This window comes from Leucoraja erinacea, chromosome 13, assembly GCF_028641065.1.
Source record: "Leucoraja erinacea ecotype New England chromosome 13, Leri_hhj_1, whole genome shotgun sequence".
Lineage (NCBI taxonomy): Eukaryota > Metazoa > Chordata > Chondrichthyes > Rajiformes > Rajidae > Leucoraja > Leucoraja erinaceus.
The window spans coordinates 43,616,842-43,670,363 of NC_073389.1; the positions used below are offsets into that span (position 1 = coordinate 43,616,842).

At 41.3% G+C, this 53,522-nt stretch overlaps 2 protein-coding genes across 2 annotated transcripts; both read left to right on the top strand.

Moving 5' to 3' along the window:
* The first annotated feature begins 1,526 nt into the window (after positions 1-1,526).
* Positions 1,527-12,705, top strand: LOC129702966 (interleukin-10 receptor subunit beta-like). The gene is made up of 7 exons (XM_055645082.1): positions 1,527-1,679; positions 7,072-7,195; positions 8,094-8,278; positions 8,376-8,539; positions 10,454-10,598; positions 11,584-11,741; positions 12,130-12,705. Exons 1-7 carry the CDS (start codon positions 1,622-1,624, stop codon positions 12,364-12,366), a joined length of 1,071 nt encoding a protein of 356 aa, XP_055501057.1. The 5' UTR covers positions 1,527-1,621; the 3' UTR covers positions 12,367-12,705.
* Positions 12,706-15,473: 2,768 nt separating this feature from the next.
* LOC129702970 (interferon alpha/beta receptor 1a-like) lies at positions 15,474-40,956 on the top strand. Its single transcript, XM_055645089.1, has 7 exons — positions 15,474-15,682; positions 25,388-25,511; positions 30,000-30,175; positions 32,895-33,058; positions 36,669-36,804; positions 37,618-37,775; positions 39,510-40,956. The coding sequence occupies exons 1-7, from the start codon at positions 15,631-15,633 to the stop codon at positions 39,774-39,776; spliced, it is 1,077 nt and encodes a 358-aa protein (XP_055501064.1). The 5' UTR covers positions 15,474-15,630; the 3' UTR covers positions 39,777-40,956.
* Positions 40,957-53,522: the final 12,566 nt, after the last annotated feature.

Below are 53,522 nucleotides of genomic sequence, written 5' to 3' on the forward strand. Positions count from 1 at the left end.
TTGGTGCAGGAGTAGACCATTCGGCCCTTCGAGCCTGCACCGCCATTCAATATGATCATGGCTGATCATCCAACTCAGTATCCTGTACCTGCCTTCTCTCCATACCCCCTGATCCCTTTAGCCACAAGGGCCACATCTAACTCCCTCTTAAATATAGCCAATGAACTGCCCTCAATTACCTTCTGTAATGGTCAGATAAATAAGAAAAGAATACCTGAGCTTTTTTCTCCCACTTAAAATCTCCTTGCTTTTAACGCTTACCCTTTTACACCAGGTTGGGATGACGAGGGACTGCAGAATTGTTCTTCCTCAGAATAAACTGGAGAACCTACTCCAGTGAAAGAACGGAGTCCGAGTGATTGATTTACCTGTCATTCTACTTAATCATGGCCTTATAGCAAGTTTGGGATGCACTTAAGTAATTTCCATTGGAAGCTGGAGGGGTGGAACATGTATGTAAGATGGAGATGAAGCAACATTTTCTCTTGGTTGTGAATCTTTCCTGAAACAGTGGTGGAAGCAAAGTCTTTGACTGGATCACGAGTAGTTAATTATCATATGTACTGAAACAGAACACAGAAATACTTAGTTGCAGCCGCACAACAGGTTTGTAAGCACAGTACTAAATGGACAGAGTACTCAAGATCTGGAATGAGCTGCCAGAGGAAGCTGTAGAAGTGGATACAATTGCAACTTTCAAAAGACGTTTGGACAGATGTGTGGACAGGAAGGGTTTAGAGGTATATGGGTCAACTACAGGCAAATGTTTAGATTATTTTTCATGTGTACTGAGGTACAGTGAAAAAGTTTGTTGTTGCACGCTATCCAGTCAGCGGAAAGACTATACATGATTACAATCAAGCCACCCACTGTGTAGATACAGGATGAAGGGAATAACGTTTAGTGCAAGATAAAGTCCAGACAAGTTTCATTAAAGATAGTCCAGAGGTCTCTAATAAGGTAGATGATAGCTCAGGACTGCTCTCTGGTTGGTGATAGACATGGTCAAGGTGTGCGAAGGCCTTGTTTCCGTGCTCTGTGACTGTGACTATTATTAAGGCACTGAAAGGCTGATTCTTGATAAGCAGGGGGGGACAAGGTTAGGAGAGTTAGGCAGGAATATGGAGTTGAGGTTACAGTTTGAATGACCAGTGGCTTCCTCCTCCTTATTTGCGGGCTAATATGTAATGTAGAGAGACATAGCCTTACAGTATTATATACATTATTATTTATTATTTTACAGCTATGTGTGAGGTACGTTTTGAACTGAACTACTCTCTACTCTAAGTAATGTTCAGGGTTATTTTACATTCAGCCTAGAGAGTCAGCAGTCTAAGTTTGACATCTGATTAGAACTGTCATTCACGGCCATAACGCTCAGTTCCGATGGAGTATATTATTATTGTTATATACTTCTTGATTAGCCAATTCCAGGAATTAGCTAACAAAGACATTTGCCAAAGAGCAAACGCCCGGTGCTGTTTCCTGGCGAGTGCCATTGGAGACTTTCAGGTAATCTCCGCCCAATTGTAACCTTTATCACACGTTTAGAGGCTGATGTGGAAGAATGAGGAAACTCCGAGGTCAGTAGTAGATCGAGGCGGGCCGATGAGAGGGAGACATGGCCGTGGGAAGAGTCCTGCTGCATTCCCTGATGATGACAGCTTTAACATCCCCAGGTTAGTGGTCCCATTTGCGTCGTTCCAGTGAAATATCAATCAAAATTGGCGTGTAATCAAACTCCAGATTGGAACTACATCGGGCGGAAAAACCATGGTGAATCCGCAAAATTGCGAGATTCGCTTCATTTAATATTCCCATTTGTGAACTGTTGACAGCCTTCAATATTTTACTATTTCTTGCTTGAACCGGTTGTATTATTTCATGGACAGAAGTGAAGTTTATATTTAAATAAAGCATCCTAGACACTGGATGTGATCAGTTCACTAATGGACATATTCACTTCCTCTTACCGAGTGGACTTTCTATTCGGATTCCCGACTGGGTGATTGTGGGTTTTTTTTAATTCGCCCATTTATTTTAAAAGATCATAATTATGTGACACATGATCCGTCCAGAAATATTCTATTGATTCTGGGGTGTGTGGAAACGAAGGAAGACTAGGAGCATTCTTTAAAGTTACCGCTGATACCAATTGTGCAGCCAACCAGGTAACTGATCAGCTAATGTGTAAGAAAGAACTGCAGATGCTGGTTTAAATCAAAGGTAGACACAAAATGCTGGAGTAACTCAGCGGGTGAGGCGGCATCTCTAGAGAGAAGGCAGCATGTTGTGTCCACAACTGATCAGCTAAATCTCGGGAACTTCCTGCCTTCGGATTTGCGTTTCTGAAATAGGAGAAGACTTTAGCGAAAGCAGAAATACTAACACCTGCTCATTTCTACTGCAGTAACAAATCGTTCTATTCCACGCTAATATCTTGCTGTAATTTTAACAATCCCGTCGCATGGAGTATTATCAGATTTTACACCCTTGGTTTGTTTGACCAGTGACGATGAACTTTACTCCAATCCTGCAATATTCATAATTCACCACCTTGAGGAACAATCATAAGGACATTTAACAACAACAACAGCTCTTTTAATTAAAAACAAATTTACTAAGTGACACATGCGATCTTATTCTCCTTTAAAACTTAAATTATTCCAACTGTACATTCAGCTGTGTTTTGTAAACTTGTAATTTCTTTCAAAGTTATCATGCCTCGACCAATGAAGACAAGCATAGCATATGCCTTCTTTCCCACTCTCACTATTTTGTGTGCCACTTTTGGGGAGCTATGGACTTCAAGATCCCTCGATACTTTTGTATCAAAACTGGGGAAAAAAACCCATGAAGTGCTGGAAACACTCAGCAGATCAGGCAGCACGTGAAAGAGAGTGGCCCAACATCTCTTTCTATGGCAAATTATCAAATTATTGCTTGGCAATATTCAGATGAAGCACTGCAAGACATTCCAAGATGTTGCTGGCAGGGCCGACCTTAAGAGGTGCGGGGCCCAATTGGGAACAATTTTGGTGAGCCCCAGGTTCCCAGCCAAGGTCTATAGAATCATAGAAATATAAATAAAGTCTATTGTGGACTTTATATCTCTATGGTAGAATGGAAAGTAATCAAAATGTGCGCTTAAAAAGTGCATGGAGTTAATGGACCAAACAGATCTAAGCTACATTTTAATATAAAATTGCATACATGTAAGCCTACAAGTAACAAACAAAATGAGTAGATCACCTCTGAAAAGTACATAGAGATTAGCGCGGGGCCCCCTCTGGCGTGGGACCCAATTGGGAGCAATTGATCCAATCGGCTTAAGGCCGGCCCTGGTTGCTGGTGTTAAATGCAAACTGACCCTGTGTTTTTAACCTTGGTGCAAGCTTTACCTGTGTTCAAAGAACAATAAATGGAGGACGCGGAAAACTGGGGGAAAAAACCCATGAAGTGCTGGAAACACTCAGTAGATCAGGCAGCACGTGTGGCGAGAAAGACAGTTAACATTTCAGGATGATGACCTTTCACAAGTTCATGTTATAGGAGCAAAATTTGGCCATTCTAATTCATCATTCAATCATGGCTGATCTATCTTTCGCTCTCAACCCTATTCTCCTGCGTTCTCCCCATTACCCCTGACACCCGTACTAATTGTAATCATCATTTCATCAGAATCTTTCTTCTTGATTGTTTTCTATTCAAACAATTAATGATGTTAACCTTGAATGGGATATAAATACTAACCACTATTAAGACATGGATTTATCATAATAAATTGGAGGAGCACCACCTCATATTTCGCTTGGGTAGTTTACACCTCAGCGGAATGAACATTGACTTCTCCAATTTCAGGTAGTCCTTGCTTTCTTCCTCCTTCCCCTCCCCTCCCCGGTTCTCCCACAGCCCACTGTGTCCGCCTCTTCCTTTCTTCTTCCCCCCATTACCCCCACATCAGTCTGAAGAAGGGTCTCAACCTGAAACGTCACCTACTCCTTCGCTCCATAAATGCTGCTTCACCCACTGAGTTTCTCTAGCATTTTTGTCTACCTATAATTTTCCTTAATTCTTTTGGTGTTCTAACAAATAAATTAATAAAACTCTAACCTGACAAACTATATATTAAACGTAGACACAAAATGCTGGAGTAACTCAGCGGGTCATGCAGCATCTCTGGAGAAAGTGGAGAAGATGGAAAATATATATATATTAAGCTGCTTTCTAGCTACCTTTTACAATCAGAAAAGCAATAAGAGGCACTGGAAGCAAAATTTTGTTTCATTACAGATGGGATAAGATTCTGAAACAGCTGTTCCCTTTATCTCTCTTCTGGGAATAACATTTTTTTACATAAATAAAGCTACTGGAGGCAAAGCAATTGCCAGAAGGCAGAGAAAGCCCAAAGCAGTCTGATTTTGTTCAATAATATTTCGTTAAGATGTTTATCCATCAAAAGACCCTTGAAAATCCATATTTTCACAACACCATTTCTATCACTTTTACAGTGGTGTTCCAGGAAACTAATCAGCTAATCAGTTTAGTTTAGATCCCTGACCATCCTATCTTTGCCAACCTGGATCCTCAACCAGGATCACCAAAAACAGAAGAAGGTTCCTGACCCGAAACATCACCTATCCTTTTCCTCCAGTGATGTTGCCTGACCCACTGAGTTATTCCAGTACTTTGTGTCTCCCTTTGGGATAAAACAGCACCTGCAGTTCTTTACAACCAAAAGCAAGTCAATTGAAGACTGAAGACGGGGCCCGATCCGAAATGTCGCCTACCCATGTTCTCCAGAGATGTTGCCTAACCTGCTGAGTTATACCAACACTTTGTGTCCTTTTCTGTAAACCAGCATCTGCAATTCCTTATTTTTTATCAATTAATTTATAATTCAATTTCTAGATGTGAGACATGTGAAAATTGACTCTTGTGTCTTCCCATACCATATGAAGATTATACCTACAATTTATGTAATTAATCAGGTGTTAAAATCTTGCCAATGTGCTGTGTAAGTGGCATATAACTTTTCTTAGTTTCTGTATTGAGGATTATAGTTGTTAACTTGATAGAATTCATTTATGGGATGTGTGCATCACTGGAAAGGACACTATTGTTTGCTCGGCCCTGGTGCTCTGGAGAAAGTTGTGATCAAGTCAAGTCTAGTCAAGTTTATTTGTCACATACACATACGAGATGTGCAGTGAAATGAAAAGTGGCAATGCTCGCGGACTTTGTGCAAAAAGACAAACAAACAAACAACCAAACAAACTTCAAACAGAATGGAACAGAATCACATATTCTTTTACATATTAAATAGTGTGGGTGGAAGGAAAAAGGGAAAAAAAACAGCAATTTAGAGTGGTACAGTAAAAGTCAGTCCCTGGTGAGATAGGAGTTTACAACACCTCCTTGAATCATGATGATTCTTTTGGCTAGTTGTGTGGGGAGTTCCAAATGTTTGTGGAACAAGGAAATGGGAACTGTTCAATATTTATGTCAGATTTGCATGATGCTTGGAAATAAACTTTCCTTTCCTCTAGGAATGTTCTTATGAAATACAACCTGACGTGATAAATATCAGCATTTGCATTCACTGCTTCTCAATTCAAAAATATCCAATGATTATTATTCAATTATCAGTTAAACGTTTTAGAGATTGGTTGAGAAAAATAGTTTCCCTCCCCCCAACGTTAACATCTTTTCATTTGAAAAATTAAATTCAAAGCTCAGACTAAATGAAGCATCACTTTATTTCCATCACAAATATGCTGTTGCTAAAACCGGTTCTACCTGCTTCCTTGCACCACTTTCCTAAGTTCAATCATGAAGACATAATTTGCTTCAGGATAATTTTGAGACCATTACAAATTGACTTGAATAGTGCCATACAATAACCTAATAACCCATACAATTAATATATATTAAGGAGGTGGTTCAAGGGTGACTACCTTAAATATCCACCTTGAGTATCTGCTGCTGAGCAACTGGGGCATTTTCTGAGTATTTTGGCACTAGGTGGAATTAGCTTCCTTTCATTGTTATGCTAGATATTGGAAGACCACAAAAGAGTGAATAAAATTGGATATATACCAATATGCCAACACTCGCCATATGACAATAAACTCTACTGAACATAACTTGACTTGATTACATTGCACGTCTATCACAAGTCCACCTAACTTTCCGTGCATTAATGTATGGATGACATTTTTTAAGGGGCTCTGCGAGGTATCTTAAACTAAAAGTAATTTGGGTGAGAGGTTTAGAGGGCATGTAAGGGAAGACCTTTATCATCCAAATGGTGGTTGGAATCTGGAACACACTGCCCAAATGGCTGATGGAAGTAGGTGCTCTCACAACATTCAAGAAGTATCTAGGTGAGCACCTGAATCAACAAAGAATAGAATGGCCATGGACCAAGTGTGGATTGTGCAGGTCAGTTCATAAACGTTACTGTTGCAGGAAAGTAGCTGCTCCTGAACCTGTTGGCATGGGACTTTAGGCATCTGTATCTCCTGCCTTATGGTACATGGCCGCAGAACCGGGGAGCAAGGGGAGCTGCAGCCCCTCCACTTTTTTGGCGAGATGCTTCATAACCCGAAATTATCCGGTCCGCAGGCGTATTTTTCTCTTCTTCTGAGGACCTCCGACATCCAGAATCTCAGAACAAGCGCACAATGAGCGCGGCAAAACCACAGATCATAGAGTGGAGCTCCACTCTATGATCTTTGGGCAAAACCACGACCAGCCATAGCGGAAACCAACTGCCCCCCAAAACCATCGGAGTTACCGTTCCAGTCAGAATACTTTCTATAGTGCAGCTATAGCAACATGCAAACTCAAGCAACATGCAGATTCTCTTTAAACTTCTAAGAAAGTCCAGGTGCTAGTGTACCTTCTTCGTGATTATACCTGTGTGCCAGGCCCAGGGCAAGTCATCTGAGATGTTAACACCCAGGAATCTAAATTAATAATATGCTAACTAATGACATGAAATCCAAGGCAATATTTCCCAGAGAAACATACAGATTAACATTAACTTTATTCTTATTTTTAATACAGTTTTTGGAAAGCTACCTTCACCACAAAATGTGAAAATGCATTCCATCAATTTCAAGAATATACTCCAATGGAGTCCAGTTATTTATCACAAAGGCAGAGTACATTATTCGGTTGAATATCAAAGGTAAGTGATATAACAATTCCATCATTTGATTACACTATTATTTTTATTACTCTCGTGAATATAAATATCATTGTTGTGAATGACTTAGTGTGGTTAAAAAGTGACAATCAAGGAAGTAGAATTTTTAAAAAAGTGTCCAGAATGCCTATTCATTTTATTCTAGTTGTAATCTGGAACTTGCCAAGATGAACTATTTCTTGATAATGATCTTTGAAACAATATACAAAAGCTAGCTGATTTATGTCCAATACATAATTTTGCTAAATTACCAAAGCATTAGGCAGCTTACAACGCAAGGATATGAACATTGACTTCTCTAATTTTAGATAACCTCCAAGAACCCCTCCCCTTTACCCTTCTCCCTGACACCTCCTTTCCTCCTCCCCCCTCCACTCCATTGTGCCCCAATTGTATTTGTGCCTATTTCTCTCCTTTGCCTCCCCCTCCACCTACAATTTGCCATTCTTCAATCCCGTTGTCCCACTTTTTTTACACATCCCTGGCCATTGTCCTACCATCTGCCTATCAAAGCCCCCCTTCACCCGTGCCTACCCGTTACCTGCCACACTTCATCCTGGCCCTCCTCTCTTCTAGCTTCCCCCCCCCCCCCCCCCCCCCCCCCCCCCCCCCCCCCCCCCCCCCCCCCCCCCCCCCCCCCCCCACCCCTGCTGCAATCAGGCTGAAGAAGGGTCGCAACCGAAATGCCACCAATCCATATTCTCCAGAGATACCGCCTGACCCACATGTATTTGTGAAACAGCATCTGAAATTCCCTCTGAAATTCGGGCAGCATAATTGTTCTCACCTTGACATGAATAATGAGAAATTACTGCATGTGTCACGGTATCTACCAATGTACGTGGTGATGAAATAATTGGCTTCATTACTTTCTTTCCAGCTATTATGACAATCAGTATAAACAAGAGCCTCTTGAGAAAGGCTGCACCAACATCAGCAGCACCAAATGTGACTTGTCCAATGAACTGACTATCATGGTTGGTTACTTTCTCCGCGTAAGAGCTGAATATAAAGACGAGGCATCCGAGTGGAGCAATGCCACGGAGTTTGAGCCTTTTTATGACAGTAGGATGAATTAGTTTTATCTTTACTTACTTTATATTCAAATTTATATTCGTCCACAATTTTTTTCACACTACCCCACTGTTCCTTTGCAACACAGCTGAAATTGGACCTCCTTTGGCAGTGATCGTGAAGCCAAGGTTGGATATGTTCGACATCAACATCTCTGAGCCTGTAAATGAGAATGACAATAAATCTATGCGGGAATATTTTCCTGAATTGGGTTATCAAGTGTCCTACTGGGAAGATGTAGAGGAAAAAAAGGTACATTTCACAGACTGAGAAATATAGTTTAACATTTTATGGCCAATTGTAAATGCAGGTCAGTTAGCACCTGCTCTTCAACATCTTCCCTTCCCACTATCCAGTGACTGTCCTCCCGGGTGAGGCAGAAATTCACTTCTACTTCTTCTACCAGATTGTGTGCACTCAGTACTATCTACATGAGAGAAACCAAATACAGACTGGGTGACTGCTTAATAGGATATGCTTTATATTGCCAGGACTAGAGGGTGTGAGCTACAGGGGGAGGTTGAGTAGGCTGGGACTCTATTCCTTGGAGCGCAGGAGAATGAGGGATGATCTTATGGAGGTGTATAAAATCATGAGAGGAATAGATCGGGTAGATGCACAGAGGCTCTTGCCCAGAGTTAGTGAATTGAGGACAAGAGTACAAGAGGAAAATATTTAATAGGAATCTGAAGGGTAACATTTTCATACAAAGGGTGGTGGGTGTATGGACCAAGCTGCCAGAGGAGGTAGTTGAGGCTGGGACTATCCCAATGTTCAACAAACAGACAAGTACATGGGTGGGACAGGTTTGGAGAGATATGGACCAAACACTGTCAGGTGGGACTAGTGTAGTGGGACATTTTGACCGGTGTGGGCAAGTTGGGCTGAAGGGCATGTTTCCACGATGTATCATCTATGACTAATAACTCACTTCAGTCAGCAAGATCTACCCTGAATTTCCAGTTGCACATCACTTTTAACTTCCATCCTACTCCCACTGATTTCTCAGACTTTGTCCTCCCATGGTTTCAATTGAAACAGAAAGCAAACTTAGAGAACATCCAACAATAATCAGAAGAGGAAAATTACGTTTTTTTTTTAAATGTTGAGACTATACCTGGAGTACTGTTTGCAGTTTTGGTCTCCAAATTTGAGGAAGGACATTTTTGCTATTGAGGGAGTGCAGCGTAGGGTTAATTCCCGGGATGGCGGGACTGTCATGCGTTGAAAGAATGGAGCAACTGGGCTTGTATACACTGGAATTTAGAAGGATGAGGGGGGATCTTATTGAAACATATAAGATTATTAAGGGATTTGACACGCTAGAGACAGGAAACATGTTCCCGATATTGGGGGAGTCCAGAACCAGGGGCCACAGTTTAAGAATAAGGTGTAGGCTATTTAGAATGGGGATGAGGAAAAACGTTTTCACCCAGAGAGTTGTGAATCTGTGGAATTCTCTGCCTCAGAGGGCAGTGGAGGTCGATTCTCTGGATGCTCTCAAGAGAGAGTTAAATAGCTCTTAAAGATAACAGAGTCATGGGATATGGGGAGAAGGCTGGAACGGGATACTGATTGTGGATGATCAGCCATGATCACAGTGAATGGCGGTGCTGGCTCGAAGGTCCGAATGGCCTACTCCTGCACCTATTGTCTATTGTAATTTATCTGCAGCTCTTTTCAATAAATCACAAACATTTTACAATCATTTCACCTATTGAGGAAGGTAAAAAAAATCATAGCTGGATTTTAGAATTCCCCTTCCCTATTAATGAATTGAATTCCTAAAATCTGGATATCAAAATCAAAGATTCAAACATATAATTATGAATGGGTTAATTCACTTTTTGCAAAGTAGTTTCAGATGTACAGCAGCAGAAACCAAATTATAACTAAGAAAAATATATTCTGTTCTATTCACTAAACCATGGGTTACATGTTAAACTGCTCAACCCACTGGAACAGGTATTTCCCTGAGTTCATCAGCCATGCTAGGGAAGTATACTGAGAACAATAATTTCTATTGTGAGAGCATTTTAAAAGTCTCAGTGAAGTATTGATCCAACTTCCCACTGAAACCTCCTTTTAGCACGCTTGATCTGATCCATCGTGTTATTACTATTTGACACCTGTAACCATTTATCAAACCTTTTGAATTCCACACAGGTTGAAAGTACTTTTATCCAGCAGAAGATGACAACCCTCGCTAATCTGAAACCTTGGACCACCTACTGCTTGAAAGTTAAACCTTTGTTGGATAACATGATAACTCATCCTAGTTCAGTTATCTGTGAAACTACAAAGGACAATGGTATTATTATTTTTAATCAGCATGTTCTTCCTTAAGATGCACTGTGAGATTAAAAGTAGTTTGCAGTCTCATTATGTTTTTCTTTCCATTGACAGAGATTGTTTTCTGCTCTGGCACTGTTAAATCCGATATTCACAGTTTAGAAATAAGGAACTGCAGATGGGAATAAGGTAATCGAGGACCAGAGGACATAGGTTCAAGGAGAAGGGGAAAAGATTTAATAGGAGGGGTAACATTTTCACACAAAGGGTGGTGGGTGTATGGAACAAGCTGCCAGAGGAGGTAGATGAGGCTGGGACTATCCCAACGTTTAAGAAACAGTTAGACAGGTACATGGATAGGACAGGTTTGGAGGGATATGGTCCAAGCGCAGGCAGGTGGGACTAGTATAGCTGGGACATATTGGCCGGTGGGGGCATGTTGGGCCGAAGGAGTTACTCCAGCATTTTACGTCTTTCCTCAGATATTCGTAACTGTTCCCAATAGCTTCTTAAACCAATAGTGTTAGAATCAAAATAGATAGCAATTTTTCCGTTGTTGCTTCTTCGACTTTGCTGTGTAAAAATTAGATAAGAATGTAAGAAATGAGAGCAGGATTGGGCCTGAACTTTCCCTACAGTTCAGAATTGTGGCTGACCTAAAAGAATATCATTTTACAATAATGCGCTTGGTTAAAGATCAGCGAACACACTTAACTATACAGATAGGCCTTACAGAGAAGTGGGTACAGAGAAATGAAGTTACAATGTGAAGTCATTCCACTCCACTTCCCTCACCATGTACTGAAACCTGGACCAGAAATGCACTACATTGCAGGTGATACAAAGCAGCACCTGATGCTAAGTCACAAAATCCATTTTTGCCAGTCAATTTTTTTTAAATGCCTTTGGCCTCAATAACTTTGCGTTTTGATTCTGTCAAAAGTTTTGCATCAACATGTCAGTTTTTTGACTAACTAAATTTATTATTTTCTTTGTGCTTGCAGGTAGAATTGCAGAGTGGAAGATTTTTTTGCTTTTCCTTGCATCATTTTTCATTGTCTTCCTTGTGATCACTGGCATTTTCTATGTGTCCCTTCATGGATACCGAACCATCAGATACATTTTTTTCCCTTCCTTCAACCTGCCCGAACACATAAAGGAGGTATTTCATTTGTTGTCTATTGTTCCAGTTCTGGCATCATCCTCATAAATCAAGTACATTCATGCTCAAGTACATTCATATCTGCCTGATGTGATAACAAATAATTGGTGATTTTTAAATAAGTATTTCATCGCCCAATTATATTTTTATACATCTTCTCTTTAAATATGGACATCTCAAATTAATATTCCTAATATTATAATATTGGTAATGAATATTACCTTCTAGATTCTGAATTTCCACCTTTAATAATTTGGACTCATTTTCATCCCAGCAAAAAAATAGTAAATCATCCCTAAGAACAGATGAGTATGTTTTATGGGGGTTTTCGTATTCACTACTTAATGGGAAATCTCATCAATGCTTTTTTTGTTTTGTTTTTACACAGTACCTGAAAGAGCCTTGGTTGAATTCTCCATTTCTGCCAGCACAGACAAAAAACCTGCCTGAAGAATATTTTGACAAATTAAGTATTATTTCAAATGCACAAGAATATTCTGACAAGACAGAGGTTGACATAAGTACAAGACTGAATATGCTTAAGGTTTACTCCACAGAGGAAGAAGGTGAAAACAAAAAGATACAGGCACAAAATAGTAACACCAATTTTTATGCAAGAATGTAAACACTACCAAACATTGCTATGTGAGTCAAAGCTGGAGAAGTATTTGAAAGAGACGGCACTGACTTATTATCCTCTATTGCCTGGTATATTAAGAATGCATACTATGAATCTCTGTTTCAAACAAAACTAGAATGTGGTATCATTTTTATAAAGCAATATTTTGATATAAATTATTTTGAAAATGTTTTTGGTAAATATTGTGTTCCAACTGCTAAATTTTCCTTCTTTACGAAGCAAAGTTTACAGTTTTGAGTATTTCACTCAGATTTGGCATAATTTAAAACAAAATTAGATCATTAATAAAGTCAAGAGAAAAGAAATACACATGATCGGAATAAATGTCTCGCAATTTTATATCTTCGCGATATTTCTGCCATTTTTCTATTGTATGTCTACATTTATAATGTAACCACCTCGGTGGTCTTAACTTGCCACAAAATATACATTTTCAAACAAATGGGGGCACTACAAGCCATAAAGTGCAATTGCAATGCTATAACGTTATACACAAAGTCTCATTTTATCATGAAGACACATTTACAGTGTAGAATTAGATTAAGAATAGAATCTATAGATTTTATATGTGGACAATAAGTGCATGGATCTAACAAAGCAGAAGCTTTTCAACCAAACTTGCATTCGGGCGGGCAGTGAGAACCCTGGATCCATGCATCTAGAGAATACTAGATTAAGCGGGACCCGTCGGGTCCCAATGTTCACACGGGAGGGCTGGTCCCCCAACACAATATTCCGCCTCTCCACCAATTCCAATACTGGTGGCCAGTTGGGGGGGGGTGGAGGGGTTCTGGAGTGCTAGTATAGATGTTGTGGGCCGAAGGGACTGGTTTCCAGAGGGCAAGTATGGACATTGTGGGCCGAATAGATTCTTGGACTGACAGCTCAGTCACTCAGGCATGCTGGGCTGGCAGCTCAGTCACTCAGACCTGGTAGGTTGGCAGCTCAGTCACTCAGGCCTGATGGGCCGGCAGCTCAGTCACTCAGGCCTGGTGGGCTGACAGCTCAGTCACTCAGGGCTGGTGGGCTGACGGGCTGGCAGCTCAGTTACTCAGGGCTGGTGGGCTGGCAGATCAGTCACTCAGGGCTTGGTGGGCTGGCAGCTCAAAAACTGCCAGAAATTCTGCCCAAAACAGGTGAGAGACTCTGTGAGAGAGAAGGGGAGAGGGTGGAGAATCAATTGTAGACATTTTTCATCTTTTTCTACTGATCACTGCAATGAAGGAGTAAAGTCTATCCTGGCCTGGATCTCACAGGGAGCCAATGAAGGGAGGGAGAAAAATACTGGGGTGAGGTTTAATACTTACAGGGGGAATACTTACTGATGGGCCAAAGGGACTCCTCCTGGGCTAGTACATGCCTGATGGGCTGAAGGGACATCTGAGTGAAATCTCAGTGTAAGCCACTTTTTATAGACTTTTCCTGGCATGAGCCTTTTGGGCCAAAATGCTCCTCCTGGACTAATACGGGCATTTTGGGCAAAGGGGACTGGTTTCTGGGCTAATAAGGGCCTTGTGGGCCGAAATGAGTGGTTTCAGGTAGGCCCAAAGGTGGGCTGGCAGTTCACTCACTCACGGCTGGTGGGCTGGCAGTTCACTCACTCATTGCTGGTAGGCTGGCAGTTCCCTCACTCATGGCTGGTGTGCTGGCAGTTGATTGACTCATGGCTGGTGGGCTGGCAGTTCACTCACAGCTATTCCTTAAAATTCCATTTCAAGCAGAGTGCAGGCGATCAAATTAATTTCATACCATTTCAAGCAGAGTGCAGGCCACAAAATTCATTTCATACCATTTCAAGCAGAGAGCAGGCCACCAAATTCAAATTCAATTGATAGCATTTCAAGCAGAGTGCAAGCCACCAAATTCAAATTCATACTATTTCAAGCTGAGTGCTGGCCACCAAATTCAAATTCAATGTCATACCATTTCAAGCAGTGCAGGCCACCAAATTCAAATTCAATTTCATACCATTTCATGCAGAGCATGGGCCACCAAATTCAAATTCAATTTCATACCATTTCAAGCAGAGTGCAGACCACCAAATTCAAATGCCTCACTCATGTCAGCCACTTCCCGCAAATCCTTAAATTTCGACTGCCACCGGGAGCAGGACATGGCTTTACTTGTTGCGCTGCATGACAATCATTCACTGCCCGTTCTGTGGCTTTCAATGTAAATTTGCATGGGGACGTGGTTTGGAGGTGTGTGACGATTCGGTCAAGTGAAAATAACAGAGAATAAGAATGCTGCTGTCTTGTCAACAGATGCGCACACAAGCAGTTGACATTAATTTTGAAATTCTCGATGATCATAGAATTTCTCACGACAGAGCGTGAGAAATCTGTGATCAGTATGAGAGCGTGAGAATTGGGCGAAATGCGCGAGTCTCACGTTCAATGCGTGAGAGTTGGCAGCTCTGATATAGAAACAGAAACATAGAAAATAGGTGCAAGCGTAGGTCATTCGGCTCTTTGAGCCTGCACCGCCATTCAATATGATCATGGCTGATCATCCAACTCAGTGTCCTGTACCTGCCTTCTCTCCATACCCCCTGATCCCTTTAGCCACAAGGGCCACATCTAACTCCCTCTTAAATATAGCCAATGAACTGGCCTCAACTACCTTCTGTGGCAGAGAATTTCAGAGATTCACCACTCTCTGTGTGAGAAATATTTTTCTCATCTCGGTCCTAAAAGATTTCCCCCTTATCCTTAAACTGGGACCCCTTGTTCTGGACTTCCCCAACATCGGGAACAGATGTTGTATGCGACGGCTGATGGGGTGGAAGATGATAAAAAGGGGGACTCTGTCCTTGTTACGAATAGCGGAAGTGAAAGTGAAGCTGCAGGTGACCCAGGTGAGAGCCTCACCTATAATGGAAGAGGGAAACCCTGACGCAGGAGGCGGTGCTGAGGCTGCGTCCTGTCGCTGGAGGCGGTGTTGCGGCTGTAGTGGCAGCGTCCTGTCGCTGGAGGCGATGTTGCGGCTGTAGTGGCTGCGTCCTGTCGCTGGAGGCGGTGTTGCGGCTGTAGTGGCAGCGTCTTGGCGCTGGGGGCGGTGCTGAGCCAGCGGCCGGGGCTGCAGTGGCAGCGACCTGTCGCTGGAGGCGGTGCCGAGGCCGGTCTGTGGGTAGTCGGAGCAGCGAACACACTTGCCTCTCTGGACTGTGTTTCCCGTAAATCACACGGATGCTGAGCAAAAGCGGGCCGCCGGGGCCGAGGGAGCGAAGAGCAGGAAGAGGAGGGCAGCATGGCGTTGGTGATCCTGTGGGTTTCTCTGACAGCTGCGTTGGTTTTTGAAGGTAAGGCCCGAGCTTGGACCTGGACCTGGACCTGGAGCATTTAACCCTTGAGAGGGCGTGTCCCCCCGATTCTACCTTTGGACTTAAACAGCACCGCACTTGTGAATATTGACAGAAAATGCGTGCTCGTTAAAACGCTATTTGCTTCTTTTATTGTGAATAATCATTTTTATAATAATTACACTGGATAATGGAATGGCAGGAGGATGTGGACGGCTACAGCATTTTGAGTCTGTACCGGTTCACTGTTTGAGCAATACAGCAGCCCCGTGGTTGAATCATATTACAGACTCAAACCTCTTTCTGTGTATAAAAACACAAATCTACATGTCCTTTTTGGTCACCACTGTCATTCTGTATTCTCTTCAATTTGAATAATTCTGTCTGTACCCTTAATTTTAGCAAACTCGTATCAGAACAGTCCCTGTTTCTCACGTAGATGAAAATGCTGGAGAAATTCAGCGGGTGAGGCAGCATCTATGGAGCGAAGGAAATAGGTGATGTTTCGGATCGAGACCCACCTTCAGGTCTGAAGAAGGGTCTCGATCCGAAACGTCACCTATTCCTTCGCTCCATAGATGCTGCCTCGCTGGAGTATAGGTCAGAATCTCTGGAGAACATGGTGAGGTGACGTTTCAGATTGGATCCGAAACATCACCTATCCATATTATAATCATGTAACCATATAACAATTACAACACGGAAAAAAGGCCATCTCGGCCCTTCAAGTCCGTGCCGAATACTTATTTTCCCCTAGTCCCATCTACCTGCACTCAGACCATAACCCTCCATTCCTTTCCCATCCATATACCTATCCAATTTATTTTTAAATGATAAAATCGAACCTGCCTCCACCATTTCCACTGGAAGCTCATTCCACACAGCTTACCACTCTCTGAGTAAAGATATTCTCCAGAGATGCTGCCTGGCCCGTTGAGTTATTCCAGCACTTTGCGTTTTGTTTTGTCAACCAGAATCTGGAGTTCTTTGTATCCAATTAATACTATGCCCTCTTGTTCAAAGATCCTATCTTGTTTATGTTGCCACTTCATATGCTTCACAACAAAAAATAAAATGTCATAGTTTTCAACATTAAAATTCACGTGTCATCTATATCTTATTGAATACTATCCTTCAACAGTATACTTCCTAACTTCTCAGTAACCTGAAAATTTGGAATTGTTTAAATATTAATGTACAAGAAAAGCAGTGGTCCATTTCTAGGGAGCTCCTCAGCGCACTTTCCTCCACTACAAAGAAAAAATACCTTACCTGAGAATATTCTCAATATTCCGCTTCCTATTACTGACCAATTCTGTATCCATGTTGCAACAGATGTTTTTATCCCATTGCCTTCAGTACATGTGGCATTATCCAATGTCTTCTGAAAGTCCTTATGAAACATTAATCACGTTTACCTTATCAATTCACCAGGTTCATCACAAAAAATACTTAATTATACACATTTTTTACCTTTAATTTAACTGTGTGGCTTTCTCTAGTCAATCCACATTAAGCAACTACTGGAAGTGGCGGCGCTGGTGAACGGCTGCGGCTCGCCTGCAGTCCGTTTGTCTTTACTTTTTTTGTGTTTTTTTCCGTTTTGTCTAGTTAAGTTTTTGGTTTTTAGGTTGTGTTTATGTGTGGGGAGGGGGGTGAAACGGGGCTTGCTGTGTCTCCCTTCGGGGAATGCGACTTTTTTGTCGTATCCCCCTTCTCTGCCTCCGTCTGCGGTGAGGTCTAATGGCGGAACTGGCGACCTCGAGACTCCGGAGGCAGAGCCAGTCAGGACTCGCCCTGGGCTCGCTCCCGTGAGGGCGGTCCAGCTCGGGGCTGGAACGGCGCTCCTGCGAGGGGCTGTGACGCTCCCGTGAGGGCGGCCTGGCGCGGGGCTGAGACTCTCCCGTGAGGGACTGTGGTGCTCCCGTCGGAGCGGCCCATCCCGAGGGTGGAACGGCGCTCCCGTTGGGGCGGCCCAGCCCGAGGGAGGAACGGCACTCACGTGCGGGCGATCCGGCTAGGGGCTGGAACGGTGCTCCGGTGGCTGGGACGGCGTTCTGGCGGCGGTGACCTGAGCCCGGGGTTCAGCCGCGGGCCAGCGGCTGCGTCCGCTGGACTGGAGGGCGGCAGCTTCGACCACCCCGGGCCGCGGTGTTTGAGTCGGCCCGTTTGTGGGGTTCGGTGAGCCGCGGGACTGGATGTACCATCGCCCGGTGGGGTATCGCCTCAGCGCAGAGGGAGAAGAGGAGGGAAGAGACTGCAGCCCTAAGATTTTTGCCTCCACCACAGTGAGGAGGTGCTTGGAGGATACACTGTGGTGGATGTTAATTTGTGTTTAGTGTTGTTTATTATTGTATTATTGTATGTATGACTGCAGCCACGAAATGTCGTTCAGACCGTAAGGTCTGAATGACAATAAAGGAATTCAATTCAATTCAATTCAATTCAATTCAATTCAATTCTGCCCTCAATTACTGTTTCTTGACCTTTCCCCACCACTGAGGAAAATGTGACTAGTTACAGTGCATTCAGAAAGTATTCGGACGCCTTCACTTTTTCCATATTTTGTTACGTAACAGCCTTATTTTAAAATCGATTAAATTATTTTTTTTTATCATCAATCTTCACACAATTCCCCAGAATGAAGAAATGAAAACAGGTGTTTAGAATTTTTTGCAAAGTAATTAAAAATAAATAACTGAAATGTCACATTTGCATAAGTATGCAGACCCTTTGCTATGACATTCAAAATTGAATTTTGGTTCATCATGTTTCCATTGATTTCCATTGAGATGTTTCTAAGCTTGATTGGAGTCCACCAGTGGTAAATTAAATTGATTGGACATGATTTGGATAGGCACACACGTGTCTATATTAGGGTCCACAGTTGACAGTGTATGTCAGAGCAAAAACCAAGCCATGAAGACAAAGGAATTGTCCGTTGACCTCCGAGACAGGATTGTGTCATGACACAGATCTGGGGAAGGATATAAAACAATTTCTGTAGCATTGCAGGTCCCGAAGAGCACAGTGGCCTCCGTCATTCTTAAATGGAAGAACTTTGGAACCACCCATTGGTCTCTTCATAGAGCTGGCCACCCAGCCAAACTGAGCAATCGGGGGAGAAGGGCCTTAGTCAGGGAGGTGACCAAGAATCTGATGACCACTCTGACAGAGCTCCAGAATTCCTCTGTGGAGATGGGAGAACCTTCCAGAAGGACAACTATATCTGCAGCACTCCATCAATCAGGCCTTTATGGTAGCGGCCAGACGGCAGCCACTCCGCAGTAAAAGGCACATGACAGCCCGCTTGGAGTTTGCCAAAAGGCACCTAAAGGACTCTCGGACCATGAGAAACAAGATTCCCTGGTCTGATGAAACCAAGATTTAACTATTTAGCCTAAATGCCAAGCGTCACGTCTGGAGGAAACATGAAAATAGCTGTGCATCGACGCTCCCCATCCAACCTGACTGAGCTTGAGAGGATCTGCAGAGAAGAATGGAAATTATCCAAATACAGGTGTATCAAGCTTGTAGCGTCATACCCAAGCAGACTTGAGGCTGTAATCGCTGCCAAAAATGCCTCAACAAAGTACTGAGTAAAGGGTCCGAATACTTATGTTCCGGTTCCGGTGGGCGGCGCGACTCACGTCGCAGCGGCCTCTGCAGTCCGTTTGTCTTTTTGTTATTTTTTGTCCCGTTTTAATGTAGTTTTTATTATTTTTTTGATGGGGTATGTGTGTGTGTGTGTGTGTGTGTGTGGGGGGGGGGGGGGACTTTTAAAATCTTTCCCCTGCACGGAGAACCCGACCTTTTCCCTGTCGGGTCTCCGTTGTCGTTGGGGCTGCAACGTGGAGCGGCCTCCAGCAGGAACGACCTGGGGCTCCAGTCACGGAGCTGCGGAGCTACTCACCATCATGGAGCTGGCCGAGTCCGGAGCGGGAGGGGCGGTGGTGGCGCGTTGCTGTGACCCGACCCCCTGAGGTTCGGAGGCTTACCGCAGGTCTGGCAGACAGTAATATCGGGAGCCCGCGGGTCCCTGGTGGGAGACCGCTTTTCGAGGCTTCTGCAACGGTGACTTTGCCCGCCCGAGTAGCGGGGTCGAGGATGACCTGGAGCGGGGCCTTACATCATCGCCCGCCGTGGCTTCAACGGCTGCGGGACTTTGCTAGCGCCCACTGGGGACTCCAACAACAAGACCCAGAGCGTGGCCTTGCATCACCCGGCGCGGCTTTAATGGCCGCGGGACAATTGCCATCACCCGCCGGGGTCTTTAACTCTGACATCGTGAGGGGAATGGGGAGTGCAGGGGAGAGGTAAATGTTTTTGCCTTCCATCACAGCGAGGAGGAGATGCGCTGTGATGGATGTCTGTGTAAATTGTGTTGTGTCTTGGGTCTTTTTTTCATGTGTGTATGACTGCAGAAACAAAATTTAATTTGAGCCTCTATGAGGTTCAAGTGACAAATAAATTGTATTGTATTGTATTGTGATATTTCAGTCATTTATTTTTAATTTGCAAAAATTTCTAAACACCTGTTTTTGCTTTTTTTTATTATGGGGTATTGTGTGTAGATTGATGATTAAAAAAAAAGAATTCAATTCATTTTAGAATAAGGCTGCAACGTAACAAAATGTGGAAAAAGCCAAGGGGTCTGACTACTTTCTGAATACACTGTGATAGTTAGTGGGTTTATTTTCTTTCCTACAGATACAGTTGTAAAGCTTTTATATATTTCCTCTGTATTTTCAAAACATTCTGTTTATGTCAGTTAATTTCTGAGTGTTTCTGTTTAGTGCATTCTTGCAAAACAGGTAGGTGTTAAACTGTTTGGAACGTTGTAACAGTTTGTTTATTTCCCCCCTCATCTCCAATTCTTCATCTGCTTCGAAAGTGCAGCATCATGCTCTGTGCTTTCTGGACTCTTATCTGATTGTTTATCTACAAAATGCAAGTCTCATTGGGAAGGTCTAGACAAGGCCTACTTTTCACTATCTAAAAGTTGCATTACCCGCAGGCCACCTCAAAATTGTGGTTTCTGCATACTTCAGTTTAAATTTCAAGAGTCAAGAGTGTTTTATTGTCATATGTCAGATAGGACAATGAAATTCTTATTTGCTGCAGCACAACAGAATATGTGAACATAGAAACATAGAAAATAGGTGCAGGAATAGGCCATTCGGCCCTTCGAGCCTGCACCGCCATTCAATATGATCATGGCTGATCATCCAACTCAGTATCCTGTACCTGCCTTCTCTCCATACCCCCTGATCCCTTTAGCCACAAGGGGCACATCTAACTCCCTCTTAAATATAGCCAATGAACTGGCCTCAACTACCTTCTGCGGCAGAGAATTCCAGAGATTCACCACTCTCTGTGTGATAAATGTTTTCCTCATCTCGGTCCTAAAAGATTTCCCCCTTATCCTTAAACTGTGACCCCTTGTTCTGGACTTCCCCAACATCAGAAACAATCTTCCTGCATCTAGCCTGTCCAACCCCTTAAGAATTTTGTAAGTTTCTATAAGTCGGAAGTGCAAGGCCTCTCACTAGAGCATCCAGGACCTCAGGAGAGAGTCAAGAGTTAAGAGTGTTTAATTGTCATATGTACCAAGAGAACTCTGAAATTCTTACTTGTAATAACTTAACAGGCCTGTACTTGATACGGTACAAGACTTTATTGTCACGTGTACCTTGGTACAGTGAAATGCTTAGTTTTGCATACAACCCTGTAAATACATATATCAGACATCACCTAGGCTGTACGCCAGTGTTACGATGTTTTGGCGCTGACAAAGTTACAGAAGTTCACCAGACAGTCTGTTTGCCGCCGCACGTGGCAGTAGATTTTACTTCCGTGTTGTAATTTTTCATTATAAAGTTAAATGAAATAATACATTAACAGAAACATATTCATTTGGCATTCACGTTAAATGCCCTAGTTCCATTTGCTTTGGACCAATTTGTAGGGAGTATAAATGATAATATTTTCAGGCAGTTACAAAACTAGGAATGAGGGCTGACCTGGGAAGGCAATCAGACGCCATTAAATAAATTGCTCAATATATTTTAATTGAGAAGATTGACTTGAAAGTTGAGAGACAAGTGTACAGCATGGCAAGGAAAGTTCTGGATGAACATATGTTCATTAAAGTATGTTGAAGTTGAAGGAGTTGAAGGTTGCAGTTGCCATCGAAGGGATCTATAGGAGGTGCTAGAATCAGAACCACACCACTCTGGCCAAACTCTCATTTCACTCCTGACACAGGGAAGAAGGTACAGGAGCATGAAAACTGTAATGTCCAGCTTCAGGAACAGCTTCTTTCCAACTGATGAACACTATGAATTCCAATTAAACTCCAAATTATGAACTGCCTTGATTCACTAGGGACTTGGGGCTATGTTTTTGTTTTTGCACTTTTCGTGTTTTTTTTAAATTTATTGAACAATTTTGTGTTGTTTATTATGGCTTCCAATGTATTTAGATAGTTGTTGTGGTGCTGCAAATAAGAATTTAATTGTTCTGTTTCGGGACATACGATAATTTTAAAAAACTTGTCTCTTGACACAATTGAGCATCAGTCAATAAAGTGAATATAGTTTTTAACTATGCGGCCAGAGAGGAGTACAAGTTGTAGATGTCACAGTCTGCTGCATACTGTGATGCAAAGGAATCATGCAATGCCTAACATAAGAAACTTTATTTGGAAAGAAGCAACAATGTTCAGCTATGAAAGGAGATCATTGAAGGTTGCCATTGAGATGACAGGGAATTGCATAGATAAAGCAAATTTAGGGCATTTGGTCAAACTAATGGAGTCTAGCTTGAGACTGGTGTCACAAATTACAGTAAGTAAACTTTCCAGTTGGGGTGGTGTGGAGAAAACCTTTTGAATAATTTTAAGATTCTTCTGGATTATATATGATTATGTTAAATGCCATTTTATATTCCTTGCTGACCAGGCTGTTTATTGAGTGATTCTAACAGCTGGTTCATTAAAAGATGAAGCTTAAAGGCAAAACTAGGAACTGGTTGATTTGGAAAAATAGGATTTTTGTGGGTGTTATCCCTCATCAAACTTCCATTGGGAGATTTAATGTTCTTCCAATCATAACTGATGCAATTGATTTTATTGGTTTTACTGACCAATGCTGGTAGTGTTTCTTTAAATATGATGGTATTTAAATACCAAATCTGGGATATTCTATCAATCATGGGGTGTCAAATTTCTGTGTCAATTCTGCTGTTAGCCATGCTCCACTTAATAAAAGTAAGTGGGGCCACAAGGTGGTGCAGCAGTGGAGTGCTGCCTTACAGCGCCAGAGACCCAGGTTCGATCGCGACTATGGGTGTTGTCTGTACAGAGGTTGTACGTTCTCCCAGTGACCACGTGGGTTTTCCCCGGGTGCTCCGGTTTCCTCCCACACTCCAAAGACGTACAGGTTAATAGGCTTTCGTAAAGATTGTAAATTATCCCTAGTGTGTTGGATAGTGCTAGTGTATGGGGATCGCTGGTCGGCGTAGACGTGGTGGGCCGAAAGGCCCATTTCCATGATGAATCCCTAAACTAAGCTAATTATCCAATATGCCTTAAAAACCATGGCAAGCTGTACCATAGCAGGACCAAACTTGCCTGCAATACTTTTTATTTCAGAAAGGATCCCTTTAAAATGTAATCCAATCTCTTTTCCTGTGCTGTCTTTACTCACTGTAAATACTATAAATACTCACCACCAACAACCTGACTGACACCAATGTTGCACTATCCAATCCATGTCTAGTGTTGAGATCCTCTCATTGACCCTCCTTACCAAGGTCCTCACACTAATTTAGTCCATACTCTGAGGCAACTTTGCTTCAAGGATCACTGTAGAAGAAAAACATACTGTTGCTTCTTTGCCTCCATTTTTATACAGATTATAGATTAGCAGTTGTTCAGTTAGAGCTGAACACACTTCTCGGCATCTGCATACAATGGTGTCTGTCTTGCGCTTCCTGTGCGTGGTGGCGGAAAGATTGGTGAAAACAGGGCCGCGACGTGAACGCTCTTTCCTTGACCCCGTTGATCTCAGCTGAAAAGGCTTTAGTTTCCAAAGGTGTCCCTTCTCAATGTCCATTGCTTACCTCCTTACTTAAATCTGCAAGCTCCAGCTAAAAGCTTCAAACTCACAAGAACATTGCTTGTGACGAAAATCATTAGTTTAAATGACTAAGTTAAGGATAAACTTAACATTAAGTAATATGCACTTTCTTCTCACTTACCACAGACTACACTATGGATGGCTGTGAAAAAAAGACAATTTTCACCACATGAAGCAATAAGAAACATCAGTTTACACTTGCACAGTTGTTCCTCATCTATTTTTTTTTTAATTGAAAGCCCTAATTTATATATAAAAGAGATTAAGAAGTTAATGATAAAGTTAAGAGACTTTAACTTTACTAGTTGGTAATCTCACTTCTAAATATTTCTTAGAATAGCTCAAATTGCTGCAGAGTACTGTCCAGAACTACCCAGAGCTTGTTTAAACTATGAATAAAATGTTCCATGTGAGAAACCTTTTAAAGAACCATTTGGTAAAAAAAACAACTATATTTTCCTTGCTAATGACATAAACATCTCCACCCTTGATTGCTTTCCTTCTCAATCTACCAGAATGTTTGCAGGGCAAAGTCTTGCATGCAGCATGTCATTTCCTACACCCACTAAGTTTCTGATGTGTATTAGCCTGAGGAGATCACTATTATGTGTACTAAATTCCTATGCTATTGTAAAAAGGCCCATGGAGACTGCAATTGTACAGCCCTGCAATTGACTGGTAAACATTCTGTGCCACGGCAGATAACGCAGGTCCCATTACAAATGCCTTCTAGATTATTAACCATTTCCCGAATTAATGGTGTAAACGGCAGGTGATTTGTGTGATTAAATTAAATTTTATTCTTGGACGCAACAGATTTCCAAGAACATAAACTATATTTGATTTTCTTTATCACCCAGAGACCAGGGGCTTATTGTCAAACAGATCCATCTCAAAGTGGCAGGAAGTTCAGAACTCTTAAGGAATGTGGCTGCCATGGCTCCAATATTGAACTTCCAGATGACATTTAGCTGTGGGATGCCAACTTGTTGCAGCCTTACATTTCCTTACTTATACTCCCTCTGCCTGATGTGTACAATAAAGCACCTCATCACCACTCAGTACTGAGCTGCCTATAAGTTGAGCTTAATTGCTGAACAAGTGGGGAAGTCAATTATTGCATAATATTACATTGCATATTAAATATAGATTTAATTGTCCTTTTATTTCAAAATCTTGTTGATAAAATATTTGCCATAAACAACATGAAAAGCAGACAAAAAGACACAAAGCGCTAGAGTAATTCAGCGGGTCAGGCAGCCTCTCTGGAAATGCTTTACCTGCTGAGTTACTCTCGCACTTTGTATCCTTTTGTGTATTAACCGACCTGCAGTTCCTTGTTTGAATAAAAAGGTTGCCTGCTGGAGAATTGCAGCAATAATATGGAAATATTTACCAGGTCAAGCAGCATCTGTGGAGCAAGAAACAATTATAATTTCAGGTTGATAACCTTTTCATCAGATCTGAATGCTCTTTGTTTAAAGAGGTAAAACATGTTGAGGTTGCTTGGTAATTTATTGCTTCTGAGATTAACAAAACATTCATTTTATTTATTTTTGAACAGTGTTCGGAGAAATAAAGATCCCAACACATATTCGAATTCAGGCATTTAATCTCAAGTATGTGCTAAAGTGGGACAATGTGAAGAACAGTAATTACAGTGTGAACTATACTGTCAATTATAGAAGGTAAGTCCCTTATTGTTGAGTTGTTAACTTCTTTCAGAAAGAGAACTTGTAGTATACAAAAAGAGCTTAATTGACGAGGTAAGAGAAGGAGGAAGAGGTAAGGAGGCGCGTAAGGACAAGGAAAAGATGATAGAAGATATTGAAAAGAGAATTAAATCAATCAAGATAATCTTAAAATCTATTTTAAATCCTCTTTTTTTGCCGAGACCTGATGAACTTGACAAAGTAAGTTTTACTTTGACATGGTTGAGGTAAACCAGAAGAGATAAGAGCACCAAAGATAGACACAACATGCTGAAGTAACTCAGCGGGACAGGCAGCATCTATGGAGCAAAGGAATGGGTGGCGTTTCAGGTTGAGACATCTGAAGAAGGGTCTCGACACAAAATATCACCCATTCCTTCTCTCCACAGATGCTGCCTGTCCCGGTGAGTTACGTCAGCATTTTGTGTCTATCTTTGGTGTATCCCCCGCATCTGCAGTCACTTCCTTTGCAAGAGATAAGAGCAGTCAAGTGTTGAGATAAGATGTGTTTTAAGTTTCGGCAGCCAGGAGAGAGACAGTGACATTGTTAAATGTTTGCCTCTCGGGATTATGTAAGGTGTTTTTAAACTGTGATTTACAATCTAATCTTTAAAGGGTCTGTTTCTTATATTAAAATGAAATCTTAAGAACACCCATACATTCAGATTGCCAATGCTACAGGCAATTAAAATAATTGATAATTTCCCTTTATTGAGGGGTATGTTTAGATAAGCCCAAAAAAAAACTATATCTGAGAAAAAGGTTCACCACCAAATTAGCAGGAGCTCACAACTGAAATTATGAGCTAAATGGCAAGGCAGTAGATCAGAGCCTCTGATGGAACAGGTAAAGGGCCTGTCCCACGTGGCTGTCTTTTGCGAGTCATTTACGCGACCTGCTAGCGTGTGGGTAACGTGTGGGTAGCGCGGGGACGGGTGCATGGAGTGGTGTGGAGGAGTGTGGAGTGGCGTGGAGGAGTGTGGACTTCGTCCTGCACTAAATCTTCGCTCGCCACCGGCCTGTCGCGTAACTGACGACCAAAGTGGGACAGGCCCAAGACCCTGGCACGACGCAACATCTCACCTCCAACAGCAGCAGAAGCAGGCAAACTATCAAGAACTCAGCCTGGGGCTCACGGCCGTTGCGGATCCGGATCCGCCCCCATTCCTACTCCCAGAGCAGAGCCAAGACGATTGGAGATGGACACAAAATGCAGGAGTAACTCAGCAGGACCGGCAGCATCTCTGGAGAGAAGGAATGGGTGACGTTTCGGGTCAAGACCCTTCTTTCAGACTGAAGAAGGGTCTCGCGACCGTCATTGCCGGCCTGTCGCGTAAGTGACGGCCCAAGTGGGACAGGCCCTTAAGACTCCAAGACAAACACTGATTTAGGCTGAAGACAGTGAGAACCAGCAGTATCTCACAATGTCTGGTCATTGGACATTGCGGATGCAAAGCACTGCAGTGAAACAGTAGAACATTTATTGGCATCAAGCTCCACTGCTAGATTATCCTCACCAAACTCTCCCTTAGTTTTCCAGCTTTTTATGTCTATCTTTGGTGTAAACCAGCATATGCAGTTCCTTCCTACAAATTGTCCTTATTGGTCTTGATTGGTTGAGGATACCCAGTGAAGCCACTTGCTTCAATTTCCCTTCCACACTGATATCCACCCAAGAGAACATGTTCAGGAGTCAAGAGTGGAGGAAGGAACTACAGATGCTGGTTTCAATCGAAGATAAACATAAAAAGCTGGGGTAACTCAGCGGGTCAGACACCATCTTTGGAGAAAAGGAATAGGTATGATTTCGGGTCAAGACACATCTCGACCCAAAGCCTCACCTATTCCTTTTCTCCAAAGATGGTGTTTGACCCGCTGAATTACTCCAGCTTTTTGTGTCTATCAAGAGTCAAGAGTGTTTTATTATCATATGTCCAGAAACGGAACAATGAAATTCTTTCTTGCAGCAGCATAACAGATATGTAAACATAGTGCTCAGTAATCATTGTACTCAGCACCTTTCCCCTAAAAGCAATGATCATATGGGAACTGGAGAATTTCATGCTATTTTAATTGAGCTCACTGCCCTTTACTCTATACTTGTAAGCCTGCTGCCCATGTCAGTAATAGTCAGAAAAGTTGCTGGTTTCAGTACAGTTTAAATTGAGTGCTAAGTGCAGTTCACTACCGCTCTAGACACTTGCCCCAAATTAGAAAAGAATAAGAAAACACTCAGTCGATAATAAAGATGTGAACTTTTTATTAACTGAGTCACTCGTGGGCTCTCATTTTAATTCCTCTGATATATTTCTGTCTGTAAACCCCCCTATCAGTTTGTGTTTAAAAAGGAACTGCAGATGCTGGAAAATCGAAGGTAGACAAATATGCTGGAGAAACTCAGCGGGTAAGGCAGCATCTATGGAGCGAAGGAAATAGGCAACGTTTCGGGCCGAAATGTTGCCTATTTCCTTCGCTCCATAGATGCTGCCTCACCCGCTGAGTTTCTCCAGTATTTTTTATCAGTTTATATTATTTATTTATATAAAGGTTTTTGCTCTTTTTTTAAATGTGTTTTTAATAAATTTAAAACTGGTCCTACCTGCAAGATTTCAAATGACACAACAGGAAAGAAAAAAACCACATAGGTGTATTGTGCATCAGAATTAACTGGTGGGGGGTTGGAAACTTCATTACCTCAGCAAAATCTGTCTTTAATGGTATGAATGCTGTTTACCACACACTGCTGCCAATGCAATTGACATGCAGTTTATATATTTTTTTACACATCAGCAAAAATTGATAAGTAAGCCGTTTGGAATGCTTCCAATTGTTTGCATTTAATCCTGGTTGGATTTAGGAATTAAATGAATCATCTTTAAGTGGCACAGCTGGTAGAGCCATTGCCTCACAGCAAGAGAGACTCAAGTTTGATCAGAATCTCGGCTACTGTCTCTGTGGAGTTTGTATGTTCTCCCTGTAACCACGTGGGTTTCCTGTGGGTGCTCCAGTTTCCTCCCGCATCCCAAAGACAGTTGGGTTTGTAGGTTAATTGGTGTCTGTAAATTGCCCCTCGTGTTCAGGTGGTGGATTGATGGGTGATTGATGGCGGGCGTAGGCTGAAGAGTCTGATCATTGCTGTTTCTCTAAAACACAAAACTCCTCTGATTGAAAATGCACATTCATTTGCATTCATTTGAACATTCAAATGAACATTCAATTTCTGGCTCAGAGCTGAACAACCTTTTTTCTAACCTCAGTCAACATATTCACAAGCCAGTCTAGTTCTTATTGTTTGGGACAGGCTTATCATAATCGTAATCATAGTCATACTTTAATAGCCAAGTATGTTTTGCAATATACAGTCATCATACCAATAAAAAGCAACAGAACACACAAAATACATTTTAACATGAACATCCACCACAGTGACTCCTCCACATTCCTCACTGTGATGGAAGGCGAATAAAAGTTCAATCTCTTCCTTCTTTGTCCTCCTGGGGTCGGGGGGCCTCTAAACTTCCGTTGACGGGACGATCCTACTCCCGTAGCCTGCGGCGGGCCTCCTCATCGGGGCGATCAAACTACTGCATCGGGGGGGAATCTCAGCTCCACCGCGCCGGCCGAACTGACCCCCGGTCGGAGCTAGTCGAACGTCGTGCAACTTTTGGAGCTTCCTGACGTCGGTCTTAACCTGAGACTGCGAGCTCCTTGATGTTAAAGTCCGCAGGGCACGGTTGGGGCGTCGATCCCTGGCATGGAATCGGCTCCGATGGTAAGTCTACACCCCGTGGTGGGGCTCAAAGTCAGTCCCAAGCAAGATCTCCAGCTCCACAATGTTAGGCCGCAGAGTGACCGGAAATACGATCCGGAAAACAATCGCATCTCCGGCAAGGTAAGAGATAGAAAAAAAGTTTCCACCGACACCCCCGCCCACCTCCCACATAAAACAGACCAGAGAACATTAACACAAACTTTTTAAACACACTAAAAGTCACAAAAAAAGACGAAAAGGACAGACAGACTGTAGGCGAGGCTGCCATCAAAGCGCCACCTGGTGGAGAATGCTGGTTATGTTCCTGATTAGCATTTGTGTTCAAGTTTAGCATAGCAGTCATGACGTCAACTGAAACTTTGTAATATTGGCACAAGTATTTGCATGTTCTTCACTGTAACGATATGTGATGTTTAAAATGTAAAAACAAGGAACTGCAAATGCTGGTTTACAAAACAAGACAGTGCTGGAGTAACTCAGCGGGTCTGGCAGCATTTCTGGCGAACATGGATAAATGACATTTTGGGTCGGGCCCTTCAGTCTGTTCTTCATGTTCTCCAGAGATGCTGCCTGACCTGCTGATTTACTCCAGCACTTTGTGGCTTGTCTGATGTTTGTTCAGCTAGTGTGTCTAGAAAGCCACCCTTTGTCTACTCTATGCAGTGATTCACCCTTCATTTCTTTCCTCTTAGTACGGTTGGAGCCTGGAAGAAAGTGAAGGGATGTAAACGTATCGCCCGTACAGAGTGTGATTTCACTTCAGCAGACATTATTTTTAATGGAGAATACATCCTGCGGCTACGTGCCCATCAGGGGAATCAGACATCGGCCTGGTTGTGCACAGATTTGTTTATTCCCTCCAGGAACAGTGAGAAAATTTAAACTATTTAAATGCACACAATGTTTTGTCTATTATTCATCTTTTTGATCTGAATTCAAACACTAAGAGCTACGAATCGATAAGCTAGCTTTAGTTAGCATCTGGATATTATTTAGTTTATAAATTCAGAGCTGAGGCGTCCAAATGTTTATAACACATTATATTTTGAATATTATAACTTGTCCTATCCACTTATAACTTGTTCTGTCTAGATAGAACATCGTGTCATGCTCTTTCTCTTTTACAATATTACTGTTTTCCCGTTCACCATTCTATCAGTACTGTGACTTAGGAAATCTGGGAACTATAGACCAGTAAGCCAACCATCTGTGTCACAGTACTGATAGAACGGAGACGAGGACTCTCCCGACGCCGGAGCAACATCACCCGGCGACAACGGCCTGGAACATTGGGCCTCCGTAGAGGCAACTGTGGAGGCCTCAATGGGCCCGACTATGGGTGAACTGGGGTTGGGGACTGGACTTTGTGCCTTCCCTCATGGTGGGAGCCATTGTGGGGGGATGTTCTTTGTGTTTAAGACTCTTATTGGTGTTATGTCTGTATTCTTTTTTTTTGTGTGCTGCAAAATGGCAAAAAGCATTTCACTTCACTACACCTGGGTGTATGTGAATATGACTAATAAAATACCTTTGATACCTTTGATACCGTTCTTAAACTGTGGCCCCTGGTTCTGGACTCCCCCAACATCGGGAACGTGTTTCCTGCCTCTAGCGTGTGCAAACCCTTAACAATCCTATATGTTTCAATGAGATTCCCTCTCATCCTTCTAAACTCCAGAGTGTACAAGCCCAGCTGCTCCATTCTCTCAGCATATGACAGTCCCGCCATCCCGAGAATTAACCTTGTAAACCTACGCTGCACTCCCTCAACAGCAAGAATGTCATTCCTCAAATTAGGGGATCAAAACTGTACATAATACTCCAGGTGTGGTCTCACTAGGGCTCTGTATAACTGCAGAAGGACCTCTTTGCTCCTATATTCGATTCCTCGTGTTATAAAGGCCAACATGCCATTTGCTTTCTTCACTGTCTGCTGCACCTGCATGCTTACTTTCATACTTTTTTATGTACTTATGTACAGCAAATTTCTTATGTATTTATGTACTTCTTATGTACTTATGTATAGCAAATTTCTTATGTATTATGTACAGCAAATACTATGCTTACTTTCATAGACTGATGTACAAGGATCCCCAGATCCCGTTGTACTTTGCCTTTTCCCAACTTGATGCCATTTAGATAGTAATCTGCCTTCCTGTTTTCGCCACCAAAGTGGATAACCTCACATTTATCTGCATTAAACTTCATCTGCCATGCATCTGCCCACTCCCACAACCTGTCCAAGTCAGCCTGCACTCTCATAACATCCTCCTCACAGTTCACACTGCCACCCAGCTTTGTGTCATCTGCAAATTTGCTAATGTTACTTTGAATCCCTTCATTGATGTATTTTGTAAATAGCTGCGGTCCCAGCACCGAGCCTTGCGGTACCCCACTAGTCACTGCCTGCCATTCTGAAAGGGACCCGTTAATCCCAACTCTTTGTTTCCTGTCTGCCAATCACCTCTCTACCCCCAATACCATGTGCCCTAATTTTGCCCACTAATCTCCTATGTGGGACCTTATCAAATGCTTTCTGAAAGTCCAGTTACGCTACATCCACTGGCACTCCCTTGTCCATTTTCCTAGTTACATCTTGAAAAAATTCCAGAAGATTAGTCAAGCATGATTTCCCCTTCGTAAATCCATGCTGACTTGCATCGATCCTGTTACTGGTATCCAAATGTGCGGCTATTTCATCTTTTATAATTGACTCCAGCATCTTCCCCACCACCGATGTCAGGCTAACTGGTCTCTAATTCCCTGTTTTCTCTCTCCCGTCTTTCTTAAAAAGTGGAATAACATTAGCTGTGGATTGGAGGGTAGCTAAAAAGGTTGATAAGGGCAGAGCCGTTGATATTATCAATACGGATAGTGAAGATAGTTTTCAAGGATTACACCAGGACTAGATTGATGTGATATTGAGCTGGATGTTAAGAATATCTAAGACCGATGTTCCAATTAAGCTGCTATGTGTAATACATTATTGAAGTAAAATGTCTTTCCAAATATCTGATGGTGTATAATAATTTCTGAAAGGATACAAGATTTTGATCCTAGCAGTGTCAAGTCTTGTAATGATGAAGAAAGTAATTTTTCACTGACTCAAAAAAACCCAGCCAGTCAGAATTAATTTAACCTCTTTTGTTTGGCCTAGGTTGAATTATGAGTTAATTTAATTGCCCTAGATATCCAGTGTTTTTACCAAAATGGCCTTTATGATATACGTTGTAAGGTGTAACCATGTAACTTAATTGCAAACTTATGAGAATATTTTAAAATAAACAGAAAATGCTAATAATGTGTACCAGGGTGTAACTTTGAAAGGAGACTAGAGAGTTAGTACTTCAGGTTAATATCCTTACACCGGAAAACAATTTGGATTATTGCTACAGTTGATATTGAACTCACAATTCATTAACCAGGATCAGGTATTAAATAGGAGACATAATTATAGTGTAATCTGATTTGAATTTAAGAGAGTTTTACATTTTCTGGGATGAATATTTTTTATTATTGTATCCACTTGTTTTTACATTATGTATTATGTATTAGATCACTGAATTGTACTTCTTTTCCAATTACAGGTGAAATTGGACCACCAACTGTACAGGCAGAATCAAAAGGGCACTTGCTTACTGTCAGCATTTCCGAACTATATATGGAAAATAATGCATCTATAGAAAAAATGTATAAAGATATTTCGTACAGGATAACCTACTGGAAAGAAAATTCTCATGAAATTAAAAACGTATGTAATGTGAAGCAAAGTTTTACCATATGTTACTCTCGAAAGAAAAAAATCAACACGTCTGCATTACAACATAAGAAAATGCCTTTATGTGTTAATTAAATGTTTGTTAAATGTTTTTGTCGAGCTGGGTAATGAGAAGCAGCAACTGTATTAGCTCATGCAGTATCCATCATTTGCAGTATATTTAACAAGACATTAATAACCCTTGACACCTCTTGCTGCCTGCACAGTAACTTGCACAAAGTTCCATCAATCACCCTGTTCATGTTGATGTAAATGTGGAATTATTTGCCACAGAATGCTGTGGAGGCCAAATCAATTAATATTTTTAAGGCAGAGATAGATATATAATCTTGATTAGTACGGGTGTCGGGGTTATGAGAAGAAGGCAGGAAAATTTGGTTGAGAGGGAAAGATAGATCAGCCATGATTGAATGGCATAGTAGACTTGATGGGCTGAATGGCCTAATTCTGCTCCTATCACTTATGAACTTAAACTGAATCAGTCTCGCAGGCAGTTTCAGAATTCTTATCTTTATTTTCAAATCCTTCGAAGAAATTTGGTTCAGGTTTATTATTGTCACGTGTACTGAGGTACATTGAAAAGCTTTGTTTTGCATGCAATCCAGATAATACTATACATAAATAGTAGGAATGTTTCAAAATTTTGAGATTTTAAAAATCAAGCCTGTAATTTATCCCATCAGATAAAGCATAAAAAGAACTTTAATTTGATACCTAATTCACTTTCATATCTCCAGTATCAAAAAGGTTATGGTAATTTTCATACTCGGAAATTAGTATCTTATTCCCTATTGCTTTTCCATTGACTTAACATATAAGCCCATAACTTTCTTAAAAATTAAGAGAATTTAATTAAATTTTCAGTTATAATGGATTGAAGCATTCAGAACCAAATATGAAACATCTTACTTGGATGACCTGAAATTAAAGCATAGATTTAGTTAGTTACCTAATTGTAGCTAATTACAAAATTGACCGTTGTGACGGAAATAGTAATAAACACCCAGACTGCCTCGAAAATTAAAAAATGTGATATTCTCAAGATCAGAACTTTAATATTATTCTATTATATGCTGTAAGTCCGTAACAGACAGGTAAAGAAATTACAATTTCTAGCAAAAGACCAAGTCTTTATGGAGAAGATCAGTTGCTAGCTGGTACATTGGCATATCATAATCAGTAGCATCATCATACTCCTCAGATTGTAACCAGTAAGCAACTCTGTACACCTTGTTTTTCCTCAACTTTTCAATTTTGGCATTGTAAACTACAAGTTTTTGCTTTTCTTTTTTTTTTTTTAATTATTTTTATTAGAAGTACGGTAAATTACAATACTACACAACACATATATCTTAATACATTTTTTGTACCGCTTCATTTTTTTTGAGCTTTAAGAAAAAGATAGAAGTAAGGAAAGTAAAGAAAGTGCGCAAGTCGTGAAGTGCAAGAGTGTTGGGAAAAGAAAGCCCCTTAGAAAATAATTTAGAGAAGGAAGTAAAGTGAGAAAGTAGACCCTAGAAAAGAAAGAAAAAGAAAGTAGGAACAATCGCTCTATTATAACATTAAACTCCGCAGAAAGGGGACTACCAACCAAGTCTGTTTTTGTTGTTTTACCTCCCGTTACCAGGTCCTGATACCATTTATTTATTTATTTATTTTTAAAATTACTATTGCACCTCATGCTTGTAATAGGTCCAGAAACGTAGACCACGTCTTTTGGAATTGGTCTGCTTTACCTGCTAAGAGGAATCTCATCTCTTCCAGATGTAATGTTTCAAACATATTTGAAAGTTTTTGCTTTTCAAACCAGTGTTGAGAATTATTTTGTAAGAGGTTTTGTCACATATCCTCACTGTTGATCAGAAAGTCAAGGGTCCAGTCAGTGGCAGAGGAGGGTGCTGATTCTTAAGTTCACGAATTTGGAGATGAGATGGGATGGTATTATGGTGTTGAAGGCAGAGCTATAGTCCATAAATAGAAGTCTACATAGATGTTATCCCTCTCTCTACATTATATATAATGTGTGTATGGATGTCTACCATTGCCAGATTCACAAATTATAGAAATGGTGAAAAAGGAGGAAATTAGAACATTTAACCTAAAATGTACAAAAACAATTGTTGGAGGTACTCAGCAGGCAATGGGCTTCATAATCCATCTGCACTCAATCCCTTTGTTCCTAAATTGAATCAGGTGGGCTTTGAAAGTAAATAACTCTGCATTTTGTAGATTAACCATACAAAGCAAAGATTTGACTCCTCCATGGTTTCCCTGATGTGCAACCTTTTCTAGAATCTCAATATCCTCACTATATGTAGAATATAAAATCAGCCTCAGTAGTACCCTTTGCCAGGATGCTAGAATATTACACATAGGTTTGGCAAAAGTACCGAGTCGCAGCATGTAAACTATATATAATTTGCTTTAAAGCAAAACACAAGGTGCTGGAGTAACTAAGTGGGTCAGGCAGCATTTCTGGGGTCCATGGATAATTTGTGGTGTTTATTAGCTTTTACGGCTGTGACTTCGAAAAAGGCTTTAAAGCGCATCCAACTACTGGCACATTTCTTACATCACACGTTACATTTAACTGATATCCCAATGGCAAAGCTTAGTTCCTACATACAGCAGTGATTGCATCTCACTATAGAAATAATGCTCACTGTGCATTGAGCACATTGTGGTGACCTGAGGTCATGAAATACACCATAGAAACATGAGCTTTATAATTTCAGGTTTATTAGTATTACATCTTGTAAATTTCCTTTTGATATTTATTTAGGCACGTTGGTTTCTGACACAGTATTTCCTCTGTATTAATGGTATTGACATATTTAAGTTGAATTATTTAGTTTAGTTTAAAGATACAGCGTGAAAACAGGACCTTCGGTCCACTGAGTCCGCACCAACTAGCGATCCCTATGCACTAACACTATCCTGCACGCTAGGGATGATATTCAATTTTACCAAAGCCAAATAACCTACAAATCTGTACATCTTTGGAATGTGGGAGCAAACGAGCAACCGGAGAAAACCCACGCAGGTCACGTGGAGAACGTACAAACTCCATACAGACAGCACCCGTAGTCAGAATTTAACCTGGGTCTCTGGCACTGGAAGACAGCAGCTCTACTGCTGCGCCACTGTGACTTCAGGTGTTTTCTGCTGGAGTTTTCTGCATGAAATGATAAATAGTGTAAGAATGCTTTTAAATTGCATAGTTCTAATTGGAATTTCCTTCATTCCTCTTGAGACTGGTTGCTGCCACTGCTAAAAGGCATGGATGTTAAGAGGATGGCTTGGCTGAGTTGAAACTTGAGGAAAATGTTAGGATGTCCTTTTAAAATTCTTGCAATTTTATTGTTTTGGTGTCAAATTTTCATATCACTCAATTGTATATTCCACCTATTTAAACAAATGTATTGCTCACTGCAGAGTTGGAACAATGCAAACAAAGTGCATCACAAAGCTAACTATCGTATGCTGATGGATAATAATTAATGGATAATAATTATCTTTGCGATGTGCCATCAAATATTTTTTTATTCAACAAACTTGCTAATACCATTTTATTTCTTTGCAGGAGAAAAACAGCACAAACAGATTGGTAGTTCTGAATCTTGACCCTTGGACCACATATTGTCTGAATGTACTAGCTTTCAGCTCCATGTACAACACAACAGGACAGGCTAGTTTGGTTGTGTGTGAAAAGACTGGTGGTACGATTTAAACTATTTCTTTAAAATAGTGTGGTATGTGTAGTATTTTTTTAATGGATATTCCCCTAACAGTCTTTCATTTTCTTGCTACTTGTGTACCTGCACTGTATCTATTCCCAATCTGGGTAAGTGAACATGCCACTGTTGCAACTGCACTGTCATCTCATAGTGCAACTTAGTTTGGCTTCTATTGGAGCTAGATTTATGGACAAAAGTGCAACTTTTGTTATGGCAGTGGAATTTTCTTTCTGACCGTGAGATGAAAATTTAGTCAAAGGTCACATGTGTTAAATGGGCCTTGTAATAGTGCTCTCATTTTATGTGACATTCAAGAGACTTTTAGATACGAATGGAATGGAGGGATATGATCACATAGGGACAAAGGAGATTAGTTTAGCCTTATACATTGTGGTCTGAAGGGCCTGTTTTTGTACTCTTTACTGCTCTGTGTTCTATGGCCATCCCGTTTGAAAGCTGACAGTATTGCGACTAGCAAAAGGTAGGGATCCAGTAGCTCAAGCTGTTCTATATCAAAAGGATTGTGACTCAGTTTACTACGTTTAGGTCAAATTGTTAGTTGGATTATTCAGGAGAAACCTAATAGGAGATGTGAGGAATGCCATCTTTAAATCATTCTACATGCTGGTAGACGAATTACTTTCTCCATATTGTAACGTTCCCATTCCCTTCTGGAGGAGATCGGTGTTGAAGAACAAACCATTCAATGGCATTATGCTGGGATATCATAAGGATATTTATTTTGTAATTACTGCTGTAAAATTAGTTTCATAATTTTATTTTTATTTTCCCTAGGTGCTACTCCCGAGTGGCAGATTGCTATAGGCTTCTTTGTTTCACTGGTGGTGTTTTTCATTGTACCAGTAGGATGCACCTTGTGTATACATTGCACGTACAGATGCATAATGTATGCCTTGTTTCCACCACACACCTTGCCAGAACATATACAAGAGGTATGTAATCTCTTTCATATCTGGACCACCTTTTTCAACCTGATTAAAAAGAAATATGAAAACTCTTAAGTCATTATGTAAAATGTTTTGAGACTTAATACATTAATGTAAAATATACTTCTTAATATACTTTGGCTTCCCAACTATTTCCATTTTACTTACCTTCTTTTTAAGTTTTGAGGCACGGTTGAGATCTATCATGGTTGATATATAAAATTCCAGTGTGCCCATTAAGTTTTTCATACTTTTGGAAATTATTATTTAATAAATTAGTTGCTGATTCATGGAAAAATATCATTGTACATTTGTTAAAGAAATAAAAGATATAAAGCAATTTTCAGACACTTGATGAAACTGTGCTCAGGTTCGTCAAGTTCCAAGTTTGGTCTTTTGATTGATATTTGGCAGTCACTCTCCCAGCCAATTTACAATGTGGTTTCCAAAGATAATGAAATATAGTCAAGAGACTGAAATCTACTTAATCTCATAATATTTCCCCTGTAACTTGTTTGTATCTAATAATGAAAAAGTGGAGAAAGAGGAAAGGTTAAAGTTATTAACAGAATCCAACATGTCTTGTGTCAAGATTGTTTTAATGGTAATACTCTCAACTTTGAATGAGAAGGTTGTAGGTTTTGGACCCGTAACAGCGGCTTGCCCATATCTGTCTGAAGAAGGGTTTCCTTCGCTCCATAGATGCTGCTGCACCCGCTGAGTTTCTCCAGCATTTTTGTTTACCTTCGATTTTCCAGCATCTGCTGTTCCTTCTTAAACGCTTGCCCATATCATTCTGGTTAAACATATTTTCCTGTTTTTCACTGAGGAATTAATACAGTTTAACAAAACATTACTGCCTCAGATGGACATACAACCCTGATGTTCCACTCACTGAAGAGCTGGGTTGCCTGTTGTACTGGTCAAAGGATATTCCCTAGTCAATATGTTAAATGAGATTATCACTATGTACTTCATTGATTTTTCCAAAACCCAAAAGCAAAATACACACATGCTGGACATTGAACAAGCGTATTATTTTCTTTTGTGCAAGCTCATAGAGATCTCTTTAAAACACTGACAGTTATAAATGTTCTACTGTTTTTAAAGTATTGTCCCAGAATTTGCAATTGTGGTCAACCACTGTGGGCAACTGGCTGCATGTTCAGGACTCCCAGAGTCACAGAGAGGTTTGCAGGGAAATATTAGCAATTGCATTGGGATTCTTAATCTTTCCTTGCAAACTTCAGGCCCTCACGTTTTCTATTCTCTGTGCCCACAAAATCCTCCCGCTGTCAACACTTTGCCTACTCATTTCAAAGGTTCAAAGGTCTGTTTATTGTCAGGTGTATCAATTAAGGCACAGTGAAACTCGAATGACCATACAGCCATACTAAAAAAAAGCACCAAGGCACACAACTACATAAAACATAAACATCCACCATGATCTAGTATGTTCATGCAATTGCAGTCCCTTTGTGCTCATTCTACAAGTTATTTTCCCACCCAGCTTTGCATTGTCAGCAAATTTGGATAGCCTATGTTCTGACCTTTTAATTAAGAAACTAAAGTGGATTGTCGGTATTTACTTGATTTGCACTTTTTATGCCAACAATGGCTTCAGTCTAAACCTGAACACTTTTGTTCCTACTATTTTGTTTTTGACTAATATTGTATCAGAGTAATGTGTTGTGCCCAATCCCATTTGTTAAATATTTCTTCATTGATTTATTCTTGCAGTGCTTCAGTGAGCCGTCCCAAAGTGCTCCCTTGCATGTGCTGACATCGGTTGAAGATTCAGAGGAGTGCTGTGATCCACTCATAGTTGTCACCAAAACCAAGAGCTTAAGCTCCTGTTCGGGTTCCTTTATATCTACAGTCGAGAATGAAATGCATGATCAAAGTGGTCAAACCAGCGCAGATTCTGGGCAATTTTCGAATGCAGGAAGTTCCAGGATTGAAGAATTTGGAGAAGGCACATTAACAGACCTTGATCTACAGACATAGATTTGGGATTTAGAAACTAAAACTTTTCTTTTGAGTCCTATATCTGATTTTTATTTCAGGTAGTATTTTCTCATCTGGCATGTACCACTGGTTAGGTTTTACATGCATGTCTGAGGTAAGTGTGTCATTGAGCTTATTTAATTTCAGATGTTTTTAATTTTTAATGCTAATTTGTTATAGACCCTTATATCTTCGACTGCTCAGTTATGTGAACTGAAAGTGCCAGTCGTGATGAAATCGCATTTAGACGGTCAGAATCCCTATTTAAACAGCAAACCTTTTTCATGATTGAAATATAGGGATGTCGAGAAAAGTGCTTTCTTTTAAATAATGTTTGTGTTTTTCTAAAATTTCCGGCAGCTACCACAAAGCTACCTACACTCTTATTGACAACATCGGTATTGTAATAAGATAATCGGAGTATGCCATAACAGTACAATAATGGCCTTTTCAGTGTTAATGCAATTAGGATTTTTAAATGTGCATTGTTATCAATTGAAGTAATAATTGTGCCTTTGTAAGGATCTGGAATACATTGCCTGCTTGTAGGGGTGCTGGAAGGAAAATGTTTTGATGACAGAAATAAATTACAGAACCCTGGTCATCTGGACTTACTGGATAACTCTGCTAAATAATTGATAGAGGGTCGTGGGCCATGTATCCTCCCTATATTATATTCTGTGGCTTCCTTGGCTGTTCTCTTAAGCCCAGTGTGACGATGAATCGTAGATACTGACAGGGTTCAATGGTTTAATGATCAGGTCAGATTAGCAGTGAAATATTTTAAAGGGTTTCAGATGAGGAAGAATAAATATTGTAATATTCCTGCTCAATTTTTAAATTCTTGGAAATCTTTTGAAAGCAGTGAGGATAGCAAGGATAAAAGGCAAAACTAGGCCAAGCTCCAACTATGGAAAATAATTGCATCTCCCACCAATCAATCACTCATTCATTCATCCTAGAGTATATAAAGCAATTAATAATACAGGTAGGGGGAAGTACATAATCCTTAATATTCTAATAATCTCATCCACCCCAGTTATTTGATACAAATACATCGATAGATGCTCCTGAACACATCATCAGTGATGTAACCTGGGGTCATTGGGTGTTTCGGGTCTTTCAACATCAGACACCCTCACCCAGGCGACCCAGCTGAGAACTAGAAAATAATAAAGACGAGGAAAAAATAAAATTAAAAAATTCCAGTTCTGGGGTTACCCTGGATAGCTTTCTTGATTATTCATCATTTGTCACACAACAGTTTGTCCATGGATCCACCCTGATGCCCAAATACTTCTTAAACATGATAGGATTAATGAAATTCCACCCGCTACCATTTGAAATCTACTTCTTGCCAGAATTAAAAATTACACAAAATGTTGGAATACCTCAGCAGGTCAGATAGACTGGAAACGTCATCCATCCATGTTCTCCAGGGATGCTGCCTGGCCTACTGAGTCCCTACAGCACTTTGTGACTTTTTTGTAAACCAGCACTCACCTGCTGTGTTACTCCAGCATGTTGTGTCCACCTTTGATGTTACCAGCATCTGCAGTTCTTTCTTTAACAAAAGCCAATACTGCACAATAAACCTTGTCCGTCCTAAATAAAAACCATACCCATTTCACTTAGAAAAGGAAACAGTGCATAAAAAATTGAAAAAGTCCACTGAATTGAGTTAATAGGTATTACAGTCACAGGTGCATGTTCAAAATAATGAGCTTCCTTTCATAGCACTCACTACAATGCAATCAGTAGAATTTCCATGTGCATTTGAAGCGGCAAATTGCTAACTTTCTCATCATATAATTATAAATATTTGACATTCATGTCATTTAATGCGTCTTTTCTTATGACGGAATTATAATTATGTTTTCTATTATCCAGTAGTACTAGGCTCCATGTGTCTTCATTGAAGGGCTTTATCTTCAGCATCTCTGGCCATTTAATACCACAACTCCTGTTGTTCAATATTGAATATTCACCAGCTATTAAACAACACAATGCAAAAATAATGAACAATGCTTTGAATTTCTACCTTGTATTGAATTTTTCTTTGGTTTGTTAAATTTATGTTTTGTACTAAATTTGTAAAAATATTTTATATTTTGTACTAAAGAGAGCAAAAGACAAAAAAAATTGAAACCTGAGTAAGGAATTATAATGAAGAAACGTAGTCCATTTGAAAATTAAATATTATTATTTGTTATTTCATTAAGTTGTTTCATTTATTGAACCAAGTCATCTGCATGGACCACACTCTTTAATTGTACAAATGTTAATGATTCTATATGCTTAATGGCCGATTAGTAACTACTGCACGTAACAGCGTAATAACTTTTGTTGCATGAATTACATCTCCGTGGTTGTGTACGCCTTCTTGCACTACTCCAATTTTCCAGTAGGTGGAACTAATGAACACAGTTGAAGTGAGAAAACACACAAAGGTATTCCAACAAATTTATGAAATATTTATATTTGCTCTGATTTTTTTTTTTATGGCAATTATCTACCAAATTCTGATGTGTTTCAGATCAGTTTCTGTCATGATCTGACCGATGAAAGCTCAGGATTATTCAGCAAAACCATATCATATTTTTTTACTGCAGAAGTTATTTCAACATTAATATTTCCAAATGCTTCAAACTCAAGACTTGGTGTAACCAAGGTATCTATTTTTCTGTGGAAATGCAGGTCAGACAGGTCACGGGGGCTTGCAGAAGGAAATAGACAATTAATGTCCCTAAGCTCACAGCTCGTTTTAAAACAATGTAATAGCCTCCTGTTCCTTGTGCCATGGTGGGATATGAAGCTTGTTCAATCTTCAGTCATTGTGGCTGTCAGTTTGGCTCCAAAAGAAAGTAGGCACAGAGTGCAGGAGTAGGCCAGGCAGCATCTCAGAAGAACGTTCTCTTGAGATGTGCCTGATCGTTGAGCTGCTCCAAAATTCTGTGTCTACTTTTGTAAACTAGCACCTACAGTTCCTTGTTTCTTCCTGAACCTACCTGATCTTCCAGTTGCTGGACACTGCAATTCTCCTTCCCATTCCCCACAGACCTTTCTGTCCAAGGTCTCCCCCATTGTCAGGGTGGGGCTTGATAGAGGTCTTTAAAATGAGGAGAGTGATAGACAGAGTTGATGTGGACAAGCTTTTCCCTTTGAGAATAGGGAAGATTCAAACAAGAGGACATGACTTCAGAATTAAGGGACAGAAGTTTAGGGGTAATATGAGGGGGAACTTCTTTACTCAGAGAGTGGTAGCGGTGTGGAATGAGCTTCCAGTGGAAGTGGTGGAGGCAGGTTCATTGGTATTTAAAAATAAATTGGATAGGCATATGGATGAGAAGGGAATGGAGGGTTATGGTATGAGTGCAGGCAGGTGGGACTAAGGGGAAAAAAAGTTGTTCGGCACGGACTTGTAGGGCCGAGATGGCCTGTTTCCGTGCTGTAATTGTTATATGGTTATATGGCTAAACGTAAATTGGAGGAACAGCATCTCATATTTTGCTTGGGTAGCTTACAGCCCAGTGGTATGAATATTGATTTCTCTCACTTCAGGTAGCCCTGGAATTCCCTCTCTCTCTATCCCTCCCCGACCCAAGTCGCACTAGCTTCACATTTTCACCCTACAAACAGCTAACAATGGCCTGTTCCTTTATCATCGTTACCTTATTGCATATCTTTCATTCATTGTTCTTTATCTCTCCACATCACCGTCTTTATTTCTTGTTTCTCTTATTCCTAACCAGTCTGAAGAGGGTCTCGACCCAAAATGTCACCCATTCCTTCTCTCCAGAGAAGCTGCCTGTCCCACTGTTACTCCAGCTTTTTGTGTCTATCTTCAGTTTAAACCAGCATCTGTAGTTCCTTCTTACATAAAGCATTTATGTAAGCTGACCTTGTCAGTAATGATGGATGGCAGAGCCAAAATTACGCAAGCAGCAAGAGAGACAACAAAGGGCAGAGGGAAGGGTAGAAACTGCTAAAGGATGGGTAGAAAGCCAGAGAGATTAATTAACAAAATAAATAGTACGTCAAAACGTAGATGGTAAAATAACAAACACAAAATTAGAGGCATCGCAAATGACATCAGCAGCAAAAATACAAATGTCCGCTGTCAAATTGCAGACTGATTGCTTGTTTTGTGTAACATCTCAGGTTAGTTCACCAACAGTTCTCTGAAGCACTGTCACCAACATATGTTCCTTTTTCTTATTCAAATGTATCCTGTTTTCCACCCTATCACACCTATCCCTTCAGTTTCTTCCTCCCCCCCCCCCTCAGCCATGTTTGTCATTGCTTATGATGTTATAGATTTCTCTTCTCTACGTGCTGCAAATGATGGTTCTTTCAAGTTTAGTTTTAGTTTGGTTTAGAGATGCAGCATGTAAATAGGCTCTTCGGCCCACTGTGTCCACGGCGACCATCGATCTCCCGTTCTCCTCTCCCTATACTGTAGGAGCAATTTACAGTGCCCAATTACCCTCCAAATCTGCATGTCTTTGGGATGTGGGAGGAAACCGGAGCACCTTGAGGAAACCCATGTGGTCACAGGGAGATACAATCTCCACACAGACAGCACCTGATGTCAGGATCGAACCAGGTCTTTGGCGTGTGAGGCAGCAGCTCTACCAGCTGCGCCACTGCTACCCAATGAATCTCCACAGAAAGCATATGAAGAGGGTGACTAGGTAGTGACGTTATCAAAATCAGTGTTGGGCCCTGAAGGTTGTGTATTATGAGCTGCAATGAAGTATTATTTGGCTTCATTGAAACAGCAAAGAAGGTTGAAGTCAGATTGGAATTGAGAAAGAGAATTAGTTAAATAAAGTATCTCACGTGGATTAAATAGAAGCAAGCCAGAACAAGTTTAACCGCACAACAAAAGATCTCATGAACAGCATAGTCCAAATCGGCTAAACCGTCTCCAATTACCATGGTCGTTGTAAGAAATTATGGAATAGATGAAAGTGAAAAAATGGCAGATTTGTCAGTTATCTGCTCGGTAATATGATCATTATATTTCAATGACAATGTGCTAATCAGGAAATTAAGGGTTTTTTCCCCCTTCTAAAATCTAGCTGGATATTCTGTGATTTGTCAAGACGATATGTCTTACTCCTTTAAAGCATATTCACTGTCCATTCTCAAGAACTACTGACATTCACACTGTTACTTATCGGGGAATTCCTCAAGTTCACATAGATATGTCTTTACATAATACAAATTAAATCTGAGAGATTGGCCAGGGCAAGAACAGTAATTCAAAGAACCTTGCAGTACACCATGCTTGGAAGAGCACTTCGTAAGGATTCTCTGAAATTGCTTTTCATGTCAGCGGGAGACAAAAGCACAAAACATGAAGGTAGAGAATTATCATGGGTTATTTCAATCAGCATATTCAACAAACTGCCATGGTTACTGTGGAAGATGGCTTTGTGATGTGTGTCAGAAGCAACATGTTATACCATGACGTTACCTAGGAATAATGGTGAGGATATCACATGGCATATTGATCTTTACTGCAAGAGAGTTGGAGTTTGCAATTATACAGAGTATTGGTGAGGCCACAGTTGGAATATCTTGCACAGTTTTGGTCCTCTTGTTTAGGAAAGGCTATACTCGTATTAGAGAATTACTAGGTAATTCCTGGGATGACAAGATTTTCCGATTTTGCTGCTAGTTAAATAAATTAGATCTAATTTCTCTGGAATTTAGAAGAATGGGAGTGACATAAAACACAAGACCCTGTGGGGGGAATGACAGGGTAGACATTGAACAGTTTCCACTGGTGAAATGATGGAACACAATTAAAAGATAAGGAAGCATTCATCGAACCTGACCTGCATAGGAACATGTTCTCACAGTGACCATTTTGCTGAATCACCTGGCTAACCATTTTAAATCTCCTTCCCAATCCCACACTGATCTTTCTGTCCTGGACCTCATCCATTGCCAGAGTGAGGCCTCACGCAAATTGGAGGAATAACACCTCATTGTCCATTTCGGTAGCTTACAACCCAACGGTATGAACATTGAATTTTCCATTTTAGGTAATTAACCTACAACCAACTCCACTTTATTTTCTTTCCCCGTCTTCCCTGTGCCCCACCTGGACTTGCATCCATTTCTCTCCTTCCATCTGTATTCCTTCCGCTTCACAATTCAAACCTCTTCTATCCTTATCTCACTTTTCTCTTTCACCTACCTCTCCTTTTTGTCAATTCATCTCTGGCCTTTGTCCAACAATCTACGTATCGTAAATCCCCCTCAGCTGTATCCACCTATCACTTGCCAGACTTTGTCCTGCCCCCATTTCTCTTCCAGCTTTCAGTTTGAAGAAGGGTCAAGACCCAAAGCATCAGCTATCCATGTACTCCAGAGATGCTGCCTGACCCGCTGAGTTACTCTGGCACTTTGTGTCTACTTTTTCTCTTGATATTAATTAGATGTCAAATTTTGTTTGCGAATGCTTCAGCGATACATCTTGGAACATTTCTTGACCTTAAGGGCCTGTCCCACTGCGGGGACCTAATTTGCGAGTTTAGAAGAGTTTGCGCTCAAAAATCAAACTCGCAGCACAGTTGTCACGTGGTCCTAGGAGGTCCATGTAATTCTCCTTCATGCTCGAGAGAGGTTCCCTCGTACTCAATGGTCTCAGTTTGGTCGAGGAGTATTTTTTAGCATGCTGAAATTTGTCCGCGAGTGAAAATTGGTCGGCATGGAAAAAATATTTTTGTTACTGGTAGGTTTAGTCGAAGTAGGTTGTAGTAGGTCGGCATGTTATTCGTAGGTAATCAAAGGTAGTCAAAGGTAATCGAAGGTAGTCGTAGATAGTGTTGGTATTCAAAGGTGGTCGTCTTCACTCTCCGATATTCGGTGTCCAATTTTCCCGAAGCTAGTCGAAGCTAGTCTCCAACATAGTCGAAGGAGGTCTTCTACATAGTCGAAAGAGGTCTTCTATATATTAAAAGGAGATTCTCTACATAGTCGAAGGAGGTCGTAGGAGGTGTTCTACAAGACAAGATACAACAAGACCATGACTCTTTTTTAAACTCTTCTAAACTTGCAAATTAGGTCCCCGCAGTGGGACAGGCCCTTTATGGGAAAACGTTAATTACATATTGATGTTGTTCAACAGATGTTCCACATTGCTACAGTTTTGTCTGTTATCGTTAATGCTTGATTTCCCCCTCCCATGGACACTGTCCTGATTCCCTGTTGATACATCTGGTACAACATTGTAGTGATGGCAGAAAGTAGAATGAGTTCATTTTGCCATCAGCTGTTCTGATTTTTGTCTACGTGTTTCCCTTTCTGAAAGTAGTTGAACAGGATCCTCTGGTTCCACAAGCATCTCATCTGCAGAGTTCAGGCTGACTCAACTCTATAGTGTGAACTCATACTGAGTTGGAGCACAATGCAATCTTTGCCACTTGACCTTCCATCTTAATCCTTTTACCATTTAGCTTTCACAGATGTCAAAACCTACAGGGAAATATAAGCAAAGGTGAGAAACATTGAAGAGCAAACCTTGACCAGATTTCAAGGATGAGGCTACTTTGTTTTACCAGCCACTATGCTGGTAAAACAAAGCCACCAAGCCTGCTGAGAGTTGTTGAGTCAGGGCCCACAGCAGCTGCACATGCTGGAATCTGGAACACTAAACAAACTACTGGGAGAACTCAGTGGGTCAAACAGTGTTTGTGGAGGCAAAGGAATGGTTGATTTTGATGGTATCAGCCAAGAACATTCAATCGCTGATTGGGCAAGGCCGTTTGCAGATAAAGGGAAGTGTGATGAGGGGGCTGTCTTTAAATGTAAGACAGTGAGAGTTCAGGGCCAGCATGTTCCTGCCAGAGTGAAGGGCAAGGTTGGAAGTAGGAAGAAGGGTCCACCCGAAATAGTACCCATCCATGTTCTCCTGAGATGCTGCCTGACCCGTTGAGTTACTCCAACACTTTGTGTCCTTTCCTGGAAGTAAGAAACCCTAGGTAAAGAGAAATATTGAGACCGGTCAATGATTCAAATGTGTTTTTATTGCCACATGTACAGTGAAATTATTTTCTTGCAAACATTCCAGTAAAGTATTGCCATACCCAAGCACACTCCCTGATTAGCAAGTATACAGAAATAGTTCATTTGATCCTGCAAGAGACGCCTTATTTTGGCACCATTTTCAAAGTGCAGTCTAGTTGTTATGAGCATTGCCAATCCCAGGCTGCTGCAGGCTGACAAGCGAACCCACGTCCTTTTCTTTGCCCATCCACTTTTGTTTCCCTGGTCACACCTCCCACAGCCAACCTAATCAAGGACCGTAAGCATCCTGCCCCTTCCCTCTTCTCTCCTCACTTGTCAGGCAGAAGAAACAAGTCGGAAAGCATGTATCACCAGATTCAGGAACTATTTCTTCCCTGCTGTTATCAGACTACTGAACGGTCCTCCCGTAAGCTAAGGTTTAGTCCAAATCTCCCTATCTATCTCATTGTGGCCCTTGGACTTAAAAAAAAAAATCTGCACTACTTCTCTCCAACTATAACACTATAATGGTGCAACATTATATTCTGCACTTTTGAATTTTTCTCTTTACACTACCAGGTGTACTTGTGTATGTCTCGATTGTACTTATAAAGAGTATAATTTGATGGAATTGCATTGAAGCAAGGTTTTTCCACTGTATCTCGATACATATGACAATATTATACCAATACCTATAATGCTGTGCCTCTATTAAAGAAAGGCTGAAAGAAAAATGCTTGGGAACTACTGACCAGTGAGCTCTACATCATTGGTGGGTAAATTATTGGAGTGGGTTCTGAGAGATAGGATCCTCATGCATTTGGAAATGCAAGAACTGATTAGTGATCGTCAGACGATAGACACGAAGAGCTAGAGTAACTCAGTGGAACAGGCAGCATCTCTGGAGAGAAGGAATGGGTGACGTTTCGGGTCGAGACCCTTCTTCAGTGTGGCTGTGTGTGGGAAATTAAGCCTCAGCAATTTGATAGAGGTTTTTTGAAGAGATGACCAAGAAGATTGATGGCAGTGCTGTCGACATTGTCCACATGGACTTCAGCATGGCATTTGACATGGTATTGCATAGTAGGGGTGATTTGGAAGGTTCCATCACATGATCCAAGGCACAGTAGCCTTGGAGGTTAGCTTGAAGGTAGGAATTAGAGTTATCTTTCAGATTGGTAACCAGTAACAAGTGGTGTACCACGGGAATGGTGCTGAGTCCAGTTTTGTTCGTGAATGCAACAAGTTTATGTGTGCTCGTCAGCAATGATCTCTTCCCACAAGTAAATTCAGTGGAACAGTATAGAAGTTCCAAAGAATCATGGCACACTGGGCTTTTATTATTTGGAAAATTACTTAAGCAATTTTATTCCCGGAATTCCCGGAATTCGTAGTTTTGATGGGACACGCTTGGGCATAAGTTTCCAGCAAATTTTAGCTCAGTGTACTAATACAAAGAAACATTTAGTGGGGAAACTACAAAATTGTTTTAGGAATTTTAAGTTCTCGACTGTATTCCCCGAATCTTAAAAATAGAAGGTCAAATGCTGGATTGTGTATTGAATTAAAACATAATTAGTTTTGCAACCTTATTACTGCTACCTATTCAAAATATTATGAATCTTTATTGGAACTAATACAGATGAGCACAATGATTGACCCAGACCTGATGGGCTGAAAGGCCTATTTCCATATGTAGGAAGGAACCAAAGATAGACATAAAAAGCTGGAGTAACTCAAGAGGGACAGGCAACAACTCTGGAGAGGAATGGGTGATGTTTTGGGTCGAGACCCTTTTTCAGAAGAAGGAATGGGTGTTGGTTCAGGTCGAGACACTTCTACTGAAATGTCACACATTCCTTCTCTCCAGAGATTCTGCCTGTCCTGCTGAGTTACTACAGTTTTTTGTGTCTATCTTAGGCCTATTTCTATGTCGTATAACTAGAACGTAGACCAGTACAGCACAAGACCAGGCCCTTTGGCCCACAATGACTAAGTCGAACATGATGCCAAGACCATCATTTATCTACCTGCACATAACCCATATCCTGAGCTATTAATCACGTCCCCTTTGCTTGCTGACCACCACTGGCTCCCTCAATGATCTATCATTATCTCATTGAATGAGAGTAAGCCCCTCATGAACTTGAAGAATCCAGGATTATAACTGTTGAGATTGGAATTGCCTTGTTCTCCAGAGATGCTGCCTGATCCACTGAGTTACTGCAGCATTTTGTGTCCTTTTATGTAATAACCAGTATCTGCAGTTATTTTAATTAATTTGATAGAATTTGCCCTCTCACTGAATTCTGCAGTTCTTTGCTTCTATATGATCAAAGACAGAATTAGCTGTTATTCAGACTAGCGTGGTCTAATTGGTTAAATAACAGGAAATAATATCAGTGAAGACTTGTTTTTTAGCTTGGAGATGTGAGTGGACTGTAAAAAAGATAATTTCAGACAGGCTAGAGGAATGGGAGGACAGATGCCAGATAGAGTGAGAGCCAAACTGCATTGGCTCAATACCAAGTTGCCTAACTGAGTTATCAACCGAGTTGCCTAACTGAGGTGGTCCTTCATGCCTAAGCCTGGCCCATATTCCTGGAGACTTTTCCTATCCACGTCCCTGTCCAAGTGTCTTTAAATATCATTAGTGTACACACCTCTACCAGTTTGGCAGCTCATTCCATATATGTTCCACCCTCTGTGTGAAAAGGTTGTACCTCGCCACATTGGCGCAGCGGTAGTGTCGATCCCGATTACGGGTGCTGCCTGTACGGAGTTTGTACGTTCTCCCTGTGACCGCGTGGGTTTTCTCTGAGATCTTTGGTTTCCTCCGACACTCCGAAGACGTAAAGGTTTGCAAATGTAAAAATTGTCCCTAGTGAGTGTAGGATAGTGTTATGCGGGGATTGCTGGTCGGCGTGGACCCGGTGGGCCGAAGGGCCTGTTTCCTCGCTGTATCTCTAAACTAAACCTCAGGTCTCTATTAAATCCCTCACACCATAAATCTATCCCCAGTGGTTTTAGATTCCCCTACCCTAGGGGAGAGGTGGTGGTTATTCACCATATAAAAATGTCCCACATGATTTTATAAGGTCTATAAGGTCAGATTCAGATTCAAATTCAGATTCAGATTCAATTTTAATTGTCATTGTCAGTGTACAGTACAGAGACAACAAAATGCATTTAGCATCTCCCTTGAAGAGCGACATAGCAAACGATTTGAATAAAAAAATAATAAGTGTCCGGGGGGGGTGGTGATTGGCAGTCACCGAGGTACGTTGTTGAGTAGAGTGACAGCCGCCGGAAAGAAGCTGTTCCTCGACCTGCTGGTTCGGCAACGGAGAGACCTGTAGCGCCTCCCGGATGGTAGGAGGGTAAACAGTCCATGGTTGGGGTGAGAGCAGTCCTTGGTGATGCTGAGCACCCTCCGCAGACAGCGCTTGCTTTGGACAGACTCAATGGAGGGGAGCGTGGAACCGGTGATGCGTTGGGCAATTTTCACCACCCTCTGCAATGCCTACCGGTCGGAGACAGAGCAGTTGCCATACCATACTGTGATGCAGTTGGTAAGGATGCTCTCGATGGTGCAGCGGTAGAAGTTCACCAGGATCTGAGGAGACAGATGGACCTTCTTCAGTCTCCTCAGGAAGAAGAGACGCTGATGAGCCTACTTGATCAGAGTAGAGGTATTGTGGGTCCAAGAGAGGTCATCGGAGATGTTGACTCCCAGGAACCTGAAGCTAGAAACACGTTCCACCTCCGTCCCGTTAATGTGGATGGGGGTGTGCATGCCGCCTCTGGACTTCCTGAAGTCTACAATGAGCTCCTTGGTCTTCTTGGAGTTAAGGGCCAGGTTGTTGTCAGCGCACCATGCTGCTAAGTGCTGGACCTCCTCCCTGTAGGCCAGCTCATCGTTGTTGCTGATGAGGCCAATCACCGTTGTATCATCTGCATACTTGATTATGGTGTTAGTACCATGTACAGGTGTGCAGTCATAGGTGAAGAGGGAGTAGAGGAGGGGGCTCAGCACACAGCCCTGAGGAACGCCGGTGTTCAGGGTGAGGGTTGAAGAGGTGTGCTTGTCTAACCTCACAGACTGGGGTCTGTTGGTTAGAAAGTCCAGTATCCAGTTGCAGAGGGAGGGGTCGATGCCCAGGTTACCGAGTTTGGTGATCAGTTTTGATGGAATAATGGTGTTGAATGCTGAGCTGTAATCGATGAACAGCATTCTTACATAAGTGTCTCTGTTGTCGAGGTGGGAGAGGGCGGAGTGAAGTGCCGTTGAGATGGCATCCTCCGTACTCCTGTTCTTGCGGTAGGCAAACTGATAGGGATCCAGTGTGGGGGGTAGGCAGCTTTTGAGGTGTGCCAGGACCAGCCTCTCGAAGCACTTGGTGATGATGGGGGTAAGTGCAACTGGGCGGAAGTCGTTGAGGCTTGCTGCAGTGGAGTGTTTTGGCACTGGCACGATGGAGGTGGCTTTAAGGCAAGTGGGGACAACTGCTTGGGCAAGTGAAAGGTTGAAGATGTCAGTCCAGACGTCTGTCAGCTGCGCAGCACAGGCCCACCCCTCATCCTCAGATGCTCCAGGGAGAGAAGAGTCAGCCAATCCAGGCTCTCCTTATAGTTTACTATAGAGCAAATCTTGGCAGAAAGAGCAAGAGGGGCCAATATGAGTCAGAGTGGATGATTACAAAAGATATATAAGGAATGAGGTGCTAGATAAAGTGTTTGAGAGAGGTACAACAATATTTAAAAGGCATTTGGGCAAGTACATTGATGGGAAAAGTTTAGAGTGATATGGGCCAAACGCAGATATGGGCTAATCTTGGTAGGCAAGTTGGGCTGAAGGGCCTGATTCTGTGCTATATGACTCTACGACTCCAATTACTAACGGTTATATTTCCTTTTACGATATTTTGCTGGACTTCCTAAAATTAACTTCTAGTTTTCTGAAAACGAGAGGAAGGCAGAATATTTTTATAAATTCCACATCTTGCAATTTTAAGCAGACGGAGCTTGCCTACAGTTGGTCGTTGCTCAGGCTTTGAGTCCTTCACAATCAGCCATCTTTCAGCCGGGTTAAAGGTGAAATTATCCAAGTTGGATTCCCAGCATCAGATCGGGAGATCCCCGAAAGCTACACTAAGACAGACTTCAAGAATGTTCTGAAAACTTGCTTCAGCAAGTGTGGCCTCTATAGTCCACATATACTGCATTAATTTGCAGAAGTGACATGACAGCAATCTCTGGGGATGTTCATGCATCAGCACATTCTGTACAAGAGAATTGAGAATTAAAACAATTAATTTACAATCCATGTAATGCATGTCCAATTCTCATAAATTTCTTGGCAGTTCTGCTTTGTTCTGATATTGATGAGCTGATACAAATTGACATTGGGAGTGCAGAGGCAAAGAAAAACGATAATGTTACTCAAAATAATATCCAGATCAAAATAACCTTCACCTTGTGACTACTGTTAGATCAAATCACAGTTCCTCAAAAGGTTACTATAAACCCTTGTGTATTATTATTAATTTCTAATCTTGCAAGAGACATATGTCATGGCATCAGATGTAGTAGAGGCATTAGGATTGTTCATTCTGAGGCCAAAAGAACAATTTGTGAAAATGAGAGGAAGGATAAAATTAGAACAGAATAAGAGTATTAATGTAGAATTGAAGCTATGCATTTCCATTTTAATGCTGGGCTTGG

Bases quoted from the DNA above. Each gene is read 5' to 3' on its own strand.
- LOC129702966 (XM_055645082.1), top strand. From the start codon at position 1,622: ATGGCCGTGGGAAGAGTCCTGCTGCATTCCCTGATGATGACAGCTTTA. The intron at 8,540-10,453 runs GTACATTTCACA...AATTCCACACAG, and splicing joins AAGATGTAGAGGAAAAAAAG to GTTGAAAGTACTTTTATCCA. The intron at 11,742-12,129 runs GTATTTCATTTG...GTTTTTACACAG, and splicing joins TGCCCGAACACATAAAGGAG to TACCTGAAAGAGCCTTGGTT.
- LOC129702970 (XM_055645089.1), top strand. From the start codon at position 15,631: ATGGCGTTGGTGATCCTGTGGGTTTCTCTGACAGCTGCGTTGGTTTTT. The intron at 30,176-32,894 runs GTGAGAAAATTT...TTCCAATTACAG, and splicing joins GTTTATTCCCTCCAGGAACA to GTGAAATTGGACCACCAACT. The intron at 37,776-39,509 runs GTATGTAATCTC...TTATTCTTGCAG, and splicing joins TGCCAGAACATATACAAGAG to TGCTTCAGTGAGCCGTCCCA.